Below are 72,089 nucleotides of genomic sequence, written 5' to 3' on the forward strand. Positions count from 1 at the left end.
ATCTTTAAATCAAATGAGGCAGGTTTGTTTCAATTCAAATGTAAACAGACTATTTCCAAATCAACAAATTTGGGGTCCAGATATTACAGTTGCAGCATATCCTTACTTTCATCTCGTGATTCTTTTCTATGAATAAATTCATACAAGTTATTGTAATAATGCTTTTCTGTTTTATATGATAAAATTGTTATCCACCCAAATTTAATATGTGGGTAAAGAACATTTTGGCTTTTCATGCAACATTTTATGAACAGATCACAGACCAACTACTTTGTATCTTGAGAATCAAACTTGTAACATTATCAAAACAGAAAATTTCTATAGTATATTGTAAATGCTTACGGGTCCCTAGGGATACAACCAAAAATGTAGTTATTCATGCATCTATGAATTGAATTGACCTGAATATATTTTCTGTGAAAACTCTTGTTAATGTTCAGTTGGCTGAACATAAATATTTATGATCATTATGTGCAGATTTTACCACAATACATTTTAAAATAGTTTACTGATTTTTTTTCAGTCTCCTTCAATTGTTTTTTTATTATTATTATTTAGTCAAAATTCATATTGCTTTGCAATTTGAATAGGTCCTTAAGAATATCTACTGCTTTTGATAAAATGACTGATAATTAATAACAAAGCTTTGTATATGTATAAAATGTGGGCAAATAAATTCAGCCAAATATTCATCAGCAGTGTAGATTTTTATACATGGGTAACAGTATTTTCAAAATGCATTTTAAGTTAAACATAGTCCCACCATTTACAAACGACTCATAGTTTATCATCTTGCCATCCATGTTTTTTAAAATGTATCTACCATTGTATCTCTCAAAAATATGAAGAGCACACAAAGATAAGGATAACTGATGAAGAATTTTAAAAATGCTAAAACCTTTCAATCCAGAAAAAATAGAAAAGACTGCATCAGTTGGTTGATCATTACTTATTATTCATTCCCATCTCAAGGAACAGCTGCTTTTCCCTCTCAGCTGGCAATAATGCATGGGGGGGGCGGAGAGAAAAACCAGATTATTAACAGAATTGTTAATAATTTTATAGAAGCAAGTCCTAGTAAAATAATTGGGAAGTGCAATAGAATTAGGACTCATAAACATGAGAAACAATCAGGATTGTTAATGAGCTGTGTACATTATGAAATAATATTTTGCATATTTCAGTGCAAAATCCAATGTCTATATCATGGATTTTTGAAGAAAGAGTAACATTCTTCATTTTGGCAGCTAATCTTTGTTTCATTATCTCCATGAACCATGCATAGAAAGTAATATCTAATATGCAGGCAACATATATAAAGCCTCACACAAGTGACTGAAAGTGACAGCCCAAGAAGAGCACTCCTAGAGCATTCCATGCCATAGATACATCAAGACACATTCTGGAATTGCACAACTGTTGGAAAGATAATGACAGTCCTCTTCTGCTATTGCTGCCTAGAAGCAGGATGCTTACAATTCTAAGGGCAGAAAACACCCATAGAGTATAGAGAGCCTGGTCTTCCATGAATATGTCCAGTTCACCTTTAAAACTCTCTGTCTCGGCGGTTGTCATATCAGATACTAACAAATTCCAAAATGTTAATATATTGTGTCAATAAATATTTACTTTATTCAATTTTGAATCTCTCCACATTTAATTTTGATGATTGATTCCAAATGCTACCATGGTGAGAAAGGGAAATAAGCCTCGTTCAACATTTCTCAAAAGATACATAATGTTATATTTTTGTATCATGATCCTTTGTATCATACCCTGACCTTCCTGTATCCAAACCACAAAGCCTGTATATATTGCTCTTATGGACCTGTTCAAGGTTCCTAATTAATCTCTTTGCACTTTTGGGAGTGATGTGTTTGTACATTTTCCAGTTTTACAATATTCTTTTTTGATAGGATAACTAGAATGGCATAAAATTTTCCAAGTAAGTTCTTACCATAGGTGTTATTCCACTGGTGATTTTAATTTCAATCCCCTTTCTAATTATACCAAACATTGAATGCACATTTTTTTTTACAACAGCTGCAGATTGGCTTGACATTTTCATTAACTTCTCCATTATGATCCCTTTCCTGATCAATCATTGCCAGTTCAGATCCCATTAATGAAAAGCACATTGGTACTTGCTTGCATTGAAAGGCATTGGCCATTTTGATGCTAATTCACCAAAGTGCAGAAAGTGTTTTTGAACTCTCTGTAATCTGTTTTACTTTATGTACTGTTCAAACTTTTGAATCATCAACAAATCAGGCAACATCACTCCTTATCTTTACATCCAGACAGTTTATAAACAAATTAAAAACAGAATAGTCTACACATTAATTCTGAGAGCCAATTTTATGAGTCATTTAGTCCTATTCTGTTTTATGTTTTTAGACATCTTCCAGCTCATGAGAATATGTAATCTTGTACCCCCCTCCTGCCCCACAGCTATTAAGTGTAATGCCCAGCCTAAACAAATCAAAGAGGAGAATAATGACTAAGGATGCTGCAGAGAGAAGAACAGCTGTATTCAAGTGGGAATGGGAGCTTACTATATTTATAAGAAGCCTAGGTACAGTACAGCAAAGGAACATGAATGGAATGGAATGGAATGGAATGGAATGGAGTAGAGTAGAATGGAGTCGAGTCGAGTCGAGTCGAGTCGAGTAGAACAGAACAGAACAGAACAGAACAGAATAGAATAGAATAGAACAGAATAGAATAGAATAGAATAGAAACTTTATTGTCACTTTAAATGTACATTAATTGGCATACATTAAAATGAAATTTTGTTGCATTCAGTTCTCAAAAAATACCATTATGCATATACCCACATATACACACAACAGAAACAGACCGTGAAGTGGGTGTATGGGCTCTGTAACAATGCTTCAAGCTCTAAGCACATAGTGCTTGTAAACAGCATCCTGAATAATGAGAAGTTTCCTATAATCTTCTCAGCTATGCTTACCACTCTCTGTGTGGACCTTCTATCTGAGGCACTGCTACTACCAAATCAAACAGTGATGCAATTTGTGGTACAATCCAACCATTCATATACTGGCCAGAATCCTCATAAACCTCAGTTCCCTTCTTATCCTAATAATGATGTCTACTTCTCCAATGGATCCTGTTAAAATGTCTTTGAACTTTTAATGCTGATGAAAACTATAGACATGCCCAAAATGAAGCATAGAGGTTAGCAGTTGAATGGTAAAGCAATGACTTAGTCAAAGTTGAGCTGAAATCAATGAGTTTAGGAGTCAAACTCAACCCAACCTGAAACACATGAAAACAGATTATAATAGTAAAGTTACTCCAGCACCCAATTCTACTTGGGAAAAGCTTAAATATACATGCATTCTGCTTCCACTTAAACACAACTCATGCCAATTAGTGTTTGTTATGGATCAGAGATTTCAAAGTCACATGTTACTTATAAGCTTACAAGCATCACTTGTAAGCTATGAGCATTTCCCTGCATTTCTTCCTTCAGTCTTTTGATTGTATATATGAAATGACCAAACTCTTGTGGGCTAGGCAGTTTGCTATTTAATTCATGGTTAAACTCTTCAAGGGGAAAAATCTATTTGATGAGATAGTCTGGAGTCTTTCCTAGACTAGGGATCACTTTGTTACCTTGGTCAAAAGCCCCTGCTATCCACCTCATTTGAGATGGAAAATCATAGGCTAGGATTAGGAAAAAAATGTTTTTTATACCTACCCTAAAATACCTTAGAATCACCTGAATACAAATGGCAGAGAAGAGATGATAATATTTCTGAGACCAACATATCAAGTCATTTAACTATAGGCATTCTCCAAACCATTCTGTCCATAGAGAAGGAGATCCACAATATTCTACCCCTTTGGATTTTTTCCCAGGGAACACAAGATTGTCTTCTTATTTTTTTAAAAAGTTTTTATTTTTCATTTATCAATTACATAAACAAAAAAGAAAAAATTTCACATTTGACAAAATAAAATAAATACACCTAGGTGTTGCTTGCCCACCCCCCCAAACTGCATCCGCCCTCTCTAACACTCTCCCTTACTTCCCTCCTCTTTCTCCCCTCCCCTCACCTCTCTCTCCCCTCCCCCTCTCCTCTCACCATCCTACTTCCTCCCTAACCTTTCTCCTCCACTCTCATCCCTCTTCGGATACAATGCCGGAGAAATGCCCAAGCAACATCTCTCTCATAACTTATCCCATCTATTATCTTACTTTAATCCTATTGTCTAACCTACTTTCCCACCCACCCCCAACCCCCCCTCCCCCCACTCCCCAGAACACCCACCCACCCCCAACCCCCCCTCCCCCCATTTCCCAGAGCTTGGCACAGGGTTTTCAAACATATTAAACAAAATCTACTTAACTTTAACTAATACAAACTGAATCTAACTAAACCTATCCAACTATACAAATAACAGAATCAATAAGTTACTTTAACTCAGATACGAAACAAATTTAAACAACAAATTCAAAGAAATTAAAAAATTTAAACGAAAAATTATTCATAATCAACTATAAAAATCAAATACAAAGCAAATTAAACAATTCCAAATTTAAACCAAAAATTATTCATAATCAAAACGATACTTTAATCATATCTACTCTAATCATAATTTATCCATTAAATCCCATATTTATTCTTCATATAATTTATCCACCGTCTCCACCCCGAGATGTATATTTCTTTTAAACAATATAAACTTGGCTCTTAACTCTTTCCCCCCCAGACCCAAGTAAATTTATTAATCATAAATTTAACCTTTTCTCCTAAATCAAAACCTATCAACTTCTTATACACTTTTAATATATCATAATATATCGTAATTATCTTTCTACATTTATTAAACATTATAATAAATACTCCCAAATATTAAATCGCTAAATTAAAACCTATCAAGTCTTCTCCCAAACAGAGATCATAATTTTAAAATTTTAAACTTTTTCCCCTAAATAACAAAGATTTAACAAAACTCTTTATAATTTCCCCCCCCCCAAAAAAGCTAGCTAGCCGGCTGATATTCCAACTTTTCCTTCTATTGTCTAGCATGTAGAAAATGGCGGAGAACCTTCCTTTATTTTACTTCTGAAAGCTGCACGAGTCATACTCAATTTCTTTAATGAATCTTCTGTTAAGGAGGACTGCTGCAAAAGTTCAACCTGCATATCTTCTTCAATCGGCTGCTCTTCCAACTTTTCTTCTGATGTCTCAGCTGTGGGTAATGAAGAGCCTGCCTTTATTTTGCTTCTGAAAGCTACACAAGTCGTACTCAATTTCTTTAATGAATCTTCTGTCAAGAAAGATTGTTGCGAAGGTTTAACCTGTATATCTTCTTCAATCTGTTGCTCTTCCAACTTTTCTTCTAATATTTCAGCTGTGGGTAATGAAGAGCCCGCCTTCAAAACAAAAGTGTAAAAATCTTTCGCTTTTGAAATTGTATCAAGTCTATAATGTATCCCCACATATTTCACCGCTATTCCAACTGGTATTTCCCATCTGAACCGGACCTGTCGCCTCTTAAGCTCATCAGCCAGAAAAACAAAATGCTTTCTTACTTTAAGAATTCTTGAAGGTAATTCTTTCAAAAGTATAACATCCTGAGCTGCAATTTGAAATCTCTGCTTATAAAAGGCTTGTAAAATTTTATTACGAAGTGATCTACTAGAAAAATAAATAACCACATCTCGTGGCAGATTCCTCTGCCTCGCAACCCTTGAATTAACCCTAAAAACTTTTTCCGTCTCTCTCAATATTTCTTCAGGCTCAGATTCCAAAATAAAAGCTGTGTCCTTTACGACCACTTGTCTCAAATTCTCTTGAATGTTTTCCTGCATTCCCTTATTCTTAAAGCAAACTCCATACTTCTGTATTGTAACATAGTAATTTCATCCTGAATTATTTCCACCTTATTTTCTGTTTTGTCAACTCGATCTTCCAATTTTTCAGAACTTTCTACAGCAACATCAATACGCTGATCCAGACGATCTATATGATCAACAAACTTCTGAAACACAGACGCTATATTTTCTCTCAGTTTCCTAAATTTATTTTCAATAATTTCACCTATCTCTTTTTCAATCCGTCACATGCTATCTTCCAAAGCGTCCTGTAAGTCTTTAGATAAAACTGCTGGTAAAGCTGAAAAAAGTGGTGGAAATTTAGACTCAACTTGCTGAGCTATCTGCATTACCGAAGAGGAGATCGAGGCTTTAGAAACAAAAGCTCTGAGATGCTTTGAAGCCATCTTGTCACTTATATATATATATATATATATATAAAAACTCTTAAAATCTTATAAAACCTTCAACAGTTAGCAGAGAGAGAGAGAGAGAGAGAGAGAGAGAAAAGAGACAAAAGGAGGGGAAAAAAGACAAAAGCCCCCTATATTAAAAAAAAAAGAAAATTCTTATATCTTGTAAAAGCTGTTACATTGTTTCAAATTGAAGTTCCGGTCCTTTCACTCTTAAAATCAACATCTCAGCACCATTTTTCACCCCTCTCAAATAAGAAGAAAGAGAAGATGAAATCTTTTCCAGAGTTAAAGTCTCAGAATAATCACCAATATAATTTCCCTGGTCAGCTCTGTCTGCTTTAAATTTTACTCACAAGTTCATTTTGAAAGCAGATGTGAAAGCAGCATCTAGCTTTGCTCTAAAAAAAAAATTTAGAGCAAAGGCATCCTGGAATATGGAGAACACCTCAGACTCTGTGGGAGCTCTCACCCTCTGACCTCCAAAGAAAAAAAACTTTGGGGTCTCTCAGGGAGCTCTACCACTATCCGAGGGAAGCTCGCCTCCTCCCCTTCGCCCGGGGAGAGAGATTCCAAGCCGCTAGATGGCTGTTGCTCGCTGTCTCAGCTGGCTTTGACACATTCCAGGGCGGATGGCTGAAAAAAGGCGCCATCGGCACCGCCGTCACCACAGGAAGCCACAAGATTGTCTTCTTAACATCTTCATTATAAAGGACCCAAGCCAAAAGTCACCAAACTTCTTTTAGTCTTTCATAAAATGAATTTTTTTCAATGCATGAGAAAATAATGCATATAAGAGTATGATGGAGAAATATCTCCACTGGATAGAATCCATTTGATTAAGATCTTAATCTTAATGTCTTACCAAAGATGTTATTTTTATTTCAGATTTTACCAATATTGATAACTAACATTGACAATTCATTTAAACAATGGTAAAAGGGTATTTCTAAGTTCATATGGCAAAGAAAAAACTTAGATGCAAATTATTGCAAGGTCAAAGAAAAAGGAGCTTTAGGTTTACCAGATTTGAAATTGTACTTCTATATGCCTACTGCTTGGTTTGGATGAAAGAGTGGATCACTCTCCAAAGCAAGAGATTACTTGAATTAGAGGACCATGAAGTAAGATTTGGATGGAACACCTTCTTATGGTGTGAGCAGGTTAAAATAAATATTGATTTTAAGAAGCATTATATTAGAGATAAGAAAAGAAAGATAATTGTGAAAAATGTATAAAGGGGCCTCAAATATGTATTGGAAATATAATGGAGGAACTTTTTTATCATCTTTGATGCACTTGTGACAAAGCAAAGAAATACTGGGGTAAGATTCGTATTTTAATACAGAAGATTCTCAGAATGATTACAAAAATATAACCAAGATTTTTATTTTAGGTTTAATGGTCAAAGAACTTGAAAAAATGGAACTTTGTTGTTATATAATGTTGACATCAGAATTTTCTATGTGCAAAAATAGAAAGATATACTAATGGCTGGAAAAACTAATGGAATTGACAGATGGCCAAATTAACTGTTTTAAACAAAGAAAAGAAGGCATGAAACTTTGTTTCTTCTTGGAAACCAGTTCTGGATTTTGTGCTTGAGGTAGAAAAAAATGAAACTTTGGGATTTGCTAATTAGGTAAGTTTATTGTAATAGAAATGGCTAGTACATATTAAGCATGCAAAAGTAAAAACTTGAGGTCGAACGTATTTTTATTCTACTGTGCTGACAAGAGTTTGAAGTTAATGCTTTTCTTTTTTTCCCCTTTATCCTACACTTTTATTTTTTCCTGTTCCCCCAGTCTTTTCATTTTCATTTATAATTTACACTTCGATAAGTCTAATAAAATTATTTAAGAAAAGAGTACACTGGAGCTCATATTTCTGAATATCTCAGAATGATTCTCTTATTATTATTATTTCCTAGAGGGCTTGCTGCAAAACAATTCCCATCTCCTTATTAGAAAGAGATGGGAATTAGTAGTGGATACAAGGAATGCCACTATACCAGTTACACTATTCCTGATTAACTAGGTGCCTGGCCAAATATTAGTTAACTATACATTCCAATCTTGAAATTCAAAACACAAAAAGCTAAGTTTGCACATTTTCTACTAGCAAATAATATGCAAATTATGCAAATGTTGATTGTTTGGTCCAATAAGTGAGTCAGATTTGATTTGTTAGACACCATAGTCCAGCATCAGCAGTATTGATAATAGCAAAAGAATAATAGCAAACAACCCACCCTAAAATAAAGGTTTTGCTATGCAGTCATTTCTCCATTCACTAAACCTTTACAACCTGTTTGTAAATATCTTAACTACTTTGAATCATTTCAATGTCATGCAGTAAATATTAGAGTTACTGATTTAAAGTCAGCACACAAAAGAGTAATTGTGGATAAGTATTTGAATATTTTGTTCCACATGGACTTCAGAAGGATTCCCTCCTTCCTTTTCTTTTCACCTGACCCTATCTCAGATGCCAAACATTTTGCATGGCACCATTGTTGTCAATATGAAGATGTTCAAAAATCATAATACATAGTTTAAAATACACTATTTCCTGCAGGCTTGTTATTTACTTCACTCCACACTGAAAACTGACGTTAATGCATGCCAACAATGTAGTATTTAAATTGTACAGATATATTCTGTACATCATAAATATAAATGTTTCATGTATCACAACAATTACAAAAAAGCTCGTTTTGAATTTGTTCATTTCATAATATTTCTAGCCCATTTTCTCATAAACCCCAGAGTTACAACAATTTAAATCCACTTTCAATAAAAACCTTCTAAAACTCTTAAATCTTTAAATCTATTTACACAGGAAGAATATCTCATTTTATAGAATATCAGAAAGTTCAGTAACACAAACTTAACCAAAGGCTTACGAGAATAGACATGTCTTTATTTGGCAATGAAAGGCTTGACAGCTACCATAACTGAACAGGGAGACAATTCCACAATTGGGATATTTGAACAGGGAATACCTTCACATGAATCACTGCACAAATAATCCCTGGCAGATGTGACATCCTTAAGAGGAAATACTATTCCGATAACTAGGTACATAAGGGAGAAGTCATGTAAATAAATACTTCATTTGTATCTTACTATTCCTCCAAATGACTCACAGTGATATATATATTTCTTTCATATTGGTCGCTTTATCCTGCAAGATTCAGGCTGAGAGATAGCGAAGAGTTCACCTATTGAACTTCATGGCTGAATGAGAATTTGTAACAGGGTTTTTTGGCTTTCAGATAGTACAACTGTCTGTTACCAATGGGCAGGAATGACTGAAAAATGCATTCAGCACATATTATTTCTGTATAATTACACATCTAATAATATATTTACATTTCATTTACTAGGAACTGTATGCTGGCTGTTTGCTTCCCATTAATTTGCAAATGTGCATGGGTGTGCACTATTTTCTTAAAGGTGAGTTTCTAGTTTCTTGGGCTAAACTTTATGTTTTATTATGAGACAAGTGTAATATGTTGCAACAACCACTTCTCAGAAAGAAAAAACACAAATGTTAAAGAATCCTTGGCACAGGAGCATTTAAGCCTATAGAACTGCATAGCTAAATGGCTTGAAATGATGATTAAGAGTCTTCAACTTGGATTGCTTGTGCTGGATACTACCTGTTCTGATGAGGCTCTGGTTTAAAGTAGTAATTAAAGTAATTCAGCTAAAAATACTTTGGGCTTGGCCCTCCTAAAAAACTTTCCTTTCATTTTCAATTACTTTTGACTTTTTCCCACCAATGACCTTCAGTGAAATGAAAGACAACAAGCAACAATGTTGATTTATGAAGTGCTAAACTTCAAACATTAAGTCTCCTTCTTTAAACACAGCAAAAGTGGTGGGTGGTAATGGGGAGAATATATCTCTTACCTTAGGATATGTTTTGCATTACCCAAATGCTTTTTTGTGTGTGGTGGGCATTTTAGAAATATTCTAAATAAATAGTTAGCAAACCTGGAGAAGACATTAGAGATCACTGAATTTCTACTTTTCAGAGCAAGCTATCTAAGGTTTATTTACTCCAATTTGAAACTTAATACTTCCTGATCTTTAAATGAAATGTGGAATCTCTTCTTAGTTCACTAAATCCATTTCGATCAAGCAATAAAATGAGATTATTTTAGCTGGATTGTAGCACTCATTGTATATAGTTTTTAGCCTGTGAATAAACGTATCTTGAATAATTATAAAATTTGCAAGTAATACAATGTATTAGCCATCAGCACCATCATCTTTTTTCCCTGTGCTATTCTGCAATTTTTCTTTTATTCATGCATTTTTTAAAGAAGATGAATTAAAACTAATGGGAGGAAATCTCCATGATTTGTAACAGCCCAGTGGGAATACAATCTGTACTCCCTGAATGGCTTTAATCCAATTGAATTCATATGTCAAAGAGCATGATGGATTTGTCTGTAAAGTGGAGGATAGAGAGCACTTTAGTTTTTAATAAGTAGGCACCACCTGCTTAGATACATTCAGCAAATCAAGGCAACTTTGAGAGGCCTGTGGTGAAATTTGAATGTCTTGCTACAAAGTTACTTGTATGAAAACTAATACCCTTTTCTCTGTGAGAGAAATGTACTAATCAAGAAATATGCCTGCGGCAGCCTTAATTAATCTCTTAACATTTGAATGGTGGCTTCCAGAAAATTACAAAATAGAAATAATATTTCCCATTGCCTAAACTACGGTTTGAAAACTCAGGAAGCTCTGCCTTTGTAGTTTCCTTCTTTCTTGGCCTCAATAGTAACTATCTCTTTGATCAAATTAGATTATATCTGAATCAGTAGACTATGATATGCAGAAGTTCTCAAAACCAAAATTGTACACTAATGGACTCCACTCCACCCTAATCAGGGATCACACACATCCACTGTACATCTATATCTATTTCTTAGGGCTACAGGAAACATAGCTGATAAAATGATGACTTTGAGATGCATACCTGATATTTACATCTGGGTTTCTTATATGTTCTTCTGTTCCTTCTTTTCTGGTCTTACAGGGAACAGCTGACTTCAAGATGTAAGGTAAGTTCACTTTTCAGTGCTCCTAAAAAGCAAAACAAAAACAACCCTCCACACACACACATAGTTGAGTATGGGTGATTAGCCAACTTTAGTTGCTCAGTGTGGATACTAAGCAAACTGCAAAATGTGGGGTTTGGGAAGGTGTCTGTCATAGGATTTGAAAGGTTTTGTAGATTAAAATCCTTGAAACATGGTAAACTTTATTTTGACATTTTTAAAGGAATATATTAACTGAAGGTTTTAGTGTACAAGTAAACATGAACAGATACTTTATTAAACCAAGGTTCATCTGATAAGAAACAGTGTCTCTTGGTATATGAAGGAAAACCATGATTGCTACAAAAAAGATTTCATAATGTAAAGGAAGTTATATAATTTCTCACTTTACAATTAGAATGAAAGCATTTTAAGCTAAATTGATCTTTGGGCTTTAACACAGAGAGCCTGAGTACTTCCACTGCTTTCAGATTTTCTAACTATTGTTGGAAGATACAAAGGGAACAGTTTCTTTTCCTGTGAAGAGAGACAACTCAAATTCACACTTCAACATTTCAGTTGAATCTGTGTTATAGTAATGCGCTGTCATATTGTGCTTGGCAGAAAAGAAACGTGGACTTGAGTAAGTGACAAAAAAGATAGAGAGCTAAATGTAGGTGTGATCCTTTATTGATATTGAAGGAAATTGTTGAAAGTAAAAGGAACATTTATCTTTTAACAGTCCATTCAGAAATTACATAGCACTGGAAATTCCCTGACCAATTTTTGTCAACATATGACTTTAAAAATGTTTGGTGGTCAATGATTAAGGAAATCCAGTAACTTCATTTGTCAAAACAAGAACCTCAGCTAGAATCTTTTTTTTTTTTTTCATTTGTATTCCCAATGTACTTATGACCACCATGCATTAATGGATCTGCCTTTGGATTCTAGGTTTCTTGGCCAATATTTTAAAAAAAAAATTAAATTGGGGGCTAACATTTTGCAGAACAAACCTTGAGTGCCCACATGCATTTTATTTAAATGAAGTTCTCCAGCATTTATAGGCATTCTAGAAAATAATTAGACCAGATTTGCAGCCTAATGTTATATTAGGGAATGCCCAGGAAAAACAAAAATAAATATAAACTGAAGAGTAATAAGAAACTTTCCTCCTTTGGTGAGGAGCCCCTTTTCCAATTAGCCTTCAGTTAATCTTAGTAACCAACAATGCCCCAAATGACAACCATCTTATTAGTTAATGACAATATGCTCTTGAAATTGCAAAATTGCCTTTGAGTCCCAAACAGCTATGAACTCTACTGTATGGATAGATTTCTTATATATAATAAACAGAAAAACCTGTATTAATTCTATAAAATTCTAAAAGATTTGGTTTTCTGTATTTCTTCTATAATTTCTGTTATTCTGCATTGAATTCTGTAAAAGAAAGAAGTCTTTAAAATAAGAATTGACCAATGTAACCATTCTTTATTATTTTATAAATACAACATTTAAAATAAGATAATGAGTTATTCATATATAATTATTCACCAACAACTATTTATCATGTTGAAAAAATTCTGCTGCAATTTTCCAATGGATATTAGCAAAAGATAGAATCACTAATGAATTGTACATCTCCTTATAAAATTTAGATACGTGGCTTGAACTGGTAAACATTATGTTGATTTTTCAATATTAAAGTGGAATTAGTATAAACAGCATAAGAAAATGTGAGCATAATAGCTTTAATGTTTAGTACCAAGTTAAAAAAATATTCAGTTTTGCTATTATATGCTAAATTATTTTGTAATGTGAAAAGACTGTGGCCTTTTTCCTTGGGTAGATTCTGAGGGGGTAAGATGCGGGGCTGGCAAATATCCGTATTATGTGCATCAGGGACTGGCAAACCATGAGTGCAGTTTGGACTGGCAGCTCCATCATTAAGTGGCATAGACATAAGGTGAAATGTCACATAACCATGCTTTACTTATGACAGTTTGTCAGTTCTGCCTGTGTATTAAGTCAACCATCTGTGATCATTAAGCACAATGTCACATGATTGTAATTTGTGACTTCTTGTCAGCTTCCCCATTTACATCGCTTGTTGGAAGTTAGCTGTGCAGGTCACCAATGGTGATCAGGGATATTGCAATGGCCACAATTTCAAGAACTGATGATAAATTTCCTTTTTCAGCATTTGGATTTTAACAAAGTAAGGACAAGGTATGGAAAATATCTCGATGAGAAGAGGCAATTAATATTAAACAGCAAGCCATGAAAATTCATTTCATCAAAAACATTCCTGAGTCAACATATTTGAATAAGCCAGCACATGTAGGTAAAACAATAGGCAAGAAAACTCCTTGTCACATTAGCTTTAAATGTCAGGAATGACGCTTATAAAGACAAAGATTCCCTTTTACAGCACAGCAGACTGTAATTTTGAAATCTATAATCCCCTTTGAAATCCTTCAGAAATAATCATATATTTTTAATAAATGAACACTCTTTTCTGAAACAATATATACACCTTCATTGCCTAATTCCATATATTCATAGATTAATGTTCTATACACCAAGTCCTAAAGATATTAATATATTTAATCTTTTCATGTTATTCAGGGAGGATATAAAACATATAACTGCTAACTTTCCTCTTTTGAACATCCAATCAGACTATTGTAATGTAAGCAGGCAACACATGTTTTAAATTTCTGGAAATGAGCACATTTTGAACCTTCTCAAGTACAATAATCAGTTCAAATTTATGCATTGGTTGTGATGTATGTTAATTCCAGTCCTGAGCATGTGTAGGTCTAATTAATTTTTTGCACATGTTACCTTTCTTTACAACTGTTCAGTTAGAGCATGCCAGCAAAATTATTTTTTTCCATAAGCAACAGAAGATGGCAATACATAAAGAAAGACTTTTGGGTTCATGTGGAAGCCTGAAAAAAAAAGACAAACTGATTTAATTCCACCTATGTGAAGTTCAAAGCTTGTGTTTCCAATCATTTTCAAAATGCATACTTCAATGAAGAACAGAGTGGAAGGATTACTCTACTCATGTGACTTGGTTTGCAGACCAAAAGTTTTCAATGGACATTAAGGATATCTACAGGACAAAATGTTGATCACCAAAATGTAGCAATGTAAACCAGGTATACACAAACATACTTCATGTTTTCTATAGTGTCTTTTGGGCATAATTGCAATCCTGGATATTGCAAAAAAACTCCTATTGTCTTTGGTATCCTTTCTAAGCTGTCATATTCAACACAATACCATATAAACCAACAAATGGAACACCAATACACAATGATTATGACTTTCTTCAGAAGCATTACCCTGCCATTATTCATCAATTTTCCAATTTGTCCTTTTACCAGAGTTAGTAATGTACTCAAAAGGAAGTCCTGTTGAATTCAGGATTATAATGAATATAGATTTGGGTTGATTTCAGGTCAGCATGAGTTTAACTAAAACTCTTGTGATTTGTAAATCATGATTCCAGACTTGAATGAATGAGCCAGATTTGTTCAGCTAATAATGGTTAGACAAGTTCAGCTAATTTGTAGAATAGTTTGTGTTTGTGATATGTTATGGCCATAGGTTCATGTGACCTGCTGATTATTGTCTCATATACAGTTTAGCAATTTCCAGAAAGAAGAATGGAATTCTGAAAATCCATTTATTGCTACGTAGTAGGATAATGTAAATCTCTTTTTAATGCCCTGTTTCCTCCCTTTTTTGCTGCTCCTTCTGTGTTCTAAGATCTATTAGTCATTCCATTATATATGGAGAGAGTGACTTCAGGGTTCAGAAAGAGTCCATTACTCCCTTTTTTTCTCTTATGATGACTTCCCAATTCAAGTCTTAATGTCCATGAATTGCAATCAAATGACAAGGGAGACCATGCCTATGTGCCTTTTGTTTCCCTTTGCATAAAGGAGGTTTGGAGATATCACTGATATCACAGAAACACTGAGCATTTTTTTATTATTTAATTTTCACATAGATGTATATGTATTTAATCCCTTGCAATGTTTGAAAAACACATTTACTAAAAGCTAATGGGTTTAAAACATATTAAACATATTAAACATATTAGCATTAAAATATCTGAGAAAATAATCTTTGCTTTGAGCCATCATCTAACTAATAATGCTTCCTTAAATTCCAGTATCAGATTGATCCAGCACACGAGCTTCATTATATTAAGAAACAAAGAAAGCAGAATGGATAATTAATTAAAATGTGTCCATGCAGAGATTTGGAAAAGACATCCCATTGATTCAACTGTGCAGGGCACATTCTATGGGAATTGGTGGTCTTGTAAGTAGCTTGGTTTGAAGCCATGTAATGCTTTGTACACCTTTGTGGGCACTTGAAATCAGGCTGAGAAAAAAGTTGGCATCCAGTTTCAACACAGGGACAATAATGAACAGAAAAAAAACCACTGATCATCATCCAAACCTGATCTGTTCCAAAAGCAATCACTATCAGTATTGTTTTCCAGTGCTGAATTTTAAAAATATACATTATTAGGTAAATAAACATACATTTCATACATTGAACAGCAAATTATAGCTAAAAGGCTTAACTTGGATCAGGAAGTCACAAAAGCTGACCATAAATACTTGACATTTGAAAAAAAAAAAAAACTGAAAGCAGAAAGCTTCCAAAGACTTCTTGTCACTATCAAATGTCATTATCTGAAGCATAAAGCAGCACAGAATTCAGTGCTTCTGAGCATGCGCTGACTGGTCCAAACCCTGACCAGTTCCAGATCCCACCAATTCCAGAGCCCACTGATCCAGAATTAACTAGAAAGGCCTTCCCAGGTCAATGCAAATAAATAACAAGCATATTTCAGAAAGTGTGCAGGGGAAGGGAAATAATATATCAGTGAGCTTTGGAAGATTTCTTTTTCGTCTCATTCTCCTTTCACTGACCACAAGGCAATACACAGCCAGCTCTCACTGGCATTCTTACCTCTTACAGCTCTCATGTTGCAGATCTGGATATATTGAGAACAACAGGTGTCAGTTCCAGCACTGAATTAAATCAAGTTAACACTTCACATTGCCTCCTAGTTTTCATGTTTCTTAACTTAGCTGAACTTTGCAAATTAAGATTTTAATAGTTGACACTATTTCTTCATGTGGACTGGATTTCTGTGTCTCCTTAAGCCATGGATTTAATGAAATTGATAACTTTTGTCCATTAGGGTTTTTTTTTCCTTCTCCTCCTTGGTATCCTTCCACTTAGTGTATGCATTTGTTTTTCTTTACAGAAAATTGTATAATACTTGTTTATTCTTTAGGCTTTCATCCTGCTTTTTATCCATGAACTTAAAGCAATGTACATCGAAATTTTTCTTCTAGTTCTTCCCTCCAATAGCAATCATGTGAAATAAATTGGAGTAAGAGATGAAGCTTCTGGTTACTTCTCTGTCACTTCATGAGCTTTCATAGCTGAGGCTGAATTCAAACATGGGTCTCTTTGATCCTAAGAAAATGCCTTAACCACAATATTGGAATAATTGTAGAAATTACAGCAATTGTAGAAACTATCCAGAACTTATCAGTCTTATAAATTTGTTGAAACAAAATTTGCAAGAGAAAGAGAAGCAAAGCAGACAGGCTGGCTAAAGCAGACTTTTTGTTTGCTTGTTTCCTGTCAAATGGACATGCTTTTTATTAATTACTTTTATGATAGTTAGAATTTTCCAGAATAAAAAGTGCTTTCACAGCACCTGTTTTCAAAGCAGAACACTTTAGAATCTTCCTATATTTTTAAAGTTGTTTTCAATGTTTTCAAAGTGAGAACAATTAATCAGTGGAACAGCCTGCCTCCAGAAGCAGTAAATGCTCCAACACTGGAAGTTTTTAAGAAGAGACTGGACAGCCATTTGTCCGAAATGGTGTAGGGTTTCCTGCCTGAGCAGGGGGTTGGACTAGATGACCTCCAAGGTCCCTTCCAACTTTATTACTATTACTATTACTATCCTTAAACATATTTTTATGGTTTACAACTCCCTGACATAAAAACTTTGCAAAATTATCTTCTTATTTTGATTTCTAAGTACACACATATACTGTATATGCCGGTGTATTAGGCGACCCAGCGTATAAGACGACCCCCATCTTTGTCGCTGAGCTGCATTCCTAGAACATCATCTTATACACCGGAAACTACCAGTATTTCCAGAGTATAAGATGACTCGGTGTATAAGACGACCCCCGTCTTTGGCGCCGAGTTTAGCACTTCCAGAAGTCATCTTATACGCCGGCATATACGGTACTAGTGCATGAGTACTTTGCAAGTCTGAAGTTAAAAGAGAATAGAAACGTGTTTTTGCACACGTTTGATATAAGAGCATTCAGTAATTTATATACAGTTATGGTCTGGCATTGATATTGCTGTGTAAGTGAAAGCAAAACCCTGTAACTGGAACACAACATGTCTTAAATATTTTACTCGTTGGAATCTTCAAAATGGGTATATTATATGATTAAACTCTTGATAATCTGCTATCCATATATATAGATTACAATTCAGCACCATACCTGTAACCCTCACTGCTCCATCATGTCTGTGATCTAAGTATGACTGGAACTTATAAACTAGTTCTATGTATGAGTAGTTGAATAAGAACAGCAGTTTCCATAAATACATGATATATTCCACCTGCATTCATAATTGTTCTTTGAAGATATTATACTTTCAATAAACAATAAGTACACAGCCTTTAAGGGGCTAAAAATATACAATTTGCAAGATTAAGTTGAGGACTGCAATGGAGAAACAAGCAGAAATTGGCTATGTCCAAGAAAGTAAATGGGGGGGGCACATTTTCTTAAATCCCATCTGTTTTAAGTGCTCTCTTTTCCTCTTTATCTACTTCTACCTTCTCCAGTTTGAAGACTGCTAAGTTCAATTTTAATTTTACCTACTAAATTACTAAGCAGGATACTGGGTATACTGTTTGCAGTACATGGTCCAGACAATGTCAGGAATGAGGCAAGGACTACAGTTTCCCCTGTGTTTTAACCATATACATCCATATGCCTAAGAGAAGATAGAATAATGATGGCTTCTTCACAGATTCATTTTTGCAACTCCTCATGCCCAGCATATGGGAAAAAAATTCTTTGGCAAAAAAAACCTTTTTTTTATATCATTCTGTAACCCCTGCCATTTTAGTTTTGTGGAACACACTGGAGCACAATCAACCCAATACTTGTATGGTTGTTCAAAACTGTGCATCTATATTCAAAAGAGAGAGCCAGTTTTGAGTAGTCTTAAGGCATCACACTAGAAACTGGGAGATCGTGAGTTCTAGTCCCTTCTTAAGCACAAAACTAGCTGGGTGACTTTAAGCTAGTCACATTCTCTAAGCCAGACATGTCAAACTCATGACGTCATGTGACATTGCACAACGTATCAGGACTGTTTTGCCATTGCCAGTAATGGGGTGGGTGCAGCTTCGGCGTGACGCATCTTGCCTGCAGGCCGGCAATTTGAAACCCCTGCTCTAAGCCTTTTCAAGGAGGAAATGGCAAAGCACTTCAGAAAAACCTTATCAACAAACCTTCCAGTTTCCAAGAATCAGACATGATTGAATGAAAGACAAAAAAAATCAAAATAGCAATGCTAAGACATTTCTCAGAATCTCCTTTCTCCCTATTTTTGGAGAGTTTCATGTATCTTAAGGGCTCATCTTGTTTTTCTCATTAATTCTGTACTGCATCTTCTGGGTTGGCAAGGGACACCAGGTTTATTGTCCAAATAGAACTGCTGTAGGTCACACCTGCCCAAAAGTTATACTGGATTTTTTGTGGATTTATTTAAGTTTCATAAATTTAATATACTTAATTTTAATAAAAAAATAAATATTGTCAATAAGATTACTCTCTAGTCAGACATTCAATAATTTCCTTACTCTTTAATAAAAACTGCAATGTGACAACATTTTGGGAGCTCAGTGACCAAGGTTTGGGAAGCACATATGTACAGGTTGAAGTTTTCACCTCTACCTCAGAAGAAGATACTGCAGAGATAGAGCACTGAAGCATCTGCTCAACCTTTCTGCTGAAAAAGCCTACTCAGGCAGCCAAGCTGCATAAAGGGTTAAATGTCACCAATGCAAAAGATAATTAATCTTATCTGTCACTGCAGCTGTTTCACATAATTTTCACTTAATAGCAGCAAATATCATGTATCATGGTAGGTTGAAAGAACAGTAAAGCAAAGCAAAGTTTTGAATGTATTCTTGAAAAGACAAGTTTAGCTTTCATAGGCATGACTGAAATCAATTCATCCTTAAAAGAAAGCCATGACTTTGAAGCCTATGTTTCCTCCATTAACAGTCATTTCTTGAAGTGTATTTCAAGGGCAGGAAATATATGGTGAGAGCCACAGAACTTTGCTTAAACTTTCCTGCAATCATGGAGAAAGGGGGAAAGATCCAAAGGAGAACCATTTTATCTATTTTCTCACATACATTTTTTAATGTAAATAGCCTTCTCAGTTGTGAAAAATTCTAAGCCTTTAAATTCCAATTGTAAACTAATTAAACTGCATCCTCATCTTTCTCCACTGGTCAAACTGGATTAGCATGGCTATTTCCAGGATAAATAAGAGCACAACTAAGTTCATTCATTTAGCTAAACTGTAATGTTTAACCATTTGAACTATTTAATAAACTAAACTGATTTGATTTGTTTTGGCTTAGCATGCCATGTGAATCCAGCTAATTGTGGAAACCTTTATTATACAATACATAATTGAATGCATTTTGTAGTTTTTATTCATGCCATATCCAGCATTAGTTGTAAAATTTAAACAATCTTATACTTATCAACATTAACATTTTAGAAATATTAATATTTCTTTGTCTTTAAAGATTTAAGTTATTTATTAATAATAATAATAAATTAATAATCTTCACTCAACACTGTATAAATATTACTGCTTCCAAATAGTATAATGTAATGTTTATGCTTTATAATAATACAATAAAACAATATGAAAAGAGAAAATAAAATTAGTTAACTTTAAAAGACAAGAGTTATTTTACTATGATTGTTATATAAGGTGTATAAGTTTGGTGGTGGAGGTGCAAATCTAAAAAGTAAGAGATTTTCAGGAAAATAAGCAGGAACACCTTGAGTTGTATTAAATAAAGGTAGAAGATTATTTTTCTCCAGTCACATATTTAAAAACTATTATTTCTCTTTAGGGCATCTTTCAGGGTTCTTTGGGGTGCAACATGGAGCCCAGTAATCTTAGTTTAGGTACTACTGCAACATATAATAGAGTTGTGCAGAGTCATAGTTTTGATCAGCCAACCATGACTGTAGCAACTGTATGCAACAATGTAAAGCAGCTGCATTTTCTGCCAGGATTACACACTTCTGCACATTCTGACTCACTTTTTAAGACTGAATTGAAGCGTTCCACAGTCTTGATAAGTAACCACTATAGCCCGCATTATTGTAGTTGTTATTTTATTTGATTAAATATCCAACCTAAAAAAGGCACTGAATAACAAGATGAACTATAGAACCAATTAAAAACCATGTTAAATTTCTTCAACAATAATATAAGCCTTTGAGGCTGCTATGTGAGTAAAGAACTCATTGGAAAGACTGCATTTTTTGGCAGACTAACCTTTTAGGTAAGATAAGATAAGATAAGATAAGATGAGATGAGATGAGATGAGATGACCTTTATTGTCATTTTTTTACTGTGGGCACAACGGTACACATCAAAAATGAAATTTAGTTCCCATACTCTCTTTTGTCTCTTAAGTGCCTCTTGGTCAGTATCATTTTTTGATCAATCTGTGTTGAAATGACTTGTTTTAAATGTATCCTTTTTTAACTTGTTTTTATTGCAGTATCTCGTTTTATGGTTTCTAACTAACATGAGATCCTCTGGATAGTTTTTGGTGCACTAAATATTTTAAAAATAAATTCAGAATGTCTAAAAATTTGCTTGTTGCGTAACAAATTCTTGCATTAAAAACTATTAAGAAATTGCTCCTTAATTACTAAGATATTATTATAATAGTATCAAGCAGAGATGCCTGCCCAGAAGTATGCCACACTTCTGGGCAGCTGCTCAGACTACAGAGGAATCAGCAATCATTTTGTAACTATAGATGAGGTGCGCCAAAGCCACCCACCAGTTTAGCCTGCAACTGAGGCTTTGTGATATGATAGCCATGTCCAGACAAATCTGCCTCTTTTCTTTAGGCAAAGAAAATGCTTTGTCAATTCTAACTATAGAACTGACATCTAAAAAGTTCAAAGAAACCATGACTTCTTTCAGTTTTTTCCTATAAACATTTTTAGTACCGTAAGCATTACTGGCATACTTCTGATATGTGCTCTCAAATTGGAATGTTAATTCTGCTCAACATGAAATGTTTACTAATCCCCTGTAAGGCCCCTCTCTGCTTCTCTTTAAGCCATAATAATGCCATTGTTTTATAAACCCAATTGTGGATTATGGGACTCCGACCAATACAACAATATTAGAAATAGCAATAGTTTATCATGTTAAAATGGCCTTTTTAAAAAAGATGGGCTGGATTCAGATTAAGTTAAGGAAATGTGCAGGATTTCTGTTAATTTGTTCAATTGATTTTAATTCGGTAAAGTGTGCTTGACATAGTTTGGCTGAATCAGATTTCTTTGCAAAGCATATTTAATCTAGACCCAACCAAATATTTTGCCCAGCCATATGAACTCAAAACAGAAGTACATCTTAAATGTGTTTTACCACATTTTAATACAAAAACTTCACCAGGAAATGTTCATATTATGTAGATGAAAATCTTCCCAAAGAATAGTCAAATTTCATTAGTTAATATTATTTCTATCTGAAATCATGCTAAATATAAAATAGGAATGTTCAATGTTATGTTCAGATTTGGACATCCTTTTTAATTTTTAATTTTTTTTAATTTGAGGGGCCCTATAAATGCTATATATAGGTGTGAAAGACAACTTGGTATTCATATGTGCCCCATTACCCAGTCTGATGTTCACTAGTTAGTGATATTCAGTATGAATGTTATACTCAATAGGTGCTATCCTGCTAATTTAGTGATTTGGTAACATTTGAATAGTGTTAAACTTGACATTTACTTTATGGTGTTATGATGACTATTAATCAGTTCCTTTGTGAGTTTACTAAACAAGAAACTTAAACTTTCAGTCGTGAAATCTCAAAGGGCAATTAAAATTTTACATTGAGGGAGGAAAAAAAAGAGAAATGTCATTTTTGCATGATTAATGTGCAAATGGAGCTTTTGTTTTTGCATGAAATAAAAATGCTGTGAAAATGCAGCCAAAAATAAAAGTATTCAAGCCTAAAAATATATAATCTTTCCTCAGAATTGTCATGGGCCATTTGTACAAGTGAAAGCATGACTTTTAATCTTAAGAGACTGTATCACGCGTCTCAATTAAAGCTCTGTTGTGCCTACCAGCAGAGACATTCTTTCCATTACAGGATCTTAGAGGTATGTTTGTTTTGAGAACTGCATTGAGTTACTTCAAATATTCTAAAGTATTCTCCATCCTGTCACAGCAAGTGTTACACTGCCCAGATATTATTTTCAAGCATGATACTGTACTTCAGAATACTACAAAGGAAATGTTATAGTATTGACCCAGCTGACTGTTTCCAGCAGCTAATATTTTTAGCAGATGTTGGGGGAACCTTTCAATCCCTTTCTGAGGGCAACGGGAACTATGATATTGATATATGTTACATTATTACTTTATAAGAGACTTAATCCATTTGGGATTTGAAATAGATACAGAATACACAGTTACACTGCATGGAAGCATTAAATCAAATATAGCTATAAAATGTATTACAGAACTGTGTAAACCATTCAAAGGGATACTTAAAACGTTTCCCACAGCCCAAACCTATTTTTATTGATTAGATTTATATCTCACCTTTTTTCCAGGAACTCATGGCAACATACATATTATTCCGTCAGATTTTTCTCCAAAACAACATTTATTTTATTTATTACATATCCTTCTGCAATTTGAATCAATCATGACATAGCTTGAGCAAAGTCACCAATGTAATTCTTTAGTTAGGGCTGAATTTGAACCTGGGTCTCCCCACCTAAGCCAGACATTCCTGGTCATACCATACTGGTCTTTAGGTCTTTTGAAATTTAGTAAAGGATTTCTGCCTGAGTTCACTTGAATGACTCAGAGACAGCTAGAAGATTTCAGAAGCATTCCTAGTCTGAATCTGGCTTAAGTATTTTGAGTGGGCAAAATTCCAAACACATTGTTCACATAATACTCCCTGAGTGTAGCTTGTCTATGCACAAAATGGCTGTCAGTAATGGGAAGAGGGCTTGATTCGTTATAAAATATAAAACAAACATTTATTATAAAATAATTAAATGAGGTTTTGTCCAGCTGCTGAAGGTCTAGAGACATTTTTGAAACATTGCTTTGTAGCATGCCAAAGCCATATTTACATTATTATTTTTATATGTGCAGCAATATGAAATCACAACTACCAGTTCTTTAGCTGGTGTCATGCCCCCAGATATAATTTGTGTATTTACTGTTGTGAGAACAGCCAGTGTTGGTCTTCATAAGCACCAGTTTTTTCCTAAGAATCTAGGATGCTGTAATGTATCAGCATAGTATATGTGCAGATCCAAGCAGAGTAATTGACAGATGGAAATTTTGTCAAAGTACACATTTCCTAAGTGCCATCCAAGATTTTTTTTGATCGGACATCCAGTGTGCCGATAACCGCTGGGACACCATGGTCAGTTGGTGCCATAATCTTTCAATTTTTATTTTCAGATCTTGATCATATTTGTGATCTTCTCCAGTACTTTGTGTTGTATTCTACATTCCCATGATATTGCTACTTCAATTATCCACACTTCCACTATTCAACCACAGTTAACAGTTTGTGTTCAGAAATCTCACAATATTTTAACCTGCTCATTTTTTACTACTTTTTCAACTCTACATATCTACCAATTTTTCATTATTGGTATATGATGTTGCAGTGAATCATTTTGGCAACTTTGTTGTGTTATTGTTTTTAATCAGATTATGGAATCTTCTTGCATGAGCTGAGTATATTATCTTCTGTTTCTTCTGCCCCTTTGCATATAATCTGCACTTTGAAATTTGATGATTTTTCAATTCTGGCTTTGATTGATTTAGTTCGAATAGCTTGCTCTTGCACAGTCAAAATCAAGCCTTCAGTTTATTTTTTTAATATTCCAGTTATATGCCATTATTAGGTTTTATATTTATCCACTTCCCCCTGATCTTTTATAGAAATTGATCATTAAATGTTCTTCTTGACAGCATTCTCTTTGTGTTTTTATTATATGATTTCAATGTTCATTTTTTTGTTTCCTGTACATTTAGTAAATTCCAATTTTTAACTTGCATCAATGGTTGCTTTTGTCTGCCTTTTACTTTTCTTTCTCAAAAGTTTGTTAAACCTCTGTCTCCATTTCTGTGAACCAGGTATAATCTATCAATATCACTACGGGGATGTAATCCAGAGTGGTTAGTCATCAGTTTTCTTATTTTTCAGTTCAAACTCTCCAGTTCAGTTAATAATTTTCAGAAGTGTATTGTATCACAGGTATGGCCCAACTATTGATGCTTTGATGGTGTTTCTAAGCCATTCAATACTGTCTTTAGCAATTTTCTCATTCTTTGCTCTCATTCTTTGGATATATTTTGCTAATCACTTTTTTAATTTGTCCATGCTTGATATTATCCAATTGTAAAATGTTATGTTTAGTTTTTAAAATACTTTAAAATATTTATTTAATGTATTTTTTAAATGCTTTTTCTATATGCAGTTTGGAAAAACATACACTCTAGTTTTTACACTATACACTTTTGGTTGTAATTCTTGAGCAAAGAAGGGCAGAAACTAGTGCGCTCTTTTTATTGCTGCTATCCATGCTGTAGCAGAACCAGTTTGGGCAGATTCAATCAAGTTGCTGTCAGCCAACTATGTAGCAGAATTCATTTTCATCTTTAGAGAAGGGGCACTTTCATTCATATGATAGAAGCCTTTGAGGTTAAACATGAGGATCAATCAGGCTATATGCAAGTTAGAGATAAATAATTATCATATATATCTTATTATTGGTAGTTCACTTCCTTCTATTCAGGACATAGCATATAAGCTATGCTTGAGCAGACACACACACACAACTAACTAACTAACTAACTAACGTGTGTGTGTGTGTGTGTGTGTGTGTGTGTGTGTACATATAGGCTGTTAGTTTGATCTCTGGGCTTGGTAATTAGGTTGAAACTTTTCGTCCTTGTTCGGGGGGGGGGACATCTTCAGTGCGGTTTGAATTGTGTTCAGTTTGTTTGGAATGTTGCTTCTGGTATTTCAGTTGAAGCAGCTCTCTCACTCTCATGGTTGGTAGGTGGGGTTGATGTCAATGTGTCTGTTCACTGGTTGGTAGAGAACTAGGCCTCGAGGAATTATCTTTCTCTCCTTGACTTTGCTTGAGTTATAATTGTGGTCCCAGTTAGATCAAACTTGTGTTCCTCCAAATCCTCATGGATGGACATGAGGGACAATGGGTCATGTCTTTTGATAGTCAGAGATATGTATACAGTATATATGTATGTATGTATGTGTATGTGTAGACATATACTTTTGAGAATTGCATTTTTAATATGTGCCCACAGTAAAAAATGACAATAAAGATTATCTTATCTTATTGTGTGTCTCTGTATGTATCAATTATACATATATATCCTGTATTTACAGATAGCACATCAGTATATTGATAAGATACATTATATATTTGTCTTTCTGTGTGCATGTGAAAGAGAGAGAGAGAGAGAGAGAGAGAGAGAGAGAGAGAGAGAGAAAGAAAGAAAGAAAGAAAGAAAGAAAGAAAGAAAGAAAGAAAGAAAGAAAGAAAGAAAGAAAGAAAGAAAGAAAGAACACTAAACATACAGGACAATAAGTTTTATGTTCAATGATATTTTATCCCCAAGACTATTCGTTTGGCTGTAATCTTGTAATCAACAATCTAGGATAGGATCCATGGCATTCAGTCTTTTTAGAAAAACAAAGGTGAAGAAACATCACCAAAGCCTGTGTAACAAACTTATCAAAAAACCAAGCATGATAAACATCAACGATAATGGTGTCTAAATCAAACATTTGGCAAATGTGGAAAAAGACACCTATCCTGTTTGAAGAAGCAAAAGCTTTTCTAACTCAGTAAATTGTGAGTTAATAGATATCAGTGTTGAGTACATGTATTCTGCAGTAATTATTCTTCTGCAGTTTCTTTCCTAGCACTCTTTTCCTCCTGTAAAGTATCCTTACAACATGATATTTCTCAAGGGTTTTACTTTGTTTACTGACTTGTGATCTAAGGATTTTTATCCTCATGTTTGAGAAAGATAACATGGTGGGAATATAAAGAGTATGATAAAAAGCTTGTCCAATAGTCAAGAAAACCAAACACCATCATTTAAAGGTCAAAAGGGGCAATGAAAAGCAAAGTAATTTAATTGCCTATATTGCTAAAAATATATATATATACTGACATATCAGTGGCCCATTTTAACTATCAAGGGTTGTTATTGTTAATCTACATATCTAAAGCCGTTATGGGGTCCACAGTTCCTTAATGAAAAACAATTTTTTTGTAAACAAACACAAATTCAGAGTAACTTTGCAATATTTTTAACTGAAAATACAGAAGGGGCTAAAATGCATCTGTTATCACTTCTATACAGAATTCATGCGTACAAAGCTTTGGACAGAGAGATACTCTCACACTATACTGTAGTTTTTAATGTATATAAAAATAAGATCATAGTGCTACTCAGGTTTGCACAGAATAATCTTAAACTTATAATAGTGCAAGCATTATCCAACTCACTTTACAGCTGGCTCATTAGTTCAGAAATACCCCAATCCCTGCGTTATTTATTTACTTATTTCCTACCTTTTGTTATTTTTAAAAATAACTCAAGACAATCCAAGACACATTACCCCCCCCCCATTTTCCTCATAACAACAACCCTCTGAGATTGGTTGGGCTGAAAGAGAGCAACTGATCCAAAGTCACCCAACTGGCTTTCATAGCTAAGGTGGGACTAGAACTCATGGTCTCCCACTTTCTGTGTTGATGCCTTAATCACTAGAACAAAGTGGCTCTCTGGGGTCAGTAAAAGGGTTCCATTCTGAATAACTGGTGACAGAGTAAGAATCAAAATTCTGTTCCAGCTAATTAACATACTAACACATATTCATAATTGGTAGGATCCAAATGTAAAGGAGCCATATTTCTTACAAGGACAAAGCACCTGAAGCAGCTAGGCTTACCCACCATATTATTTATGATTTTATACAATAAAAGAAAGAAGCTTATAATCCATAATGAATGTTTTGCAGAAAGATAAATTAACAAGGGAAAGAAGACCAGAAAAGTAAATGAACAAAGAAACTACAGGTGGTAATTCATAAGAAAGACACACATGGGTCACAAAGAACTACAAAGAAAGAGAGGAGTGACAAGGAGGTATGTTTCTAATCATTTACCTCTCTCTTTCACTCCATAAGCTTGCCACCTGTTCAATAGGCAGAGACTAGAATAACCAGATTCTGATTTTAGGACAGACTTATTTATCTCGGAATCCATATTTCCTCCTCTCTACAAAATCATTTTTCTTAAAGCAAGCATTACACTGTGTAATCCATCCTCTCTTTTTGATACATGGCACTGCCTAGAACACTATGTTCCTAAACAACTTATCAGAGGTGTAGCTCTGCAGAGAATGTTGAACTAGAGACAGGCAAATTAAACAGAATAACAGAATAACATAGTTGCAAGGGACCTTGGAGGTCTTCTAAACCAAACCCCTGCTCAAGTAGAAAACCCTATCCATTTCAGACAAATGGTTGTCCAATCTCTTCTTAAAAACCTCCAGTGTTGGAGTATCTAAAACTTCTGGAGTTAAGTCGTTCCGCTGATTAATTGTTCTAGCTGTCAAGAAATTTCTTCTTAGTGCTAGGTAGATTCTCTCCTTGATTAGATACAGCATATTATATATATATTAGACTTCACTTTTATATGACTTTAAACCACATCCATGCTAAGCTAGTTTCTCCCCAAATTAAGTGCAGTTCCACAGTTTGATGAAACTTTCGTGTGAACTATACATGTTGGAGGCTTAGTTTGAAGACCTTCTTCTGAAACTTTAGTAAATCTAAGGACACTGCCACAATGTCATGTGGGAAGCATCATCTGACTGATTACTGTATGGCAACATTACTGTCAACTTTGTGCAGTAATGGAACTCTATAGTTTCCCCTTTAAAAACAATCAAAAATATTTCAGTTAAAATAGAGGTAGTCAATCTTTTGGTGCCGAGGGAAGTGGAAATGGAGGTAGATTAAGAAAAGTAGGATGTACTTTGTCCAAAATGGGAATTTTTGTTCTGGCATTTTATATGTTTGCATGTACACTTGTGTTTTCAGAGGATGGGTTTTTTAACATTAGATCTGAACATTCCTTTTTTATGAGTTATTTTGTCAAATGACGAGAAATTATTTTTCAGCTTCAGCAATTGTAGTTAGAAGAATGTATACTGTAGGCTGTACAATGAGCTTGGATAGCAGATTGCCCAATATGGAATTAAAGAAATATATAATTATCTGACTATTTAAAATGAGCCGAAGCAATCTTTGCACTCTCGCATTCCTTTATGTTTATATTTATGCATTTTATAAATGTGCCCTAAAAGTCTAAAAAATAGAATGCATTGCCTCTCGCAAAGGCATTCTCAAAAGCCACACATACAAAAAAAGATAATGTGATTTCAATAGGAATGGAGACCAGAAAAGTATGATGTCTTTGCTAAAAAAAAATGAAATACATGCTGTGAGTTGGATCAGGAAGCCAAAGAAGGAAGTGAAGAATGAAACTTATATTTTGCATTAACTAGAAATATGGGAAGTGCTGCATCTGGAAGACAGGACTGCACAGAAGGGAATAACAAAGAAACCAGTTCCAGAAAGATGAAAGCAGAAATTGCAGAAGTTATAGACCAGAACTTAAGGCAGAATGAAAAGCATTCCCAAGCAGGCATTAGACAAAGGAAGCTGCAGCTCTACAGTTCTGTGGTTTTGTGTATACAAAGAGACTGTTGCTGATTTGGACAGCTGGAAATCCTGAAAGTGGAACCCTAGAAGTAACTTGGCAAGCTGTCAAAATACCATTGTGGTGATGTCATTGTAGCATAGAGATGCCGAAAGAGCTTTTAAAGCAAAATCCTGATGAATGCAAGAACATGAAAGCTGAAGATGAGAGGTGGGGTTGTGGCTTTGAGCAACCACTACTCTGTTTTCATAATGTGTTGACAATGTTCTCCTTACTACCTTCCTCTACTGTATGAAGTAGAGAGTTGTGTGGACTGTGGTCTGCCCGTGTGAGTGCTTTGATTTTGTGGAAGTGGGAGAGGAATAAGTTCTGATAGAGGCTTCAGCAAAGCAATGCTACAGGAGCCCTCCCACTCCCTGTGCCCCCTGCTCATCATTGCAGCCTTCTCCATCCACACATATACTGTATTTCTTCTGTCTTTTTTCCACTTCCATTTTGTTTTTGTGCAGAGAAAGGTTGAAAAAAAGGACTATATATGTCTATTTTTTAAAAAAAAATCTTTTCAATCTGATGAAATTTCAGCAACTATAGTCTTTCTCTTGCCAGCTGAATTTTAATTTGACAATTAACAATAAAAACTCCTTTTTCTGCTATACAAAATATGCAGTGAAACTATATAAACATCATTGAGATATTATTTGTGAATAGGATACTGAAACACATGGAAAAGAATTATCTAAACACCCATATGTTATTTTAATTTATTCATATTTTACTGCCTTAAGTACTTGCTAAAGAGGTCTTGTTAATCTGTAAGTCACAGAAGCAAATAAGCACTACCATTGGTCAGATGTTCTGAAATGTATGTAATATGTAACATTTCCTGTAATCTAAAAAACTGATCATTTACAAATTCCATTTTTAATCAGATAATGTAGCATGAATGTGTGAGGGGAAAGCAACCTATGATCCCTACCCTCCCCATATAAATAACAGGAATCTGGCTCTACTTGTATTAGGGATTGTCAAAGAGACAATGAAAAGCATCCATCGGGAATCACCAAGTAAGTGGGACCAGCAGATATAATAATATAAAGCTAATATTGTTTCAGTTGATCTAACTTCCAGTCCATTTCTAGATCGGTTTCTAGGCCAATCAAATCATGCTACAATTTGGGGACTAAATACTGAAATGATTTGTTCTTCCTACCTGGACTTTCCTTGATCTTCAAAGCCTTCTTCTAGATATCCTGCAAAATGAAATTAGATATATCACTAAGAACTGTGAAAGTCTTCTCAACTGTGGTGTGCTGACCTAGCATAACAATGTTTTTAACATCAAGCAAAGATCTTTCTTTTTTTGTTAGGAACATTGTTTTCATTCATCTGATATGTGGTCAGTTTGAAATAATTACTTTTTTAATCAGTTTGATAGAGTTAAGTGCTTCTTTGCTGCTGAAGATGGGAGTCTTTTATATATTGCTATATTACTATAGATTTTTATTTGGGAATATTTGTTGTTTGGGAGGTCTTACTTTTTGCTTTTTCTTCCTTAGCTGCTGTTGCTATTGCTGCTACTATTATTATCATGCTCCTCCTCCTCCTCCTCCTCCTCCTCCTCCTCCTCCTCCTCCTCCTCCTCCTCCTCCTCCTCCTCTTGCTGTAGAATCTGTCCAAAGGGCCTTACTTTCCTACTACATACATAGGTGTGTAGAGCTAAGCGTACAATAATTATGAGACCATTTTATTTCAAAATAAGATTAGTGTAATTGTTAAGTGATCCTTGGCTTAATAAGAAAAATGATTGCCCAAGAAAGGGAAATATTAAACTCTTTGTCATTCCTTTTTATATATTGTTTGCATAAAAGTCTACATGATTTTCTGTATGACTCCTTAAGTTATTAAGGATGTATACATCAGTTTTCTACATACATGCTCAGAATATGAAGACATTTGTTTTGGAAGAATTAAATCCATGGCTGTGTTCATCTGTTTTTTTCTCCCATTATCTGCTAGATACCAAGAAATATAAGTAACCTAACTTTTGTCATTCCAGTGCTCATTTTTCAAGAGCAGAAAATAGTATTGATTTGAGAAGCCTCTCTGGCAGAATATTAAATGTTGATACAAGGCATCTTTTCCATAAGGTATGATGGCAGAATGGGAAAAACTGATCCAAGGATATTAGATCAATTCAAAATCCAGTCATCATAAAGAATGAGCAATAAGCCAGATCTGCCGATTTAACAGTCTGAAAAAGAAAAGTTTTATTAAAAGGGGGAAGAAAAAAAGATAAATGTAATACTTTATTCCAAAGTTCTTATGATGATAAGCTGAAAAGCTACAATTTTCTCAATAAATGGAGACTGGCTGCATCTCAAAAACTGCATCTCCAAAATGCAGGAAACAGCAAACAGGCTCAGAATCTGCATCTGGGACTTGGGGAACCAATTCTACATAAATGCTGCATAGAAATAAGGCATCTGCCAGTGTTGTCATGTGAAATTTAACTTGTGTCACCCAGATCAGGTCAGAAACAGATACCAAACAGACAGATAGAGTAGATAGATAGATAGATAGATAGATAGATAGATAGATAGATAGATAGATAGATGGATGGATGGATGGATGGATGGATGGATGGATGGATGGATGGATGGACGGACAGACAGATAGATCTGGCTAAATTGTACCTATTTTCAAGGATAGTGACTTTAACCTAGCAGATTTTTAACGATATCATAAGACTTTGATTATCAGATACAGAAAACAGGAAGAGGCTGCAGAGATGATTGTACAGGAATTTGCTACATTGTCTGAAGATAGACAATAAGTATATAACATGGAATTTTAATAGGGAAAATGCCCATCCAAGTGGGGGGAAAAAATCAATTTTAGAGGAAACTGAATGTTGACATAATTTGTTTGCAAGAAACAAATTGGGATTTGTTTGTGATTGTATTTGTACCATGGTGGTGCAGTGGTTAAAATGCAGTACTGCAGGATACTTCTGCTGACTGCCAGCTGCCAGCAGCTTAGCAGTTTGAGTCTCACCGGCTCAAGGTTGACTCATCCTTCCATCCTTCCGAGGTCAGTAAAATGAGGACCCAGCAATAAGCAATATGACTCTGTAAACCACTCAGAGAAGGCTGTAAAGCACTGTGAAGCAGTATATAAGTTTAAGTGCTATTGGGTATTCTAAATAAACCCCCAATTTAAGCCCAAGTTAATACTATCAGATGAGTAGGGCAGATTTCTAGCTGCAGAAATGGAGCTTAATGGAATAAAATCAATAGTATGGGACTCTGTCTGCCAAATGATGATAAAAGTATTTTTTTAAAAAATATCTTATAGATCAACTACTATGTTTTTCTTATGAAAATTGGCTTATTTTGCAGGACTGAAAGAGAATGATTTCCCCAGCCTTGGATACAATGTCCACTAAAGGGAATAAACCCTCTCAGGGTAAATTACCAAAGACATTCTTTGAGATGATGGACAATTTAGCATTGATAGATTCATGGAAGAAAAAAATGACTTGCTGGAGAATATACTTTTTTTCAGGATGCTATAAATCATTCTCAAGAATTGATATGATATGGATTTCTAAAAGCCTTGCAAATAAAATTTTAAACGTTGATGCTTTAGCTAGATCCTTTTCAGACCATAATCCAGTTCTTTTGATACTTTCAAAAAAGATTTTGAATTATAGATGGAGATTAAATGAATTTATTCTACAAATGGATCATAAAGAATTGTAAAAAAGAACTATAAAAAAGAAATTAAATGAATCCTTTAATAACAATCTGGATAAAGGCACTCTCCTCGAATTCTGAAAGATTCTTAAGACCTGTTCTATTCCCAGCCTTAGGATTACAGTGTTATGAAGACCCTATCATGTTTTGGAAGATTTACGGTTGTGTTTTGCTGTCTATTTTAATTGTTTTAATTCTATACTGGGATGTTGGGCTGTTGTAATCTACATGGAATCTCTTGGACTGAGCAGCCGTAATAAATTTAATAAATAATATTAGAAGTTTATTAATAGAATTGTGCCAAATTGCAAAGATAGGCCATGTAATCTAGCTAACCTGTTATTCAATGAAGAATAACAATGATAGTAATGCAATACATTCCTGTTTATCAAAGATGAAGGCTGTCACCCCAACCCTAATGTTTGAATTTATAGTGCATTCTTCTTTCACTTCTGCTCCTGGGGAATATAGAAATAAATATAGCTAGAAAATTCAGAAATTGTTGAGGATGTTTTGTTTATTATTATTAGCATTATGAATTTTCCAGACAAGTCATGAGACTGAATACTATAGAACACAGATGTGTCAAACTTGCCTCGTTATGTGATGTGTTTTTTTGCATTGCCAGAGCTGGGGTGGGCATAGCCTCCATATGATGCAACCAGCCCGAGGGCCGGAGTTTGACACCCCTGCTTTAGAAGCTTGCAATGCAACACTGTGATCGTTCACTCAGAAGTCAGTTGTGTAGCCTTCAAAAGAAAGAATGAGTCTCTACAGAATTCAGTTGTTCTATAATCTCCTTAGAAGCAAAGCCCTTGGATCCAGTCACTTTTTAAAATTTGCAACCTACAAGTCACGACAAAGATTGTAGAAATGTTGTGTCTATCTTTGAGTCAGTGTTGATTCCTGATGACTGCCTTGTAAGGTTTTTCAGAAGTGCCTTGCCATTGCCTCCTTCTTAGGACTAAGAGAAATGACTAGCCCAAGGTCACTCAACTGGCTTCATGCCAAGGGCAAGTCTAGAACTCACAATCATCACACTGATGATGTTGATGATTCTAAAAGTGAAAAAAATATACAGTGGTATAAAATTAGAAAAATATGACAATATCACTACTACTTCTGTCCACAAGTATGTTCAGACTGAGACGTATATTCCACAAATAATATAAATGGCTAAAAGCTCATGAGATCACCTTTTCCGATTGTTTATTTTTGGCACACCTTTATCACATGATAGCAATTGGTACCTGAAACGATTGCTAACCATTGTACTAATATATTACTCTGCAGATGTTCCAGTAAAAAATGCTGCATCAGCTGTGAGGGTCCCCTAAAACTGAGACTAAATTCCAACTGAGTGGTAGGTAGAAAGGTATTATATGAATGCAATCAAAAGTCTCTCCGTCACCACATTAACTCCTTGAAAACTGAATGGAACAGGGTTAAATTTGCAAAAGCCAGCAAAAGAAGTCCAAACACCAAAATGGGCTGGATTTCGCTACTGCATTCTTGTTCAGTTCACTTCCATTACTTCCTTGTTTAAATTGGATTATTTCTTGCCCAGAGGCTAAGTCTAGCTTCATACAACGATATCATTTTTAAAGTGCTACAAGAGTCTTTGTTGTTCTTGCTATCCAGATGTTCTTCTCATTAATGGATTTATTTTTAAGAGAAAAGAAATTGAAGTTACAGTTGGCAACATGTGTTACAAATGGAAGAAGGCAACTACAGGACCTCCTAGTTTGATCCTGTGAATAAAGGTGGACCCCTTGCACAATAGAAATATTGTCTGAAAGCACCTTGAAGCAGCAACATTTGTTGGAATTATGAAAATAACATGAATTTCATCACTTAAGTCATGAAGATACAGTATTATGCAAATACTTATATTCCTTGCAAAGGAGATAGATGCAGCCTGTATAGAAGCAAACAAATTATCAGTCTTACTTGACTAATTAACTTTTATTAAGTACAAGAGCCAGGCTTTCGTTCTTATTTTTACTAGACTAGCTGATGGAAAATGTAAAAACTTCACTAAGAAAAAAATAGGTCTAGCAAAATGGACTACAAAGAAGGTCGTATCATTTATGATGGAGAAGAATGAAAGCTTAGAGCTAAATTGGATTGCAAGGTGGCGAGGTGGCGCAGCAGTTAGAGTGCAGTACTGCAGGCCACTTTAGCTGACTGTGTTCAGCAGGTCAGCGGTTCAAATCTCACCGGCTCAAGGTTGACTCAGCCTTCCATCCTTCTGAGGTAGGTAAAATGAGGACCCAGATTGTTGGGGGCAATGTAAAATATATATATATACATTGCTTACTGGTGTACACCGCTTAGAGAGTGCTTGCACTTAAAGCAGTATATAAGTCTCATAAATAAAATAAATAAATAAATATCCAGATTTCACAAATGCATTAGAAGAACTTCTGAGTTATTTCAAGCAGCCAAGTTAGACCAGAGATACTTCAAAGAATGTTATCTAGAAAAATTCATGGGCTTTGCCATCCATCACAAACTATCTCCATCTTATAACAGGAAATAACAGGAAGAGACTCGCCAGAGGTACAAGACATACTACATACTTACTTTCATTTCATCTATCTTCCTACAAAACTCTTTTGCTGATGTGCTCACTAGTGCAAATATAACAATATGATGCTTAGTTTTTTTCTGGAAATTACTTGCCACAATAATATTAAATGCAACAAGAACTACATAAGCAGGGCTTTTTTTTGTCATAGAATGCCCAGAACAGAGTTCTGGCACTTTTTTTGGTTGGAACCTTGTAGGATAGGCAAGGCCAGTTGTATGACATGTGTGAGTTCCGGCACCTTTTTTTTTCTTCAAAAAAAGCACTGTACATAAGTATTGCACATAGACCAAACTGCCATCTTTCTATGCCCAACAAATGATAGTACTGCAAATTGCAAAATGATAAGCTCATGATCATTGTTACTTTACACACAATATTGCAGTTTACAAAATTCTCTTTTTGTTTTGAAAACAAAAGTGTGTATGCTAAAATGTATTCCCTCATTTTTACAATTTTTGCTATACAGAAAAGCAAAATATTCCCTCTACTGAAAATATCTAGTATGCCGACAAAGAAAAAGAATGATCAAAAGTACAAACAATATATAGTTATGCAGTATTTCCAGCGTAAATTTCACAAATTAGTCTAGTTCTCAGCAATAATAAATGGAGAGTTTTAAGTAGTGGGTGCACCTAAAAATTATTTCAAAACTACAAGCTCTTTTACCCACCACAGAATCACTTATTCTTCATTTTCATCTGAAATATAAATGAATGAATGAATAAAATACATTAATTCACATTTATTCATCCCTTAAAATTATTCCTTCCTTTCCTATTCTGCTGCTGTTTCACTTTCACAGATAACGTCTTCATTCTTATTGCTTGCAATGAAGTATTTTCTGGTGTGAAAAGATGTATACCTAAGCAGATCATATGCTAGAAAACTGAAGCAGGTGAGCACTTTATATACTTCTTGCCAATTACTCAGAAGCATCCTTTAACAATAGAGAGAAATTTGAATTTGTCTAACAGTTTCATATAAGGAAGTTTAGTTATTTTAAACATGCAGTTGGTATTTTACAATCTTACAATGCAGTTCTCCAACAATAGAACACAACATTAGAAAAAAATCTGTCAAGTGCAGGAAACCAGGTGCCAGAATAGAGTTCAAAAAACACTGCAAATTTATTCCATTCAACCTACAGTATACACAAGAATCTGATCTACTAATGGTCAAGGCAAACTGATGCCAGATAAGACTCAATAGACTTCAAGGGGTCTGGACTTAGGTCTTTTCCATAAGGGCTCCAGACAGATGTTTTGGACCCTGTCCTTGGGCTCAGCCTGATCATGTCCTACAAAATCTGTTCAAATATATGCATTCATAAAAATAACACAGACCACTAAGGAAAACTATCATGCACAAAGCAAAACTACAAATAAAACTTCATGCGGTTAGAGGAATATGTCATAAAATATTGAAAAATTTAAAAAATCAGACAGGATATGTGCAAGCAGGCTCGGGGCATTGCGGATGGTCCCGGGCAGGTGCAAGCTGCCAGGGACCAGACAGGCTGTCGCCAGTACATGTGTGCATGCGCGGGTGCTGGCACGCCAAAAGTAACAGATTGACCCGGGAAAGGGCTATAAAAGGAGGCCGAGAGTTTTGGGCATTGCCGCCATATTCCAATGTAAGCTGAACTGAAGAATAAAGGTTTCCTGAGAACTACTACTGCTTCCCGTGTCTTACCATTTCGCGACGGACTCAACACTGGCGACGAGGATGGTATTGCCTTACATCGGAAAAGAGAAGGTGTAAGCTTACCCGAGTGAGTCCGGAGCGGCAGGAACGGCGTTGACTCGGCAGCTACCCGCCAATCCAGCGTGCATTCGGGGGTAGGCTGGCTGAAAGACCCTTCCTGATACGAGATGGCGAAGATTGGAAGGCTTTCGGAATTTGACGTCTCACATCCAGAGAGGTGGGAGTCCTACGCAGCCAGGGTGGAAAACTACCTCAAGGTGAACCAGGTGAGGGAAGAGAGCTTGAAGGCTGCCACCCTGCTGTGCGTTTGCGGTCAAGACGCATTCGAAATCGCGGAGAACCTTGCAGCACCTGTTCCTTTAGAGTCTGTCAGCTACGCAGATCTAAAAAAGTTACTGAAGGAGCACTTCCAACCTAATATGTCCGTCATCGCGTGGCGCCACACCTTCGAGCAGAGGGATCAACGACCCGGAGAATCGGCCAAAGAGTACATCGCCGCACTGAGGAAAGTCGCCAAACATTGCGAGTTCAAGGACCTCGAAGAACGACTAAGGGACCGATTTGTTTGTGGGCTAAGGCATCGAGAGTTGCAACAGAGACTTTTCTCCAAGGAGGACTTGTCCTTCCAAGATGCCTTGAGAGAGGTCACCGCAGAAGAAGCAGCGGGCGGCGCCATCAAGAACATGTGGCCGATCAGAAATAGTCCAGATGCTGCATCTGTGCACCAGGAAGAAGTCCAAAGAAACTCCGAGGAGGATCCGGACGAGGAAGTGGACCGTCTCCACCCCACAAAGGAAGGAAAACCAAGAGGAAGCTCTTCAGCGCTCCCCAAGTGCATCGGTTGTGGAGGTCGCCACAAGAGAGCCGACTGCAAGTTCTGCTTCGCTATCTGCCGGGCGTGCGGAAAACAAGGACACGTTGCAGCTGTGTGCCTGGGCCGTCAGAAGGTACAACCTCAGGAAGAATTGCGCCTGAAAGGTACCAGGGTCCCCAGCCAGAATAGGGTGGGGTTTTGCGCTTCGCAAAGAAGCATCTACAGGATAGGCACACACAAGCCCATTAAGAAAAAGCTGTCACTTAAAGTGAAGCTACAAGGGGTTCCATTAACTATGGAACTGGACACGGGGTCTGCACTTTCGATCATTTCTATGCACACTTTTAGGAAGATCTGTTCCGGTAGTGGAACTCAGGCCAAGCTGAGGCCTTCTGATATTGTGTTAACAGACTTTCAAAATTCCAGAGTGTGTGTTAAGGGGGAGGCCACCCTTAACGTACAGCATAAGGATTTTGAAGGTCCACTAGACATATTAGTAGTAGGGGGTGAACGAACGAGTCTCATAGGACTCGATTGGTTTGAGGCCTTGGGAATACACGTCACAGGGCTCAACAGCCTACAAACACTCGACCTACAGGAAGTCTGCAAAGAATTTGCAGATGTTTTCAGCCCCCAGCTGGGCACGTTCAAAGGACCTCCTGTGTCCTTAAAGCTAGACCCCACCGTCACTCCCATTAGAATTAAAGCAAGAAGGGACCCTTTTGCTTTAAAGAGTAAAATTGACACTGAATTGGATAAACTGATCCAACAGGGAATTCTAGAACCAGTTGACTCCAGTCCATGGGAGACCCCTATTGTCACGCCTCTTAAGGCAAATGGGGACATTCGCATCTGTGCTGATTACAAATGCACTCTAAATAAGGCATTGCAGCAACATGCCTATCCTGTTCCTGTGGTCAGTCACATCCTGGCCTCCCTTTGCGTTTTTGCAAAGCTTGACCTAGCTCAAGCATATCAACAGCTGCCTGTTGACGGTGACGCTGCTATAGCTCAGACTATTGTGACCCACAGAGGAGCTTTCAAGGTAAAGAGACTTCAGTTTGGAGTAAATGTTGCTCCTGGGATTTTCCAAAGCGTAATGGAAAACACACTACGGGGTATACCAGGGGTTTGCCCCTATTTTGATGATGTCTTAATTGCAGGAGACTCCACACACATTCTAGCTGAAAGGCTAAGGGCTGTCCTATTAAGGTTCAGGGAAACGGGACTCAAACTCAAGAAGGACAAATGTAAAATTGGGGTGCCTTCTACTGAGTTTCTGGGGTTCAAAATTGATGCTGCTGGGATTCATCCTGCTGAATCCAAACTAAAAGCCATTATGCAAGCCCCTAGGCCAAAGTCTAAGGCCAAACTACAGGCTTTTCTGGGCCTTCTGAATTTCTACAATTCCTTTCTTCCACACAAGGCTAGTGTAGCTGAGCCTCTTCACAGGCTATTAGATAAACAGGCAGTATGGCAGTGGTCACAAACTCATGAGGCCAGTTTCAATGAGGTCAAGGCCTTGCTCACTTCTAACAGTGTACTTGCTCACTTCAATGAGTCCCTTCCTGTGTGCATCGCTTGTGATGCTTCCCCTTACGGGGTGGGTGCTGTACTGAGCCACCTCAGGGCTGATGGAACTCAGGTTCCTGTTGCATATTACTCCAGAACATTGTCTTCAGCTGAGCGCAATTATGCTCAAATAGACAGGGAGGCCTTAGCTGTTGTTGCTGGAATTAAAAAATTCCATGATTTTTTATATGGTAGGCATTTCACGGTCTTCACTGACCATAAGCCTTTGCTGGGACTGTTTACCACACGTAAACAAACCCCCCAAATCATCTCCCCCAGGATGCTCAGGTGGTCTATCTTTTTGTCTGCATATGATTTTTCCCTACTTCACAAGCCTGGGAAGGAAATGGGCCATGCTGATGGCCTCAGTAGATTACCCCTGCCGGTAATAGAGGCTGACCCCGCGCCAGCCATCAATACTCTCTCCATTCAAGCCTTGCCCGAGTCCCCCCTGAGTGCCAGGGATGTAGCCGCTGAATCAGGCACAGATCACACACTCTCACGGGTCCTTTCTTGGGTTTTGTCTGGATGGCCTGAGCACTGTCCTAGTCCTGAGTTTCAGAGTTTCTGGTCTAAAAGGAACGAGTTGTCCACCTCTCAGGGTTGTCTGCTTTGGGGAAGCAGGGTTGTCATTCCCACCTCAATGAGGACTAGGGTCCTAGATTCCCTCCACGAGGGTCATCCTGGCATTGTACGCATGAAGGCTCTTGCATGCAGCCACTTGTGGTGGCCAGGTGTAGACAAAGACATAGAAGCTAAGGTGCATGCTTGCCACCTTTGTCAATGCTCACGCCCTGAAATGCCCCAAGCTCCTGTGCATAGATGGGAGGAAACACAGTCTCCATGGTCTAGGGTGCACATTGACTACGCTGGGCCCTTTCAGGGTCAATTCTTCTTGGTCCTCGTTGACAGCCATTCAAAATGGCTTGAAGTTGTACCTGTCTCTTCCACCACCACTGCAAAGACTATTCAGATACTGAGGGGGATTTTTGCTGCACACGGGCTCCCAGATGTCATTGTGTCTGACAACGGCCCTCAATTCACCTCCTCCGAATTCCAAGCTTTCTTGTAGGCTAATATGATTCGTCATGCCACCTCTGCACCATTCCACCCGTCCACCAACAGTATGGCTGAATGCATGGTGCGCATCACCAAGGACGCCTTGAAGAAACTCACCTACAGAGACTGGCATCACAGGTTGGCTGACTTCCTCCTTTCTTATCGCACCACACCGTCCACTTCTACAGGGAGAAGCCCAGCTGAACTTCGTTGGGGGCGCAAACTGACTACCAAGCTTGACCGGTTGCATCCGGACAGACTGCCTCCTTCTGTCTCACACACCAGGGCACCTAGGCAACTTCTTGTGGGTGCCCCGGTTTGGACTCGTAATTACGGGCCCGGTCATACATGGGTCCCTGCATCTATATCCAGGGTCACAGGTCCTCTACCCTACAAGGTATCCCTGGACAATGGTCGTGTCCTGCGTCGGCACATTGACCAACTTCACCCTAGATGGGACCTTCCTGCTGAGACTCCTGGGTCTTTTCCAGGGGGGGAGGGGGAGCCCTTTGGGCAAAGGGAGGGGCATGGAATGATGCCCATTGCCAATGAGGGAGCCACAAACGGCCCATCCCAAAATTCCGCAATTGCTCCCAACAGGAAGTCAGGGAGCCCAACTAGAACCCAGGCATCAATGCCTACTCCAGCCAGGGAGTCACCCCGGGGACATGATCACTTTTCACCCGCATCACTCAGTACTCCAGTCAGAGAGAATACCCGGGAGCATCCCAACAATCCATTCCCTGCAAGAGAGCTGGCACACACTCCTCCTAGTTGGCCTGACTTCAACCCTATCCCTAGAAGGGGGCAAACACATAGGGAGGTGGTCGAGGAACCAAATCCCGACTACATCACCTGACTACACTCAGGGGACAACTGAGTTTTGGGACAGTACTGAAACCCACACAAGCCCGGACACAGAACGGGATTCAGGGGATAGACAGCCTGAACGGGATTCAGGGGATAGACATTCAGGGGATAGACAGGTCTTGGACGGACCTAGGAGGTTCTACAGAAATGCCCAACAGTGACAGTCACTTAGAAGGGCCAGAGAGCCTACAGCTAGGCAGGACAACCAGGTCACACACTGGAAGAAGCCCTGGCCTGACGAGCCCGGTGGGCAAGCAAGCAGGCCAGGCATTGGAGCACGGCCCTTGGGAGTCACCAAGGCATAACAAGGGGGACAGGCACACATCATCCCTCAGTCAAGGGGTACTTGGCAAGCACCCAGAGCTTAGGAGGTCACAGAGAGCGAGGAAATCTCCTAAGTACTTAGAAGATTACATAACACTATTAGCAAAAAAGAGCCAGTAACAATAGAGGCACAGAGATCGATGGTATTGTGAGCATGGCACTACACTACAGAAATGAGTTATGTGTTATTATAATATAAGGAATAGTTTTAGCCCGGGAGAAAGGGGTGTTATGTCCTGAGCCTCTGCAAGCAGGCTCGGGGCATTGCGGACGGTCCCAGGCAGGTGCAAGCTGCCCGGGACCAGACAGGCTGTCGCCAGTACATGTGCGCATGCGCGGGTGCTGGCGCGCCAAAAGTAACAGATTGACCCGGGAAAGGCCTATAAAAGGAGGCCGAGAGTTTTGGGCATTGCCACCATATTCCAATGTAAGCTGAACTGAAGAATAAAGGTTTCCTGAGAACTACAACTGCTTCTCGTGTCTTACCATTTCGCGACGGACTCAACAGGATATATTTGCAAAAATATCAGACTCAGAGAAGTAGGATAATTATAGATGTCTCTGATTTGATATAGCAAGATTCTTCTTTTTTTATAAAGTTATTGTTTCACAAGCACACATTTCAGGTGGAAATCCCCAAATGTTTCTAGGTGTGAACTTAATTATTTTAATTATAATGATCCACTTTTCCAAATAATATTGTCAGGACTGTAAATAATATTCTCAACACCGGTGCTTACTGTAGTGAACATCCTCATTTTAAATAATGGAGGCAACATATTTCTACATAAGTATAATTTTTATAAAATGAATTATAATTAAAAGAGTGTTTTGGACATCTTTAAGGAATGCATTTAGGTTAAGGCTCAAGTACTGTTAAGTAGGATGATGCAGCAAGTAATTTCAAAAAAGTTAAGGTGCGACTAAAACTAAAGCACAGCACCAAATTAAATGATCTATGAAATGAACTGTTTGTATAAATATGGCATCTTTTGGAATTATCACTCGCAATATTTCTTCTCTCATTCTCTATCTCTCTGATAGTTTGCCATTAGTTAAACTACTAGATCAACTTTTTATTTTCATGAAATTTCATTTCAAAGTCTGAATGAGTATCTGTTTTTATTAGAGGGCTGAATAAAGAACAGAATATTCCAATAATTTATGAATGGATTCAAGTTCCCAACCAAATCATCAATCAAAAGTGGTCCAGCTCTCATAAGCCTTTTCTATCTCAGCCAGTTTCAAAAGCTTTCTTAGCAATTCTGAGATGAATGGTTCCTTGGGGGATTTCTCATGCCTTGTGAAGCCAATCTCTGCATCAAGAATTATATTTTCAATAAGTGATCTATCCTTCAGTTGAACTGTGTTTGCTGTAACTGTATAGAACAATGAATATATTATTTTTATTTATAATCCATCAATCATCTAAGTTTTATCCAGTAATTCTCAACTGACTTACATATTCACTTAGGTATAAAAAAGCCTTTTATTCACCTGTTCTAATAAATAAAGCTATTTTAAGTTCAGATTGGGAAATGTCATTTGAAAAGAGATGTAAGCAAACAAAAAAAGATTTAGGAGAAGACAAGTAATTCAACCATTTCTTCTCTGTGACTGCCCATAAAGTACTGGAAGACAGCTATCATGTCACCCTCCTAATCCTTCTCTTTCTTAGACTAGATATACCTTAACCATTCATCATACAATTTAGTCTCCAGGCATCTTATCTTTGTTGCTTTTTTCTGTACTATTATTGAATCTAAGTATACTACATCCACAGCTTTTTCTTGATCCACTAATTTAGTCATTTTATCAAAGAAGACAATAAGGTTTGTTTGGTACAATCTGTTTTCAGATTGTTAATGCTGGCTTCTGTTAATCACCTTGGTCATTTCTAAATTCTCACAAATCCAATGTTTGGTTATCTTTTCTAGCATTCTAGGAAAAATTAGCTTTCTACATTCCTATGAAAAGCACATTGGACATATCACAATTCAAGGCCATAAATCTGAGTTTCCAAATCCAACTACCTGCTAGGTGGGGTCAACGTGTCCACACACACCCCACCATCTAATGATCCAATGATCTAATGAAAATTTTAAAACAATTTTATAAGATTAATTTGATAAATTCAATATTTTATGAAATTGCTCAATGGAAGCACTAATAGTAAAGCTAAAGCTAATATAGCTTGGAATATAATGAAATTGGAGACAACCCTAATGCTTGGAAAAATGGAACGCAATAAAAAAGAGGCTGAAAACAAACAAGATGTCTAGATAAATTTAAAATACAGGTTTTATAAACTCTCAAAGAAAGAGTGGTCGGTCCTGGTGCAATGGTGTTTATTGGGTCATCAGTGATCAAAGAACAATAGTTTGATACTCTAACCCAGGGGTCTTCAAACTTGGCTGCTTTAAGACTTATGGACTTCAATTCCCAGAATTCCTCAGCTAGCCATGCTGGCTGAGGAATTCTGGGAGTTGGTCCACAAGTCTTAAAGCGGCCAAATTTGGAGACCCCCTGCTCTAACCAGTTGTCTACAATAGAAAAAGAAGTTGTGGTTGTCATCTGTTTCTCAGCCAAAACTGCAGTCTGGGGTATTGGAGATATCTGGGCCATATCTTTCTTAATCTAGATGGTTGTGAATTCTTACTTGAAGTCTTCAAATAATAAAATACAGATCTTATCTTTATGTGAGATATGTTCAATTATTTAGCTAGCTAATTCTAAATAAAATTCTTAAATAAGTCAGATTATTTCTTTAAAAACTTAAATTTTTATACAATACAACTAAATAGTGGCTTAGGCAGTGATGATGATAATGCTGAAGTTGAAGAAGAAGATGATTTTTTTAAAGAAATTTCTTTCAGTTTTAATTTTGATGTGTTATAAATAATAATAATATATTACTGTCATGAGAAATATGACTGGTGTTGGTGTGGGTTTTCAGCTATATTTCTGCCAATCTCCTTTTCCTGCCAAGTTGTACTTCCAATAAGTATACATGAATTTTATTTTTAATAAATGGCCGCTAAATAGTTGTATAAACAGAATGAACTAGCAGCATCTAAGGATTATAATGAATATCTGTTACTGGATGAGTAATAAATCATTTATACTGGCCGGCTTTAGGTCGGCACCATCACCACTGGTGGGTACTGATCAGCAATTTCTCTTGGTGAATAAGCCACACTGTAGTTCTTCCAAAATTTACAGCCTTGAAGCTTCTCCCATGATTATACATCCAGACATCTGGTTTTAGAAATATGACTATAAATACAAGGATAATCATCATGCTTGCTCACTGACCTAGATCACTTTTACAAGACTTTCTCTGATATTAGAGCAGAGTGGCATTTATTCCTATGAAACTGGGGAACAGGCATGATTCTAAATTTAGGCTGCAATCCTATGCCAAATCATTGGGACTCTTTCCAGCTCCATATTAGTCACTGCCAAATAGTTATGCTATGGCTTTAACTGCATGGATCAAAATGTGGGCACATAGAAAAAATTGAAATAATGAAGGCAACTGTACAAAGAAGTTTTAAATCTTTTTATAAACTTTCCCAAACAAGCCATTTAATTCTGTAGTCTTCAGCCCACTAGGATATTTTTGAAGGAGTGGCAAGTGCTGAGTGGAAATGGTTTTAATCATATTTATCAAAGTAGCATGAACCTCAGTTTGTGGATAAACTGGGATTCTAAAGAACACAAAAACTGATAAAGGCAAAATCACCATTAACTTGAAAATGGCTAGATTATAGCTTTTATTTATTAAATTCATTATACACCAATTAAATGTGTCAGGTTTGGAGCAATACACTTTCTATTTTCATTAATGTATGTGTGATTTTAGACATAAAATGGATATTTGCCAACTACATAATAATTTACTATACTCTCACAGAAAAAAGACTTAAATAAGTTATATTTAATTTTTGATAAAGTCTGTAAACACTATGTTCTCCAAGTCTGTCTAACTAAATAGATTTTGGAGTAATATTATCATACTTTTGGTGTCATTTATCAAACTAATTTTATAGCTGCAAACTTTGTCAAGCTTTTCTTGTTTCACTTGGGTTTGAAGTTTGGTTATTCACAGTGGAAATATCTGAAGAAAGGAGAGGAGGCAATGGTGGATGGACTCCAGAGATTTGATACCCTTAATTTATTTGATTTGCTAGAGTAGAGTTTACCAATTGACAGAGAATGAAAGATTCCTCAGATTGTATATGTTAGAAGGCAAAAGTAGCAGCCAGATGGTGAGTTATGTCATATGGTCTTCTTGCACCCAATAAGCTAACCTGCTGCCTTTAGATGCAGGGGAAGACATTAACCCATAGCCAATAGCAACATACAACCTGTGTTTTTTTCTGCTTATCTAGTTGTCTATACAAGGATGGAAAGGAAGAGCCACGAAGAAAGCATGAAGCTTTGGATCAGCCCTGACAGATTAGGAATTATTTGCAGATCCAAGTTATATCCCTATGGGTTTTTCCCCCCAGACTTTTATTTTTATAGCCTAAATGAAGGGAAAACACACATTTTTATTGGAGAATTAATGGAACTTGCTTCTTTACTGAAAATCACTGAATGAGATATCAGTAGATATATCTTCATTCTTCTCATCTGTGGGACAAAACAGGATTCTGTGACCTGTTCTCCAGAATTTTCTGAATACAAACCCTCTGTTTGTAAGAATGATTGCTATTTAAAATATCTTTTTTAAAGACATTTTATTGGTTTTTTTAACATTCTTAAACAAAAAGTACTCAAGACCCACCGTGATGGTTAGGTGGTCAAACATTCAAAAGTGAAAATATATATAAACAACACAACTCAATAAATTTCACTATCCCCTCTCTATTCCCCTCAGTTAACATAATATATTTAAATATTCCATTTCTATTTTAAATTTCTATCACTATTAAACCTGTGTTATAACTTCATCAGTTTACAAATACAATATTTTATATTTAAATCAAAAAATTATAGATTCTAATTCTTAATCTCTCACATCCCTCATTTTATACTTCTTCTTCCACTATACAGTAGATATCTTAATAGCAATAAAATATTGATCAGCCCTATATATATGTAATCCCAAAGTCAATCCATCTCTTTAAAATAACAAAATAATACTAAACCTTGAATCATTCATATTCATTAAACAAAGTTCAGATTTTCTCCAGCTTATAATGCCTTATCATGTCTTTGTTGTCATACAAGAAATCTATCCTAGTAATTTAAAACATTCCATAAATTATTAAAAGCATCCCAATCTAAGCAGTCATCATTTTTGCAATTCCAGTAAATAATAAATTTCATATATTTCCCAAACACTACATAGGTACAATCCAATACATTCTTAATCTATTTAAAATATCTACTCTAATAATCACGCTCCTATATGTATATATATATTTAGTTGCTTCTAACTCTGAATCTTAGTCTTTAAAACAATCCATAAATCCAGTATTGCCTTTTATTCCATTACACAATTTTAAATTTCTCTTTTAAGTCTAATTCTAGGTTTTTTCCTGTACCAAGTAGGTTTCAATAAACACGCTTCCCTTTCAATCAATAAGTCTATTTTTGTTGCTTGGAATGGCCTTTGAAGAAATAAAAGTCCCATCCTATGCATCAGACGTCTGTTTTTCTCCTCTTTAAAATATCGTTGCTTTATAATTTCAAATCTCAGTCCTTGCTTCTTCTCTTCCTCAAAGTTACCGATGAAAGGCTTGTAAAGTAAAATAAGCTTCTCTTTTATCTCATTTGGTTCCTCTTCTAATGTAATTTGGTTTGTACAATAGTCAAGTGTAGTCTGGTCATCCGTTTGCATGTTTGAAGTGAAGTTTCTAGATCTTAGTTCTGAAGTGGATTCTTTCAGTATAGTACAAATTTCTGTAGTGGCCTCATATATCTTTTCCAATATAAGCTTATAATTTAATTGTGAATGCAAATTCTCCATTTTGATAGTAGTTAGTAATAGTCTTTTGTTTTATTTATTTGTTTTGTTTATGGAGGCTGTATTTGGTAAGAGTTAATCTATATCCATCCCCACAATTCCCACAGCTCAGTTTATCTTTTTCCAAAAAAAAAAAAAATGAAGGTCAGGTCTGGTTTTACTTCAAAGAAATAATCAAAAGATGCAATATTAAATTTTCGCCACTAGATGTCCTCAGTAAGTTGAAGAAGAATCTTTTCCAAACAGCATTGCTTTGTTTCTATCTTTAAAAGTATAGAGTGAAAGAAGAAATAATCTTCCAACACCAAATAGTAGTACAGTCCTTAGCAGAACAAAAAAGAGAGAAATTTCTGTATCCCAAAAAGTATGAAAATAAATTTTAATCTTATGAAACGCTTTCTTTCCCAAAAATATCAAAGCTGCTTTTTCTAGCCAGGGAAATAATTCCAACGAAGCTTTTACAGGCAGAAAACAAAGTCAAATAGAGAGAGTAACAAGGAAAAATCTTACCCAGATTCACCACAGGGGTTCTTAACTTAGATGTTCTTGACTTGCAGTCTGAAGCAGCAGGGTGATCGGCCATTTTACTGGCTGATCTTCTTCTCCATCAGCCCTCAGAGATCACCCGGACAGCTGGAGGAGCCGCTGCTTCTCCGCAGCTGAGCCAAAGCCTCTTCGATGGAAGTTGCACCCTCCATGGCAACTTTCGACTTGTATAAGAGTCGACCAGTGGAGGGAAGGCTAGCCGTCGAGGAGACGAGTCTCCTCATGTGGCTAGAGTTGTCGTAAACCGGAACCGGAAGTCCCTATTTAAAATATCGTTTAACAGATTTAGAGAATGATCCGAATAAATCTAGGTATGTTGAGACAGTTTTCATTTCCCCTCCACTTCTCTAATCCTAAAATTCCAAAACTGGGCATGCTGCATTCATCTATAGGTGGGGAATAGAACATTCCTCTGCCGTTGCTTGCAAATGTGCATAGAAAGAGAAGGTTAGAATGTCGAAAAAGAATTAAGGTGATGCAATGAGATTTAATTACTTTGGAGCTGAATGTGAATGCTTAAGACTTTGCAGCTTTTAAAATATATAATAATACAAAGAGAGCAGGTTTATTTCTTATAAACACTCCTGTCTTTTTAAATCCCCTCAGAGGTTCTGCTTCTGATATTACCAATGACAATCAGGTTCTACATATCAAGTAACAAACAATTTTTTACAGAATGTAGAAATGAGTCAAAGATATTATTGTGTTTGAGTGGATGCCTTTCTGTCATAAGGGTAATTGCCAGACAGAAGAAAATAGAAATGACAGCCAAACAGCAGTTTGAGTCATGCTGAAGTGATTCCACACATGGTGGAAAAAGACAAAAGCACCAGCAGTTTGATTACAAAGTTTGCTTTATTTTTAAGTACAAAGACCAAATTTATCACAGGTTATTTGGTGACCTAGTTTGCTGACATTTCAAAGTCTAACATGTCTGCTTTTGTGTCTGAAACTTGGCAGACAAGGACAATCTTTTTCCTGCTTTTCTCCTTAAGTACTATGAACTGATCAGGATTTCAGCAATATTTACACAAAAGAAGTCAATGGGATTAATTTCAAGAAAGGGTAATTAGTCTAAATTTAGAAACACAAACCACGAACCTTTGAAATACAATCTACATTATCCTCATGAGAAAACAAGGAGGACTATAAAATAAATTTGTACCTATTACTTTCTAAAATAATTTATTATTACAGAAACTGAAACTGAAATAATATATGCTGATGATTTTTGAGGAAATCATTTTAAATAGTGTTTTGTTAGACTACAAGTATTTCCTTGTGCTATTACATGTTCTTGACAAATACATATCTGTAAACAAAGAGTAAAGTGAATATAAAGATTAGAAACTGAGTGAGGATGGGGGACAGGGATGACTGTGATAGAAGTATAACACAGCCAGTGGGTGGAGATAAAATAAAGAAGAATCATAAATATGTTTATTGGTAACTACTGATGCTTTATAACTGAGTAATGATGGTTGATCGGTTACATTTCTTCTCATTCAGAGCTTTGCTTCTTCATAAATTAATCTCTTTTTCATTCTTTCAGGCGGCTTTGCCAACCTCTGGCCTCAGCCAATGAGATACAGAATTAATTTTAAAAATGTGATTGTTACAGACTGTAAGAATGGAAGGAGTTATGCCTCCTAACCATGGAAATGTTTTGCTTCTATCTTCACTTCTGAGGACATATAAGAGAAGCCTGTGTCAAACAGGCTTTTTCAGAAAAAAGACTGAGCAAACTGAGGCAAACAGAAGTAACAAAATATTGGATTATTGACTGTTGATGTGATATAAGAATGATAAAAGAAGCTTTAAGTGAATTACTTAAATGTTTGCTCTATGGCAAATGGTAGAAATTTTATTAAACAGAAAATAAGGACATACTATGCTAAAAAAGAACGAACATGGTTTCTGCAAAGTCAGATTTCTCTAACCTTCTAGACTTTTAGGAGGGTATGAATAAGTATGAAGACATGAATGATTCAATGGTTTTTGAATACACTATAAAGAGAACAGCTACCAGAAAATTTTCATTTAAAATGAAGCAGCATGTGGATAAAGCTGTACACTATGAAAATAAGGATTTAATCTGGAGAAGAACTGATCGGGCATACCAAATGAATAGATAATCTAATCAAGAATTCTTATATTACAACAATCAATAGCTAATTAGTAACAAAATTATAGAAGAATTAACATTCATAAATTAAGACTGAAGAAGACTCAATTTTCAAAAGCAATTCCCTTAGACAATGTAATGCACTTGTTACATATTTTGATACATTTTTGTTGACTCATTTACTTGTAAACTGGCACTCCAAGTCTCAGTAGTCTGCTTAAAATGTAATTGTGTTGTGCATTTAAGCTATTACTGTAGTTCTGAATCATTTGAAGAAAAACATGTTAATTTAATAATTTCTGATTCAGGGTTTGTTATTGTATATCTCTTCAGTGTCAGCTCTTTAAAAAGCTATTTTATATATAAACATGTTGCCTACTTGTCGTGATCCAATATTTGTCAAGCTTCAAAAACAAATTGCTTCTTTTTTTTAATTGAAAAGTTTTATAAAAATTACAGTATACACTCCAAAATCCACCCACCTAAACCCACCCTCTCTCTCCCCCACTTCCCAGAGCTGAGTACAGGGTTACAAATATAATAATCAAACTCTAACTAACATTAACCAACTATATAAATAACCAAGTCCATAATGCACTTTAACTCTCCTTTAACATAAATATAAACAAATTAAGAATAAACATAATAATATAAACAAGTCAATATTATTAAACAATACAATATCCAAATTGTTAAACAATACTAATACTAAAAATAATAATAAAACTAATAAAAATTCAACTATAATAAACTATTAATAATAATAATACTCTAAAATTTACACATAAACTAAATGGAACTTTTTAGTCCCATATTTATTCTGAATATAATCTATCCATCTTCTCCAGACCGAAATGTATCTTTCTTGTGAGTGATCCTTCAAGTAAGCAGAAATTTTCGCCATTTCTGCTAAATTTGACACTTTAAGCGTCCATTCTTCTATAGTAGGCAAGCAATCCTTCTTCCAATATTGCCCTACCAATAACCTTGCAGCTGTTATCAAATTCAACATCAAATTAATTTCTTTAGCATCACAATCTACAATAACACCCAATAAAAATAATTGTGGAGTAAACTTTATCTTTCTCCTAAAAATCTTTTGAATGTTCCACCAAATCTTAATCCAAAAATCTTTTATATTTCTACAAGTCCACCAGATATGAAAATAAGTAGCATCCAAGCTACCACATCTCCAACATTTGGGCTGTAAATTGGGATACATACAAGACAACTTTTTAGGATCCAGATGCCATCTATAAAACATTTTGTAAAAATTTTCTCTTAAATTTTGGGCCTGGGTAAATTTTACATTTCTAACCCAAATTACCTCCCATATATCCAATGGAATCGGTTCTTGAATATTTTGGGCCCATTTTACCATTCAATCTTTAACTAAATCCATTTCCGAATCCAATTCTATTAAAGCATTATAAATTCTCTTTATAATATAAGCAAATTGCTTATTTTTAAAGGATTAAATTTTGTTGATTAAAATTCGAGAGTCGCAGGAAATAAAAGGAATAGAAGTTAACAAAAAAGAATATAAGTTAAGAGCTTTTGCAGATGACTTGGTGGTTACTCTATCTCAACCTACTTATTCTGTAGTAAAGTTACTACAACTGATTCATCAATATGGATGTGTTTCGGGTTTTAAAATCAATAATAATAAGACTAAAATATTACCTAAAAACATGACTAACCGGGACAAGCAGATTTTGGTTAATTTAACAGATTTTGAAGTTGTTGATAAGGTAAAATATTTGGGGGTTACTTTATCTGTTTCTAATGTAAAATTGTATAAGAATAATTATGAAAAGTTGTGGATCAGGGTACAGAAAGATTTGAAGAATTGGGATAAGTTACAGCTATCTCTTATGGGTAGAATTGCAGTGATTAAAATGAATGTCCTACCAAAATTTCTTTTTTTGTTTCAAATGCTACCTATTTTAAAGAATGAGCTTAACTTAAATGAATGGCAGAAAGGCATTAATAAATTTATTTGGGCAGGGAAAAAACCAAGGGTAAAGCTTAAAATTATGCAAGATTTTCGTGAGAGGGGTGGACTCAAGGTACCGAATTTGAAATTATATTATGATGCTGTGGTCTTAACATTGATTAGTGATTGGGTAAATTTAACAAATGTAGAAATACTCCATCTGGAGGGTTGGGACTTACTTTTTGGATGGCATGCCTACTTAATTTTTAATAAAAAAGTGGATCGAGTTTTTAAATCACATATTATAAGGATCTCTTTACTTCGGGTTTGGAGGAAGTATTATAAGAGTGATTTTAAAATACCTTTATGGGCTATACCTTGGCATGCGATAGAGGGGATAAGGAGAGGAGTTAAAATGGATAGGGTTTCTTATACACAATTACTTAGATGGGATGGTCAAAATTGGCAGTTAAAATCTTTGGAAGATTTAGTACATGAAAATATTACCTATTCATGGTTTCAATATAGACAAATAGTGGACAGATGGAAGATGGATTGTAATATGGGCTGGCTTAGAGAAGATGAAAATCTTTTTAAACAAGTAAAGGATCAAAGACAAACTCACATTAAGAGGATCTACGGGGTTCTAGTGGAATTGGATTCAGAATCTGAATTAATCAAAGATTGTATGATTAAATGGGCACAAAATTTTGGTGAACCAATCCCACTGGATACCTGGGAAATTATCTGGGTGAGGAATGTTAAATTTACACAAGCCCAGAACTTAAGGGAGAATTTTTATAAAATGTTTTATAGATGGCACCTTGATCCACAAAAAATGTCTCTTATGTACCCTGATTTACAGCCTAAATGTTGGAGATGTGGCTGTTTGGACGCCACCTATTATCATATTTGGTGGTTGTGCAAAAATATAAAAGCTTTTTGGATTAAGATATGGTGGAATATTCAAAGAATTTTTAGAAGGAGGGTAAAATTTACTCCGCAATTATTTTTGTTAGGTATTGTTACTGATTGTGATGCTAAGTAGGTTATATTGATGTTAAATTTGATTACAGCCGCAAGGCTATTAGTAGGGCAATATTGGAAGAAGGAATCTTTGCCTACCTTGCAAGAGTGGTTTTTTAAAGTTTCCTATCTGGCAGAAATGGCAAAGATTTCGGCTTTTTTAAAGGAGCAATCGCAAGAGAAATTTTTTGCTGTATGGGAAAAATGGATAAATTTTATACAACATAAATTGGATATAAAAAATATCATTTAGCTTTTTTATAACTTGTATATAATTTTTGATATTTTATAGATTGTTTTCTCTTTTTTCCTTTTTTTTCTTTTTCCTATTTCTTTTCTTCTTTCTTTCTTTCTTCTTTTTTTTCCTTTTTAAGTATTTTTTCTTTTTAATGTTTATGTCATATATATTTTATTATTAACTATTTTATAAGTTGTTAAAATTTGTTTAGGTTTCTTAAAATTTTAACTAAGCCTATATTCAGCTCTGGGAAGCTCGGGGGGGGGATGGAGGGGGTGGTTTGGGAGGGGTTGGGTGAGGGTTGTTTTGTTTTTTTGTTTGTTTGTTATTGTTCTTTTTTTGTTATTTGTAAAAACTTTTAAAAATTCTCAATAAAAAAAATAAAAAAAAGGATTAGAAATAGACCATGACAGATTATTTTATTCTTTGATCTTGCACTACCTATGCAGTCAAGAAAAACTAACCTGTTCTCAGAAGATTTTTAAAAGACTTTCTATGGTATCTCCTAAAATGTAATAATGATAGTAATTTTTTCCTTTGTTTTCAAACTGAGAATTGCTCCTAAAATCATAGAAGTAGAATGATCCCCAGAAGTGGTTATTGTGTCATCCAGCAAAAGAGAAAATGATTTAGGCTAATTTTCCCCCCCTTTCTCTGTACTGCAGTTCTAATTTGTTATTTCATACATAACTCTTGAACTATACAACTCTTAAACCTAGTTAGATTTAAAAAAGCATTTTAATTATAGTAGAGACAAAAATGCATTAGTAAGCATTGCAAAGTAAAATAATATTTTAAATATATATATATATATATATATATGATACGGGGAAAACAGTCCTTATATTTATATACACAATGAAAGGCACAAAACACACATATCATGTGAAAGATAAGCAGAAACAAGTGAAAACAGAGAGGCTGGGAAGGCAAAAGGTTTAGGAAGAGTGAACAGATTATCAATTAGAAAGTAAATTCTTGAATAATGTTACAGATCAGCACATCCTACCAAATTATGGAAGAATGTGCCAGTTAGTCTCTCCAATGGCTAGATTCTTAAAATTCCACAATAACTTAGGTAAAATGTAATATTAAAAAAACTACTAAACACTAAAACATTATTATAAATAAAGTATCAGTTTTGGAGGTGCATGTTTGGCCTCATTTATGCCAGATTTGATTCACATGATAATTAGAACAACACTTCTGTCCCCAGAAGAATAATTTTGCCAGCCGTTCAGTTTGGCCGTAGTTAATCACAGGTGCTGTCTATCCCGGCTAAGGAAGAGAGATATCAATTGACTTTTCTACATAAACTTACAACAATGCCAGTTATTCCTGATTTGGAAAGAAAAGATGAAACACTAAACATATACATGGGTGAGTGTGTGTGTAGTATTTATTTATAGCCAAAAATTAAAATACCAATACAGCACATCCAAATGAAAATGAAATGGTAAATTAGCATAATAAGAATCAGACTATTAATAAAGTAGATAATGTCATAGTTAACACTAATATTAATCTATAAAATATTAGTTAACATTAATATTAATCTATAATCATATTTATTTTTTCTTTTCATTTCAGAGATTCATTGTTTTTATATTATTTTACAATTATTAATATATCAACATTATTTTCATCTGGCAACAGTGTTTCAGGACGATAATGACAGAACTGAACATTGCTACTGTATATGTTGGCTTTATCTATAAGTATAATTGTACGTAATTATACATAGCAAGGTAAGCACTATTTAATTTTCATAATGTCTGTTTTTGTGCCATCATCATTATCACTACTATAATTACTGTCCTTAGTTTTTACTATGAAAATGAAAAAAGATTTGAATATATTGATCTAACTTTGAGAAAAGCTATAATGGTAAAATGTATCATTTTAATTCCACATGCCATCAATGTTGGGACTGAAATGGAAGGAAATGAAAGAAAGTATTTAAAATAAGTATATAACTAAGAAAAGAGCAAACAAATGTAAATTAACATAGAAAATTGAAAGGATTGAAATAGATTGGTTCTACTTGGTTCCCCCTTGGAAAACACACCTCAGGGTGACCAGCATGATGGTTGTTTTTGTAAAAGGAACTCATTTAATACTTGAAACTGTTTTTAGCCTTCTTGTTGTTTTTTGCTGTTGACAATGGTTTAACTTCTACTTTAATACTTTTTATCATTGGTGTTCCCTTGTGTCATGCATTTCCTGTATTATAAAATATTACTAAAAGTGATTATTAAATACAACATGTGGAAACCACTGCTTTCCACATTGTTCATCAAAGTTTCAAACAGTACCATATTATCTACCAGGAAGTTGCAACGGACATCTTATGGAACAGAATCACTAAAAGCTGTAACTAAGAGAAATGAAATGCATTATTTATTGTATGATTTAGAGCAGTGGAGCATAATATAATACAGTAATGTAAGCTATATCGAGCATATAAGTTTTTACATGGTGGGTTAAACAAAAGACAAATACAGTTTTCATCATCACCAGAAAGGAAAGATAGCAAATTCCAGAAATTCCATGGTTCTTGAATTTCAGGCTGAGTGCGTATTTTTGGCAAAGGGCCGAAACATTACTCATGCATATCTAAAAGGGAAGACTAGCAGTTGGGCATTGAAAGAACAAAGAGAGTTTGCAAGAATATGTCTTCTTAGGTTACTATTCTCTGTACTGTATGGATATTACAAGCACTACTGGCTTCTGAGCAGTTACATTCAACAGTGTAACATTGTTGTGTAAATATAGGATACTGCTATAGCTACTAAAATTAAATGAATTTCAGTCAGATTAATATAGATGTATTATGAAAAGAACTATAGATTATTCTAAAAAGAGTGGACTAAACCTAGATGTATATACAACTCTTAAAACAAGATTTATGAATTTATTTTACATACAAGTTTAAAAATAACTATAGCTATATGTGCACTTTAATTTCTTATTGAATCATTGGTCTGCTATACTGTTTATATTGCAGATATTCCTAACATATCTTTGATTTTTCTGAAAGAACAAAACCTTTAATCTTAAACTCATAAATAGTTAATCAATGCTCTTTACAAAATTAAATAATATGCAAATAAAAGCAAATAAAGTTTTAAGCCCTGTTATATACAAAACAGGAACCCCTTTAAGAAATAAGGAACCCCTTTAAGAAATAAGAATAAAGGAGAAATTAATGTAATTCTACCCTCCTCCCCCCCAAAAAAATTGGACAATGCAAGAACCATATGAAAACTTCAAAAGTTCTATTACAGAATGAACATAGTCTAGAAATCAACCAACCAACAAAAATGTCTGTCTCTCTGAAATAGAAAAGTATGTTTAGAATATGCAGGCCCTGTCCATTTATATGATATCCCATTCACTGTGATGTTTGTACTGCCTAGCTTCCAGATGATTCTATAATAATTAAAAAATGATGGTAGATAGAGATAGAGACAGAGACAGAAACAGAGAAGGAAAGGGAGGGAAGGAGAGGGAGAGGAAGGAGAGAGGGAGGGAGAGAGAAAGAATCATATCAGTTATGTTTTATAAAGTTGCTTGGACACTGAATTAGTGATCATTGACCATTACTCCTCCAGAGTGCTTGTTTACAGCATGGAGCAGAAACAAGATACCATAACATCACCTTTTACAATTTCAGCTAGGAAGATGCACGTCAAGTAACTCAAATGATTGCGGGGCATTGCAACTATTGATTTGAAGGTTGCAAAGAAATTTTAGGCAGTAACCAAATTCACAAATACAAAATCTGTGAATAGTAAGGATCAGTTTGCATATTAAACATTCAATATTATATGCTTTTCCTCTGGGAACTCAAAGTGGCATAGCTTGCACTTTCATTTTTCCCTAGTAATTTTTTGAGATTGATCATAATAAAGACACAGAGTTTTCATCAGTGGTTGAAAGTGAATTTGAACTTGGGTCTCTGTAATCTTAGACCAGCCTTTCAACTCCTATCCTGCACTAGTTACAGAATTAGGATTTTTAATAATAATAACAATAATAATAATAATAATAATAATAATAATAATAATAATAATAATAATAATAACCCCCAGTGAGGCACTACCTTGACGTGGTTGTGGGGCTTGTGTACTCTGAGGAAGATGAGAGCTATGCCAGAGGTTCAACCATACTGGACAGGTCTCATCAGAGGAGTGAGACAAAGAGTGTCTCTCCCATAAAAAATATGGTGAGACGTAAATTTCCGAATGCCATACCGGCTCGGACGTCGCCCGGGTTAACAAGGTCCGCGCTAGATATTGGAGTTCCTGGATATCTGATGAAAAATGGGTTACAGGACTCAGGACTGTTGGCTGAGCAACCAGGGCCAGCAGCTGCAGAACTACTGGAAGAAAAGGTGTTTACCCGTCGCAGATACACAGTGATTGAAAACAAAGAAATAATGATCTGTTACTACAGATCAAGTCCAACAAGAAGAGGATATCTAAAACGAATGCACCAGTTCTGGAAAGAACAACATCCAGAATCAGAAATAACAGAACAGAGACTAGCAGATCAACGCCGATTTATAACACGAAATAAAGTATTCACAGAAACAGAATTGGACAAACTGCAAAGGTTTACCCAGGGCAAAGAAATCAAAGCCTTACCAGAAGTAATTCAGAATGTAGAGGCAAACCAGGGGGAGTTGGCAGTGAAGGAATCCAATAGAGATATACAACTGTTCTCATTTGGAAACCAGGCCCCTCTTCCTCAGGAAGAACAAAACCCTCTAACTAAAGAAATAAAAGAATTGAAACAAAGAATAACTGAGCATCTAGAACAGCACAAAAACAACAGAATAAGGCTGCCTGCATTGAAGCTTGTTCCAAAGAAACAGCTAGCACAAGCATTAAAAGATGCAAATACTGCAATATCAAGTATAAGCACCAATTCACTGCAAGAAACAAACCAACTAATGTACAGCACAGCTGCAGTTATAACAGAATACCTGGGATGCAAAATCAACAAAAAAGAAAAACAAACAAACAGTGCACCAGAAAATGGAAGGTTAGACTAGAAAATAAGATCAGCAAGTTAAGATCACATGCAAGCAAGCTAGAACAGATGAAAGAAAAGAAGCTGAAGAACAAGAAGACCAAAGAATACCTAATCAAGAAATACCACTTAGAAACAAGGAAGATCAAGGAAGCACTGGAAATAATAAAGCAACAAATAACAGCTATAGCCAGGAAAATCAGTAGATATGAAGCTCGAATTGCAAACTATAGGCAAAACCTCCAATTTCAATCAAATCAGAAACGTTTCTACCGATCCATCAATGGAGAAACTGCAAGGAATCAGTCAGTACCTGACAAGGAAGAAACAGTGCAGTTCTGGAAGCAGATATGGTATAACCCAAAGAAATACAACAAGGATGCAGCTTGGTTAAAAGAGGTGGATGCAAATAAAACAGAAGTTGAAATGAAAGAACTAGTAATAACAACAAAAATGGTAGAAAAAAGAGCAAAGAAAATCAAAAATTGGTCAGCACCAGGTGAAGATGAACTGCATGGGTTTGGTTGAAACATCTAACTGTTATACACCCACTCATTGCCAAGCAATTCAACAATATACTACAAGGAGGAGAAATTGAAAAGTGGCTAACAACTGGGAAAACCTACCTAATAATGAAAAATCCAGCAAAAGGGGCAACACCAGGTAACTACAGGCCAATTACCTGCTTACCAACAACTTTCAAATTACTAACTGGTGTGGTAGCTGATGCAGTACAACAGCATCTAGTTGAAAACAATCTCTTTCCACCTGAGCAGAAAGGAAACTGCCCCAATAGCAGAAGAACAAAAGATCAACTCCTAATAGACAAAATGATCTTGGAAAACTGCAAGAAAAGGAAGACCAACCTGAATGTGGCATGGATTGACTACAAAAAGGCATTTGACTCTCTGCCACATGATTGGATAATCAAGTGCCTAGAAATAACAGGAGTCAGTAGAAACATCAGAAAATTTGTGCAAAGATCGATGGCACAATGGAAGACACAGTTGCAGATCAATGGTGAGAGGCTGGGAGAGGTTAATATCAAGAGAGGAATATTTCAAGGAGATTCATTATCACCATTACTATTTGTTATTGCACTGTTTCCTCTGTCAACAATACTGAATAACTCAGGACATGGCTATCAAACATCAAAAACATCTGCCAGACTATCCCATCTCCTTTATATGGATGACCTGAAGCTGTATGGAAAAACATCATCTGAAATAGAATCGCTGCTCAACACTGTCCGTATATATAGCCAAGATATTGTAATGGAGTTTGGCTTGGACAAATGTGCCACACTTACTATCAAACAAGGAAAAATAGTGAAAACTGAAGGAATCAAGATGCCCCACGAAAATAACATTAAGAGTCTGGATGAGGAAGAGTACTACAAATACTTGGGTATCCTTCAAGCTGACAACATCAAGCACACTGAAGTCAAGAAAAAGATTAGAGGTGAATACATGAAGAGAGTGAAGAAGATCTTAAAATCCAAACTCAATGGAGGAAATACCATAAAGGCAATCAACACCTGGACAATCCCAGTTATTAGGTACACAGCTGGAATAGTGGACTGGACTCAAGCAGAACTAAAAGCAATGGATAGGCAGACCAGAAAAATAATGACAATGAATCATGCCCTTCATCCACGCAGTGACATTGATAGACTTTATCTACCAAGGCAAATAGGTGGGCGTGGAATGCTGCAAGTACATCAGATGGTTGAAGAAGAAAAAATGGCTTTGGAAGAATATCTGAAGAACAATGATGAAGATGCACTGAAATTAGTATATCAGGAAGGCTTACTGACTACTGGAGAGACCAAACTGGCCTACAAGAAAGACCAAATGAAGAACAGAATAGAGGCATGGGAAGACAAAGCACTACATGGCCAATACATGAAAAAAATAGCTGGGAAAGCAGATAATAATAAAACCTGGCAATGGCTAAGAGCAGGAAAATTGAAGAAAGAGACCGAGGGACTAATTCTGGCTGCACAAGACCAAGCCTTAAGGACAAATGCATACAAAGTCAAAATTGAGAAGACAGCAAAAGACAGTAAGTGCCGCCTATGCAAAGAAGCTGAAGAAACAGTGGACCACTTGGTAAGCTGTTGCAAGAAGATTGCACAGACTGATTACAAGCAGCGGCATGACAAAGTAGCAACAATGGTGCATTGGAAGATCTGCAAAAAATATCATTTGCCTGTAAGCAAAAACTGGTGGGATCATAAAATAGAGAAAGTCATAGAAAATGATAAAATTAAACTGCTCTGGGACTTCAGAATTCAAACAGACAAGCACCTGCAACATAACACCCCAGACTTAACAATTGTCGATAAGAAAGACAAAAAAGTCTGGATAGTGGACGTGGCAGTGCCTGGAGACAGCAGAATAGACGAGAAAGAACTGGAGAAGATAACAAAATACAAAGACCTACAAATAGAAATAGAAAGACTGTGGCAAAAGCAAGCAAGGGTAGTACCAATAGTAATAGGCTCCTTGGGTGCAATCCCAAAACAACTGGAGCACCACTTGAATACCATTGGCATTGACAAATTCGCTATTAGTCAATTGCAAAAGGCGGCCTTACTAGGAACTGCTTCCATCCTGCGACGATATCTGTAATACCATCAAACATCCACATCTGCCTATCCCAGGTCCTGGGTAAGGACTCGATAGGTAGACAAAATGCCAAATCCAGTCTGAACATCTGGCTGACTATGCAATGATCCATAATAATAATAATTTAAAAGGTACCTTGGAGGTCATCTAGTCCAACCCCCTGCTCAGGCAGGAAACCCTATACCATTTCAGACAAATGGCTGTCCAATCTCTTCTTAAAGATTTCCAGTGTTGGAGCATTCACAGCTTCTGGATGCAGGTTGTTCCACTGATTAATTGTTCTAACTCTCAGGAAGTTTCTCCTTAATTCTAGGTTGCTTCTGTTTTGGTTAATTTCCATCCATTGCTTCTTGTCCTGCCTTCAGGTGCTTTAGGAATAGCTTGACTCCTTATTCTTTGTGAGAACCCCTGAGATATTGGAATACTGCTATCATGTCCCCCCTCATCCTTCTCTTCATTAAACTAGACATACCCAATTCCAGCAACCTTTCCTTGTAAGTTTTAGCTTCCAGTCCCTTAATCATCTTTGCTGCTCTTCTCCGTATTCTTTCTAGAGTCTCAACATCTTTTTTACATTGTGGTGACCAAAACTGGATACAGTATTCCAAGTGTGGCCTTACCAAGGTATTGTAATGTGATATTAACACTTCACGTGATCTTGATTCTATCCTTCTATTAATGCAGCCCAGCACTGTGTTGGCCTTTTTGGCAGCTGCAGCACACTGCTGGCTGATATTTAAGTGATTGTACACTAGGACTCCGAGGTCCCTCTCAGAGTTACTACTATTGAGCAAGGTACCTCCTAAACTATACCTGTGCATTTGGTTTTTCTTGCCTAAATGTAGAATTTTTCACCATTGAATTTTATTTTATTAGATAGTGCCCAATGTTCAAGTCTGTCAAGATCCCTCTGAATCTTAAGCCTGTCTTTTGGAATGTTGGCTATTCCTGCCAGCTTGGTGTTGTCTGCAAATTTGATGAGTTCCCCATCTATCCCCTCATCCAAATCATTGATGAAGATGTTGAAGAACACTGGGCCCAGAACAGAGCCCTGGGGCACCCAACTACTCACTTTCCTCCATGTAGATGCAGTTCCATTAAGGACTACATGCTGAGTACGGCCGGTCAGCCAGCTACGAATCCATCTGGTGGTGATTTTATTACAGGGAACTGCCATCTGAAATGAGCTTCAGGATTATAACATTACATTAGGCAAATCATAGAGGATTATAACCTTCTAAGAGCTTTAACCATAATTGCTGGCTCAAAGACAATTAGTTTCTGAACATCCCTTAAATATCCAAACAACAGACTCTGAAAGACAATGAAAAATCTATCTGAAATCAACTTATCTATCAATGGTGAAAATCTGCCTCATTGAGAAAATGCTGCCATATCTCACTTGGAGATCATCTAAATAGATGGCTTCTTTTCTACCAACAGGGAACTAGTCCTCATACTCTGATATTCTGATTTATAGGGCTTTTGTTTTGTCACTTCCAAAGTAATAAAGCAGCAGATATGTCTAGATCCCATTCCAGAATTTTGACTTTTATAGCTCTTTTATGGATCTCAGCAGTAAGGATTCCAAATAAATTTAATTACATTTGCCAGAATAGATGTGGAAATATACTACAGTTATGCTAGGGAATAATGGGCAATAATGCAGCCTTCCCATGCTCTGAAATGATATTGCTAAAATTTGGCATCATCTTGAATGCTGTAATTCATTGTCTCCCTCCCTCCCCATCCCCCCTCTCTCTCAAAAAAGAGTGAAATAGGAGCAGGTGATCTTTAAAAGGCATGCTCCCATTTCCACTCTTAAAACCCTTCCAAAATCTGAAAAATGGCCTGACACCTCATGTGCTAAAATTCAGCAGCAAATGGACAAAATTTGGGATAGTGTGAGGAAGATTAAAGGGAAAGAATGTCAAATTGTTTACAAAATCAGCATGATGTGTGCTAAATCCAAGAGATTAAATTTATAGTTCTTGATTGCAACTCAAATCTGTGAACTTTTCCCCAAATCAACTGCCACATGTACATTCTGAAATCATGGGAAGACCTAGCTAGACACAGGGGAAACAAGAAGAAATCCAGACTTAGCAAATGTGAAAGCAAAACATTGCCAGTAAAATCTCAGAATTCCATCACTGCTGAAATTTGATTTGAATCTACATTTGTGTCTGTATGTCCTTCCAAAGTAACAACTTTTCATAAGTTAACATCCCCTCTCAAAAGGAAAATCAACTATGTCTTATTTTAGACACTGGTATAAGCCAAGATTTCACTGTGCTAAAAGCATTACAACATCTACCAAAAGTGCAAAATGTATTTTAGAAATGGTCGGGCCATGCACAGAATAGTTGTGGTTTCTAAACTCTTGCCAAGTCAAGTTGGAGGCTTCCCTCCTTCCCAAAGAAACTAAAACACAAGCTGGAAAAGATATCTACATACTGACCTGTAGTCTACTATATCAAAGCAAATAGATTGCATTTACTCACTGAAGCACACTAAAATCAGACACACCCTCTAAATTTCATTGATTGTTAATCTGCCATTATCCCATTTCAAAATGAAATACCTTACACTACCATTGTTCTTTGATAGTTTAATGACAGTGGCTTAAGGGCACTTTAGGGATTGTGAAGAATAAAGCATTGGGGACCACTGCAAGGACTGAAAGAAAAAAGGGGGCCTTGCTTCTCCATTTTTAGAAGCCCAACTTGCTTTTAAAAAGACCTGCATAGACAAAAAAAGAAAAAAAATCAATGTAGCCCTGCAGTAAATAAATGATAAAAACAGTGTTAGGCATTCTGATGCTGTTAACAAAAGAGTTATGTACATTTTCATAATATTTTCTTTTGTGTCCAATAGACTATCAACAAGAAACACATAATGTGACATTATTCCAAAAACATGTTGTGTGCTTCATTAACAGTTTTATAAAGATTAATAGAATGAACGATATATGTGCAATTTAGAATGAACAACACTTAGCACAAGGAAGTCATGAATTATATAGTCAAAAACTTCACCAGAGACATTGACATTCAAATATAAAAGACTACATTCAATACATTGTGGAAATATATCCTCATATACTTCTTAAAATGTTGTAAGAATCTAATATTACTTCAAAAGAAAGATTATAGCAATTTTTATCTTTTCTATATGGCAATTAATCTGGCAGTTTGGATTTTGTCTGTGAACATGGGCCTTGGGTGCCAGCTTGGTTGCTATAGAACAACAATAGGTAGTCACTATCTTTCTGAATAGCAATTGACAAAGAACAAATGTTAAATATTGATTTGTATTGATTTGTGCAATTTATCTAGTGCCTAAATTCAGGGAATTAATAAATTGGATGATAATATGATAAAATCTTTCCAAATTAGTCTAATTTACTGTTGAACGATAAATATTACTTCTGAGCAGAAGAAGATAGGAAGACATAAGATAGAAAGTTGTCCACTTTCCAGTTAATCTATAATGTTGGTAGAGAATAGGACACAATATCCAAAATTGATAGGTAAGTTGAGTTCATAGATCAGGCAGTGTCTATTTCAACTTAGAAGTCCTTGGCAAATTATACACTCTATTCAGGTTCTGTCACTGAGCAAATTAAGTGATCACAAGGAGATATATGGTACATATTGAACAAAGCAAGCAGAAGTTTTCTTAATTTCCCATCTTCTTTGTAAAGAAATGAGGCTTGTATTTGGCAGCAGCAGAATCTGTTTCAGCAATAGTCAGGAATTTGGGATTAGGACTAGGGCACAGAGGCATCTGGTTGTGATTGTGTCCCATCTCTTGAGCCACATAGTTCATTGCTTAGGCTAATTGGTCCATTTGTTAGTCACTTAGTTAAAAGTATTAGCAACTTGATCAATACTTAGCAGAATTGCAAGAGGGCCTGTAGTTTCTTCTCATATATTGACAGAAATAAGAGTGAAGGAATCAAGCTGCAGGCCTTCACATTAGAATTTATTTTATTTTATTTTTTATTGAAAATTTTTAAATTTTACAAAAAGAAAAAAATTCCCCTCCCCAAACCCTCCCAACCCTCCCCACCCTCCCACAACCTTCCCAGAACTGACTACAGGCTTAGTTAAAAAAAGTTAAGAAAAATCTTAATATACATATAATACATATAATATATACATACATTAGAATTTATTATCAAATCTTGGATACTAGACATGTAACACAAAATTCCAAATGGAGTATTCAGCAGAAAACCCTTAGACATCTTTCCAGGTTAATGGATACATACCTGGAATCATAGGACAAAACATACATAATTAAATAACAATTTTCCCTAGCCTAAGAACTACAGATTCCCACTTCACTAGTTTCAGCATATACACTGATACACATTATTTTTTTTTCTTTTCATATCTTTTCAATGTATAGAATAGCCCTAGATAACATGTTGGAAAGGCAGAAGGAAAAAAAATTGTAACATTTAAGCTCAAGGATATGGTTCTCCATGTTATCAAACACCATATACTATTACTTTTATGTGATGTTTACAACATATTATTAAGTATGTGTGAAGCCAAGCTAGTGAAAAAAATACATGCAACACTTCAGGAACAAGTTTATCTAGATTTTGCGGTCATGAACAGATAATGTATTTATTCAGAAATTCATCAAAAATCAACATCACCAAGATAACTTTTATAAGACAACATTCCAGGCACTCATTTCATTGGAGCATCTGTGCCTCATTATTGTCAACTCTCAAGAAAAATGAAGTATTGCAATGTTTGTCAACTTTGGCAACTTTAAAATGTGTGGACTTCAACTGCTGGCTGGAGAATTCTAGAAGTTGAAGCCCACACATCTTAAAGTTGCCAAGGCTGATAAATATTTTTTTTTTATTGAAAATTTTTAAATTTTTACAAAAACAAATCCCCTTCCCGTACCCCCCCCAACCCTACCTCACCCCCCTCCTCCCCAACCTCCCAAGCCCTCCCCTGAACTTCCCAGAGCTAAGTACAGGCTTAATTAAGAAAAAAACTTAAAACACTTTTAAAACCTAAACAAATTTAAATACAATCATCATTCTATATAAACTCCCTCCAAAAACGCAAATTTAAACATTACTTTCTTTGAATATCTATGCCTATAATATAAAATCTAATTTCTCCCTCTTTCTTTATCCTAATACAAAAAAATAAACATATAAACCTTTGTTATACCATTAAAACTAAATACTCTTAGAAAACTTAAAATAAATACATATTTCCTTCAATCTTCATAATCTTCTCACCTATCCAAAAAAAAAACTTAAAAATCCTAAACAAATCTAAGCAAATTATTTTCTCTTAAAAATATTAATAATAATATTTAAAAACTTGAAACACTTTTAAATCCTAAACAAGTCTAAATACAATCATCATTCTATATAGACTTCCTCCAAAAACACAGATTTAAACATTACTTTCTTTCCTAAACAAATCTAGACATTTAATTAAACAAATTATTTTCTCTTAGAAATATTAATAATAATATTTAAAAACCAAATTTAAGCATTACTTGAAACTTAAACAAGTTATACTCCCTTCGAAACACAAATTTATTAGAATCCCCTCACTGAAATAAACAAATTATAATCCCTTCAAAACACAAGTTTAAACAATATTATCATTAAAGGTTTAAAACTTAAAGCTGAAATATATTATTATCCCAAAACACATGTTTAGACATTACATAAGACATTTTCCAAAAACGATATAAGTTTTACTTCTCCGACAATCTCAATAGTAAACTTCTTGTCTAAAGTTCTCATTCAATGTCCATAATTTTCTGTCCAATAACCAGTTACATCCACTATAAACACAAACTTCTTATCTAAAATTTTCATTCAATATCCATAATCTTCTGTCTGATAGCCAGTTGCATCTACTATAAGCACAATCCATATCGGTCTCTCTTGCCCGCAAGCATCGAAAAGAATGCGTGGAATTCTGCCCTTGAAGATCGCTCCAAAGAGTTTGTAAGTCCTGGTTGACCCCCAAGCTCAGGAATCAGTACCTGTGAAACTTCCTCAACCTCCTTCTTCTGTTGGTCTTTCTCTTTACATTTATATGTTACTTTTTCTTTACATTTATATGTTGCACCAGTCTCAAGGACCGATACCTGTAAAACTTCCTCAGTGAATTCCTCCTTGTGTTGATCTTCACAATTATAAGTTGTACAAGTTATCCTCTGCCCGTTCCTCTCTTGTCGGTGCCCCTCAAGCTGAAATTTCCCAATTTCCATTTCTGAAGATTGCTCCAAAGACTTTGTAGGTCTAACTTCCGAAGCCAATACAGGTAAGGATTCCTTAAATTCCTCCTTGTGTTGATCTTTACAATTGTAAGTTATACAAGTTATCCTCTGCCCGTTCCTCTCTTGTTGATACCCCTCAAACTGAGATTTCCCAATTTCCATTTCAGGCAGCAATTCCACCCTTGAAGATTGCTCCAAAGACTTTGTAGGTCCAACATCTCCCAGAGATTCAGAGACCACTGAATATGAAACTTCCTTAACCTTCTTCTGTTGCTGCTTTTCTTTGGAATTATGTGCTACACAAGTTGTCTTCTGCTCCTCAATCTGGACTTGTTGAGACCTAATAGATGGCGATGCACATACCCCCAGGACCGAAGTATAAAAATCTTTTGCTTGAGAAACAGTATTAAGTCTATGACATGTCCCCAGGTAGTTCACCACCATTCCAGTCGGAACATCCCATCTGAATAGAATTTTTCTCTTTTTAAGTTCATTTGCTAGAAAAGCAAACTCCTTTCTTCTTCTTAAAATTTTAGATGGGATCTCCTTAAAAATTATGACATCTTGTGAAGCAATTTGAAATCTCTTCTTATAATAGGCTTGCACAATTTCATTGCGTAAAGATCTTTTACCAAAGTAAATTACCACATCTCTTGGCAGATTCTTCTGTGCTGCCACCACAGAGTTAACCCTAAATAATTTTTCAATTTCACTAAGTATTCCCTCTTTTTCTTTATTCAAAATCAATGCAAAGTCCTTTGCAACCATCTCTTTCAAATCTCCTTGCAAAGACTCTTCCAGGCCTCTGAGTCTTAAGGCATATTCCATTTGTCCATATTGAAGCATAAGAATCTCATTTTCCATTTCTTTTTCCATACTTTCAATTTTCCCCTCCATTATGTCCACTTTTTCAGCTACCTCTTCCACATGGGAGTTCACCTTTTCAAGAACAGAAGCAACTCCTTCTAAAGCCAAAACAAAATCTTGTCTCAAGATCTTATTATTTTCCTCTAAAATCTTTTTCATTTCTGCCCTAATTTGAATTATAACATCTCACATCATGTTTTGCAAATCCTTCATAGTTATTAGCTGACCCCCAGAAGAGGGTGAAACTGTTGATTAAGGCTGATAAATATTGAAGTAGTGAATATTCATATGATTTCAGAATTCTTCAGAAATTATTTAGAAATGTATCAATATACACATATCTAATACTGCTCATATTGCCAGTAAAACTCATCTCATGGAATAGCAATAGCAATAGCATTTAGACTTACTGTATATACTGCTTTACAGTACTTTACAGCCCTCTCTAAGGGTTTTACAGAGTCAGCATATTGCCCCCAACAGTCTGGATCCTCATTTTACCAACCTTGAAAGGATGGAAGGCTGAGTCAACCTTGAGCTGGTGAGAATTGAATTGCCATACTGTAGGCAGCTGGCAGTACTGCATTCTAACCACTGCACCGCCACAGTTCTGATAAGCTATTCTCTATGTTAATTCTCATATTTTATTGATGTGTTGATAATATATATAATTTTATTGCATTATTTATTTCTTTGTCTGCATACTTATCTTAAGTAATTCTCCAGAAACAAATTCCCATTTTTTTTTTTGTTATTTGGTGAGTCCATAAAGACACATATCTAATACTTTACTATCCTGATATTAAAACAGAAAAATTGTATAATTTCTTCCATTATTGCCTAAAATAATAAAAGTGGTCCAGAAAACCAATGAGTCAGATGATATTTATAAAGATAGCTGTTGCATGCAAACCACTATAATTCTGTTCAATGTGTACATTGCATCTTCATTGTTTTAGATCACATATGTAAGTTCAGTGCTTTTTTTGTAAGAACTTTTTTTGCCGGAACTCACACATGTCATACACCCCGCCTTGCCTACCCTATAAGGTTCCATCCAAAAAAGGTGCTGGAACTCCGTTCTGGGCGTTCTATGACAAAAAAAGCCCTGTGTTAAGTTAAATTAGCTCTTGGGATGGCAGAACCCATTAAAAATATCTTATGTTTTAATAGTATCTTCTTATCCTCTTTGAGATGTTTGAGATGTTTAGCATATGTATTCATGCCCTGATTAGCAAGAAACCATTCACCAGGTGTAAAAACCATGATGGCAAAGTTTAATTCCATTTTAAAGAGACAATTTGGTTTGGAAAAAAAAAGGCACATGGAAAAACCTTTTTTTCATGTTTATATACAGAAGGGAGGGGGCGATAAAGGGAAAAACAATATTAAAAAACTAAATATGCAGATGCTTAAGTGAAAATATATTAAAGCATCATTTGCACCCAATTAATTATCTGCATTTTTATAATTTTATTATCTAACAGCTTTGACTGAGTATAATTTGGGTTGTAGTGAAACTACTGAAGAGTTTCTGAAATGAAATTGTTAACTTTTTTTTTCAAATAGATATTTCATGACTAAGTTTACTTCAGACTAATGTCTGTTCCAGAATGGAAAAAGACTTCTCTATTCTCTCCTTCCTGGTATAGGAAGTCTAGGCTAGATAAATTTTAAAGGAGGAGAAAGGCAGCTAAATTGTAGACTACTCATTCTTTTTATTATTTTTGCACAAGCTTAATTGGGCTTTCTTCTTCATAATGAAATCATTCATTTTGAGATTGCATGCATTCATGGATGATCTATTTCACTGTACCCATTATTGTAATTTATTATTTTCTTTAGCCACCTATGTTTTGGAAATCTATTTCTCCACTTAATTCCATCTTTCCCTGCAAGTAATTGTCCTAGACTATAAGTGTGTGTTGACGAGGTCAAAATCTAACATTTGGCAGCAAAACAGCAATCTTTTTAGAAATTGTGTTTTTTAAAAAAATAAAATAAAAACAGGAATGAAAATTGGATCCCTTTGGGATGCAAAGAACTTGCCTTTCTACTGCTAAAGGCATCCTGAAAACAGCCCAGACTTGCACAATTAAAATCCAGTTATTTAAGTACTCAACAGCATGAGTTGCCTTCTCCTTTTTTTTCATTTTCTAATATTTGAAGCGAGAGACCAGAATTATGGTCATAAATCATTGCAGTCATAAGTCAAGGCACACAGAACTAATTTTCTGGCCTTTTTTCGCAGTGAGGTCTTAAGTGGATGTTGCACTCATTAAGCAAACCCATTCTTCTTATTTTTGCAAAAAAGTCGTAAAGCTGACTCACCTGACATGCAGTCATGTGATCAGAATGGGGGCGGTACAACCATTTACAACAGCCTGGGGTAGTTTATGAGCCCTAAAGTAATACTTCCATGGCCTTTATAATGTCAAATAGTCATAAAATGACTGCTTGTTAAGTGAGGAATACCTGGCATGTCCACTTCCATGATTACCCTTCTGCTCTAATTGAAAACCAGATTGAAAAAAAAACAGTCCCACGATGCTTTCTGATTATTATATATGGTGGCCCCCTGCATCTTTTAGGGATGTTAGGGACAGAATAGCAAACCTCAGTCTTAATAAAACAAAACAGTATATTTTATCCTATATACTCTACAGGAATGTTTCTTAACCTTGGCAACGTTAAGTCAATATGGACTTCAACTCTGGCTGGGAAATTCTAAAGCAGTGTTTCTCAACCTCAGCATCTCAGATGTGGCTGGGGAATCCTAGGATTTGAAGTCCATAAACACTAAAGTTGCTGAGGTTGATAGAGATATGGTTTAGAATATTTACTAGCATTTTACTTCAGACCTGGAAAGCCTAGAACATTAGAAAGCTACACCTTTCAAAAAAAAAAATACAAACAAACTGGGGGACATAAAAAAAATGGGCAGGGATTTTCCCCTTTCATTCAAAACACTTGAACTAAGGACTATGCAATGAATCTGATTGGAATAAGGTATAAGAAAATACAAAAAGAAGCACACGACAATTAATTAACTAGTGGCATTTGTTCCCACAAGATGTGTTGTTGCAATATCATTAATATGAATGGCTTTAAAGAGGAGCTGAATGAATACAAGGCTTATTAATTTTAAAAATTCATTGTTACTTCTGTATTGGGAGGTTTGCCTCGAAATACCAGTTGTAGGGGAACAGTGGAAGATGGTGTGCATA

At 35.6% G+C, this 72,089-nt stretch overlaps 1 long non-coding RNA gene across 1 annotated transcript; it reads right to left on the reverse strand.

Annotated features, from left to right (window-relative positions):
- Positions 1 to 14,333: 14,333 nt before the first annotated feature.
- LOC120317897 lies at positions 14,334 to 49,099 on the reverse strand. The gene is made up of 3 exons (XR_005559332.1): positions 48,689 to 49,099; positions 30,721 to 30,760; positions 14,334 to 16,849 (listed from the first exon to the last, which is right to left on the reverse strand). It is a non-coding gene; the product is annotated as an uncharacterized LOC120317897 (long non-coding RNA).
- Between the last annotated feature and the right edge of the window lie 22,990 nt (positions 49,100 to 72,089).

The sequence above is a fragment of the Crotalus tigris genome, unplaced genomic scaffold, assembly GCF_016545835.1.
Source record: "Crotalus tigris isolate CLP2741 ecotype Arizona unplaced genomic scaffold, ASM1654583v1 scf7180000019924.707973, whole genome shotgun sequence".
NCBI classification, from domain to species: Eukaryota; Metazoa; Chordata; class Lepidosauria; order Squamata; family Viperidae; genus Crotalus; species Crotalus tigris.